The sequence below is a fragment of the Rutidosis leptorrhynchoides genome, chromosome 11, assembly GCF_046630445.1.
Source record: "Rutidosis leptorrhynchoides isolate AG116_Rl617_1_P2 chromosome 11, CSIRO_AGI_Rlap_v1, whole genome shotgun sequence".
Lineage (NCBI taxonomy): Eukaryota > Viridiplantae > Streptophyta > Magnoliopsida > Asterales > Asteraceae > Rutidosis > Rutidosis leptorrhynchoides.
In genome coordinates, this window is record NC_092343.1 from 221,290,285 (window position 1) to 221,362,373 (window position 72,089).

Below are 72,089 nucleotides of genomic sequence, written 5' to 3' on the forward strand. Positions count from 1 at the left end.
TAGCAAGTTAAAAAAAACAATCAACAAATTATACATCAATAACAAAGATGTTGATTAGTAGTTACCTCTAAAATGTGTTTGTGTGTTAGGACCAAAGCTAGACCCGCAAATATTTTGTGTTCTTCTTTGAATCTCTATATTCTTTTCTTCTTAAAATTATGGTAAATTGTGGTATAGTATGAACATCAAGTTGGAGAAGAAATGGTGAAATAAAGTCCAACGAATGATTCTTATGATGATGTTTATGAGATATAACCTCATGAGACTCTCCTCATTCCATTTAATAATTATTAGTCCAAACAAATTCCATCAGTAGGTTGATATTCCTTATTTAATATTGCATTTAGCTTGAATTTTAGTACAAAAAAATTGACTAGCAATTGTTAATCCTAATTAACTTAATTCTAACATGATACAATTTAAGTTTGTATACATTAAAGTTCACGGCTCACGTTCTTAGCATTAGAAGTTATAAAATTTTACTAGTTAACTAATCTACCACCAATTACTTATGTTTTAAATCTTATAATATTTTATTTATTTTAATTTGTAAGAATGATTAAATACAAATTATAAGTTTTAAATTGTTTTAGTTTTATAGGATATTACACCAATGATAAGCTCTTAATAGCCCATGTGAGTCACCTAACCATGTGGGAACCATCATTTGGCAACTAGCATGAAATATCTCACAAAATTACAAAAAATATTATAAATCATTCATTAATTATTTACATGAAAATAAACATACACATCCTTTATATCTAATCCATATACCAACGACCAAAAACACCTACAAACACTTTCATTCTTCAATTTTCTTCATATAATTGATCTCTCTCAAGTTCTATCTTCAAGTTCTAAGTGTTCTCCATAAATTCTATAAGTTCTAGTTTCATAAAATCAAGAATACTATCAAGTTTGCAAGATTACTTCCAAGCTTTCTAATCCAATGCAAGTAATCATTTAAGCTCAAGAAATCATTCTTATTTACAGTAAGATATATTTCTAATACAATTTAATACTCATATTCAAACTTTGATTCAATTTCAATAACTATAACTATCTTATTTCGAGTGGAAATCTTACTTGAACTTGTTTTCGTGTCATGATTCTACTTCAAAAACTTTCAAGCCATCCAAGAATCCTTTGAAGCTAGATCAATTTTTTTTACTTCCAGTAGGTTTACCTACTAAACTTGAGGTAGTAATGATTTTCATAACATCATTCGATTCATATATATATAACTATCTTATTCGAAGATTTAAACTTGTAATCACTAGAACATAGTTTAGTTAATTCTAAACTTGTTCGCAAATAAAGTTAATCCTTTTTACATGACTTTTAAAATCAACTAAACACATGTTCTATATCTATATGATATGCTAACTTAATGATTTAAATCCTGGAAACACGAAAAATACCGTAAAATCAGACATACGCCGTTGTAGTAACACCGCGGGCTGTTTTGGGTTTGATAATTAAAAACTAGGATAAACTTTGATTTAAAAACTGTTCTTCTGGAAAAAATGATTTTTCTTATTAACATGCCACTATATTCAAAAATCATGGTTATATTCAAAGTGGAAGTATGTTTTTCAAAATGGTCATCTAGACGTCGTTCTTTCGACTGAAATGACTACCTTTACAAAAATGACTTGTAATCTGTATTTCTGACTATAAACTTATACTTTTTCTGTTTAGATTCATAAACTTAAGTTCAATATGAAACCATATCAACTTGAATAACTCAAAACGGATTTAAAACGAAGAAATTATGGGTAAAACAAGATTGGATAATTTTGCTTGTTGTAGCTACGTGAAATTTGTAATAAATCTATACAAATCCTAACTTAACTAACTTATATTGTATTATACATGTATTCTAATATATATTATGTAATCTTGGGATACCATAGACACGAATATAATGTTTTGACATATCATATTGACCCATATATATATATATATTTCGGAACAACCATAGACACTCTATATGCAGTAATGTTAGAGTTAGCTATACAGGGTTGAGGTTGATTCCAAAATATTATATATACTTTGAGTTGTGATCTAGCCTGAGACTTGTATACACGAGGTCGTGGATTGATTCGAGATAATATGTATTGCTTTATTTATGTACATCTAACTGTGGACAACTAGTTGTAGGTTACTAACGAGGACTGCTGACTTAACAAACTCAAATCATTAAAACGTAATAAAAATGTTGTAATTATATTTTGATTATACTTTGATACATATGTACATATTTGTTATAGGTTCGCGAATCAACTCGTGGCCAAGTCTTACTTCCCGACGAAGTAAAAATCTGTGAAAGTGAGTTATAGTCCCACTTTTTAAATCTAATATTTTTGGGATGAGAATACATGCAATTTTATAAATGTTTTACAAAATAGACACAAGTACATGAAACTACTTTCTATGGTTGAATGATCGAAGCTGAATATGTCCCTTTTGCTTGGTAACCTAAGAATTAGTAAACCAGTCTACTAATTGAAGCGAATCCTAAAGATAGATCTATTGGGCCCAACAAACCCCATCCGTTGTAGCGGATGCTTTAGTACTTCAAGATTTTATATCATGTCCGATGGATGTCCCGAAATGATGGGGATATTCTTATATGCATCTTGTTAATGTCGGTTACCAGGTGTTCAATCCATAGAATGATTATTTTTGTCTCTATGCATGGGACGTATGTTTACGAAAAATGGAAATATGAAATCTTGTTGTCTATTATTACGATTGATAAATATATAGGTTAAACCTATAACTCACCAACATTTTTGTTGACGTTTTAAGCATGTTTATTCTCAGGTAATTGTAAAGAGCTTCCGCTATTGCATACTAAATTAAGGATAAGATTTAGAGTCCATGCTTGTATAATATTGTTTGAAAAATGCATTCGAAGACATATATTGTTGTGTAATATTACTGTAAACCAATATATAATTGTCATGTGAGAACACTATATTTTGATTATCATTATTTGATAATCATCGTAATATTTTAATCCTTTATTGATAAAATAAAGGTTATGGTTTTTTTTAAAATCAAATGCAGTCTTTGAAAAACGTTTCATATAGAGGTCAAAACCTCGCAACGAAATCAATTAATATGGAACGTTTATAATCAATATGAACGGGACATTTCAGTTGTTATCAGAGCGTTGGTCTTAGAGAACCAGAAAATTGCATTAGTGTGTCTTACCGAGTTTGTTAGGATGCATTAGTGAGTCTGGACTTCGACCGTGTTTTCTTTTAAAAATGATTGATTTACACTTTTTGTTGGAAACTATATATTATTAACATGTAAATATTATGTGATATATTAATCTCTTAACGTGTTTGATATTATGTGATAGATGTCTACTTCTAGTACAAATCCCATCGACTCACCTAATAATAATGAAGAGTCGAATATATTTTGAGAAGATTCACAAAATCCTGAGGAAGAACCGGAAGAGGAGGAACCGGAAGAGGAGGAACCGGAAGAAGAGGAACCGGAAGAAGAAGAGGTTCTGGAAGAAGAAATATTAATACCTACAGTTAAACGATTAAATAAAAGAAAATCCTCAACCAACGGACCAAAGTTAATAATGGTCAATGGTGTTTCCGCCGAGGAAACAAAATATTGGGAAAATTACCAATTTTCTGATGAATCGGATCCCGACGAGGATTCCGATGATGTTATAGAAATTACCTCGACCCAATTTGAAAACTCAAAAGAAAACAATAAGGGAAAAGGTATCAAAATAGAGAAACCTGATTACAACCCCGATGAACTTTATATATATCGTAAACACCCGTACTTCTTAAATTTTAACAATAACCCTGGAACCTCTAAGCCACCAGGTTTTTCTAAACCATTTGTGAAAACAACGGCTCGTATTAGGGGAGCACCATATATCCCTATGAAATTAGCGAAACGAACCAAGTTCGATGAGGACGGATTGAGAAAAAGAACATTGGGTTACAACTTTTAAATAAAACATTCCCACAAGTGACGGATTCGGTAGTTGGGGTGAGAAACAAGGTTTTTAAATTGTTTCGGGGCTGTTGGGCATTACGAAACCCTCATCCTTTTGACGACGTTACAACATGTTGCTTAGCTAGCGGTCATAATTGTTATCTGCCACATAATCAAGGATGGGAAATAATATTAATACAACCAGAATGCATGACTTGTTTCTGGACTTATGAATTACATGTCTTTATTTCTTTTGCTGAACGGCTTGCGTATTAACTAGAATTGCCTTTATAGCTGCCTAGTAGCAAGTTGTGATGTTCTATATTTCATCCTATATGTTTAATAGTGGTATTGTATGTTTGTAAAATATTGTATAAAAGTTTGAACGCGAAATATTATTGTAATAAGTTTTTCATATAGAAGCGTAGTAGTTGAGTTGTATAGTAGCTACTAAGTATGAACTTAACGGGTAGGTACTACCCGAATTAAAACTATAAAATGCTAATATGAAGAAAAATCTTTTATAAATAATTTCATATTATGCTACGAAATACTATTGACTACTCTTAAATTCTATATGATTAACTCAATTCTTTTGGCTATTTTTGAAGGAAATGGCACCGACGACTCGTCAGAACTTGAACATGAGTGAGTAAGACTTCCGTGTTTTCCTTGCTGCGGACATAGCCGCAGTGCAGGCTGCAATTCAAAATAACAACAATAACTCTGGTTCTAGCAGTGGAACAAATTCCACAAGAAATCGTGTAGGATGTTCCTACAAAGAATTCACTGCTTGCAAACCTTTGGAATCTGATGGAACCGATGGTCTAATCGGATTGAAACGGTGGACCGAGAAGGTTGAATCGGTGTTTGCCATAAGTAAATGTACTGAAGAAGACAAAGTAAAGTACGCTATGCATACCTTCACAGGTACGGCGTTAACATGGTGGAATACCTATCTCGAGCAGGTATGACAAGATACTGCTTATGCACTATCGTGGTCAGCATTCAAGCAATTGATGAACGAGCAGTATCGTCCCAGAAACGATGTCAATAAGCTCAAGGTAGTGCTTATAGGATTACGAACGCAAGGTTTCGATATCACCACGTATGAACGACGATTCACAGAGTTGTGCCTATTGTGTCACAGAAGATGAAGAAGAGAAGATCGACGCATTTGTAAAAGGGTTACCGGAAAGGATTCAAGAAGTTGTGAGTTCACACGAGCCCGCCTCCATACAAAGGCAAGTCGAATGGCTCACAAATTAGTGAACCAGATCGAAGGAAGGATTAAAGAGCAGCTAGCCAAAGAGGCTAACATGAAACAAGTCAAGAGAAAGTGGGAAGAAACCAATGACAAGAGTCACCAATACAACAATAACAATCACAACCACAATCGCAATAACTATCCCAACAACCGCAACACCAATCGCAACAACAACTTCAACAAACGTCCAAACAACAACTACAATAATTGTCCCAACAACAACAACAACAACAACAATAACAATAACAATCCCAACAACAATCTCAATAACAACAATGGCAACAAAAATCAAAAACAGCCATGCCAAAGGTGTGAAGAGCAACACCCGGGGTTCTGCACGACATTTTGCAACTGGTGTAAAAGAAATGGTCATAGCGCGATGAAGTGCGAGATCTACGGACCAATGTTTAATAGAACTAAAAGAACAAATAATGTCGGAACAAATAACACCGCCATAGTTTGTTTTGGATGTGGAAAACCGGGCCACTTTAGTAGAAATTGCCCGAATCAGGGGAATACTAATGGGCAGGGCTGTGGAAGAGTTTTCAATATTAATACGGCAGAAACACAGGAAGACCCGGAGCTTGTCACGGGTACGTTTCTTATTGACAATAAATCTTATGTTTTATTTAATTCGGGTACGGATAGAAGCTATATGAGTAGAGATTTTTGTGCTAAACTAAGTTGCCCACCGACACCCTTGGATAATAAATTTTTACTCGAATTAGCAAACGGTAAATTAATTACAGTAGATAATATATGTCGGAATCGAGAAATTAAATTGGTTTGCAAAACATTTAAGATTGACTTGATACCAGTAGAGTTAGGGAGTTTTGATGTGATAATCGGTATGCACTAGTTGAAAGAAGTGAAAGCAGAGATCATTTGTTACAAAAATGCAATTCGCATTATACCAGAAAAAGGAAAACCCTTAATGGTGTACGGAGAAAAGAGCAACACGAAGTTAAATCTTATTAGTAACCTGAAGGTGCAAAAACTAATAAGAAAAGGTTGCTATGCTGTGCTAGCACACTTCGAGAAAGTCAATTCCGAAGAAAAGAACATCAATGATATTCCCGTCGCAAAAGAATTTCCCGATGTATTTTCGAAAGAATTACTGGGACTACCTCCACACCGATCCGTTGAATTTCAAATAGACCTTGTACCGGGATCTGCACCAATAGCTCGTGCTCCATACAGACTCGCACCCAGCAAAATGAAGGAACTTCAGAGCCAATTACAAGAAATTTTAGAGCGTGGTTTCATTCGACCAAGCAGATCACCGTGGAGAGCTCCTGTTTTGTTTGTCAAAAAGAAAGATGGTACATTTAGATTATGTATCGACTATAGAGAGTTGAACAAACTTACTATCAAGAACCGTTATCTATTACCGAGAATCGATGATTTATTTGATCAACTACAAGGCTCGTTGGTTTATTCGAAGATTGATTTACGTTCTGGGTATCATCAAATGCGGGTGAAGGAGGATGATATTCCAACGACTACTTTTAGGACGCGTTACGGTCATTATGAGTTTATGGTTATGCCATTTGGGTTAGCTAACGCACCAGCTGTGTTCATGGATCTCTTGAACTGAGTGTTTAGACCATACCTTGACAAGTTTATCATTGTTTTCATCGATGACATACTTATTTACTCAAAGAATGACCAAGTGCACGAAGAACATTTGAGAAAAGTGCTAGAGTTGTTAAGGAAAGAAAAACTGTACGCTAAGTTTTCAAAGTGTGCATTTTGGTTGGACGAAGTTCAATTCCTCGGACACATAGTGAACAAAGAAGGTATTCAGGTGGATTCAGCAAAGATTGAAACCGTTGAAAAGTGGGAAACCCCGTAAACTCTGAAGCATATACGCCAATTTTTAGGACTGGCTGGTTACTACAGAAGGTTCATCCAAGATTTTTCCAAAATAGCAAAACCTTTGACTGCATTAACGCATAAAGGGAAGAAATTTGAATGGAAGGAAGAGCAGGAGAAAGCGTTTCAATTGTTGAAGAAAAACTTAACTACGACACCTATATTGTCATTTCCTGAAGGGAATGATGATTTTGTGATATATTGTGATGCCTAAAAGCAAGGGCTCGGCTGTGTATTAATGCAACGAACGATGGTAATTGCTTATGCGTCTAGACAATTGAAGATTCACAAGCAAAATTATACGACTCACGATTTGGAATTGGGCGCTGTTGTTTTTGCATTAAAGACTTGGAGGCACTAATTATATGGGGTCAAAAGTATTATATATACCGATCACAAAAGTCTTCAACATATATTTAATCAGAAACAACTGAACATGAGACAGCGTAGGTGGATTGAACTGTTGAATGATTATGACTTTGAGATTCGTTACCACCCGGGGAAGGCAAATCTGGTAGCTGACGCCTTGAGCAGAAAGGATAGAGAACCTATACGAGTAAAAGCTATGAACATAATTATTCATACTAACCTTACTACTCAAATAAAGGAGGCGCAACAGGGAGTTTTAAAAGAGAGAAGTTTGAAGAATGAAATACCCAAAGGATCGGAGAAACATGTTAATATTCGAGAAGACGAAACCCGCTATAGGGCTGAAAGAATTTGGGTACCAAAGTTTGGAGGTATGAAAGAAATGGTACTTAAGGAAGCACATAAAACCAGACACTCAATACATCCCGGAGCGGGAAAGATGTACAAAGATCTCAAGAAGCACTTTTGGTGGCCAGGTATGAAAGCCGATATTGCTAGATATGTGGGAGAATGCTTGACGTGTTCTAAGGTCAAAGATGAACATTAGAAACCATCAGGTCTACTTCAACAACCTAAAATCCCAGAATGGAAATGGGAAAACATTACCATGGATTTTATTACTAAATTTCCAAGGACTGCAAGTGGTTATGGTACTATTTGGGTAATAGTCGATCGTCTCACCAAATCAGTACACTTTCTGCCAATGAGAGAAGATGATAAAATGGAGAAGTTGGCGCGATTATATTTGAAGGAAGTTGTCTCCAGATATGGAATACCTATCTCTATTATCTCTGATACGGATGGCAGATTTGTTTCAAGGTTTTGGCAGACATTACAGCAAGCAATGTGAACTCGTCTAGACATGAGTACTGCCTATCATCCACAAACTGATGGGCAGAGCGAAAGAATGATACAGACGTTTGAAGACATGCTACGATCTTGTGTTATTGATTTTGGAAACAGTTGGGATCGACATCTACCGTTAGCAGAATTTTCTTACAACAGCAATTATCATTCAAGTATTGAGATGGCGCCATTTGAAGCACTTTATGGTAGAAAGTGCAGATCTCCAATTTTTTGGAATGAATTGGGGGATAGACAGATTATGGGTCCGGAGATAATCCAAGAAACTACAGAGAAAATCATCCAATTTCAACAACGGTTGAAAACCGCTCAGAGTCGACAAAAGAGCTACGCGGACCTTAAAAGGAAAGATATAAAATTTGAAATTGGAGAGATGGTAATGTTTAAGGTTTTGCTTTGGAAAGACATTGTTCGATTTGGTAAACGGGGGAAACTAAATCTAAGATACATTGGACCATTCAAGATTTTAGATCGTGTCGGACCAGTAGCCTACCGACTTGAATTACCTCAAAAACTCGCCAATGTACATAATACCTTTCACGTCTCGAATCTGAAGAAGTTCTTAGCTAGAGAAGATCTCACTATTCCTTTAGACAAGATTAAAATCAATGAAAAACTATAATTCATTGAAGAACCCGTCGAGATAATCGATCGTGAGGTTAAAAGGCTCAAGCAAAAAAAGATACCGATCGTCAAGGTTCGATGGAATGCTCGTAGGGGACTCGAGTTCACCTGGGAGCGTGAAGATCAAATGAAACTGAAATACCCGTATCTATTTCCAGAAGATTCGTCAACACCTTCAACAGCTTAAAATTTCGGGACGAAATTTATTTAACGGGTAGGTACTGTAGTGACCCGAACTTTTCTATTTTTATATATTTATATATTAAATGAAATTGATATTTAGATGATTAAATGTTTTCAACATGTTAAGCAATCAAACTTGTTAAGACTTGATTATTTGAAATGAGTTTCATGTAGACAATTGACCACCCAAGTTGACCGGTTATTCACAAACGTTAAAACTTGTAAAAATTATATGATGTTATATATATATATATATATATATATATATATATATATATATATATATATATATATATAGTTAACATGATATTATGATAAGAAAGTATCTCACTAGGTATATTGAATTAAGAAACTCGAAACGATATATATAACGATTATCGATATAACAACATCTTACTAAATACTTATGAATCATATTAAGATATTGTTACACTATGTTTAAATATGCTAAATGATAAGTAAACATATCATTAAGTGTATTAACAATGAACTACATATGTAAAAACAAGACTACTAACTTAAGGGTTTCGAAACGAGACATATATGTAACGATTATCGTTGTAACGACATTTAAATGTATATATATCATATTAAGAAATATTAATACATCATATTATCATGATAATATAATAATTTAACATCTCATTAGATATAATAACCAATGGGCTAACAACATTTAACAAGATCGTTAACTTAAAGGTTTCAAAACAACACTTACATGTAACGACTAACGATGACTTAACGACTCAGTTAAAATGTTTATACATGTAGTGTTTTAATATGTATTTATACACTTTTGAAAGACTTAAATACACTTATCAAAGTACTTCTACTTAACAAAAATGCTTACAATTACATCCTCATTCATTTTCATCAACAATTCTACTCGTATGCACTCATATTTGTACTCGTACAATACACAGCTTCTAAATGTATTTACTATTGGTATATACACTCCAATGATAAGCTCTTAATAGCCCATGTGAGTCACCTAACCATGTGGGAACCATCATTTGGCAACTAGCATGAAATATCTCACAAAATTACAAAAAATATTATAAATCATTCATTAATTATTTACATGAAAATAAACATACACATCCTTTATATCTAATCCATATACCAACGACCAAAAATACCTACAAACACTTTCATTCTTCAATTTTCTTCATATAATTGATCTCTCTCAAGTTCTATCTTCAAATTCTAAGTGTTCTTCATAAATTCTATAAGTTCTAGTTTCATAAAATCAAGAATACTATCAAGTTTGCAAGATTACTTCCAAGCTTTCTAATCCAATGCAAGTAATCATTTAAGCTCAAGAAATCTTTCTTATTTACAGTAAGATATATTTCTAATACAATTTAATACTCATATTCAAACTTTGATTCAATTTCTATAACTATAACTATCTTATTTCGAGTGGAAATCTTACTTGAACTTGTTTTCGTGTCATGATTCTACTTCAAGAACTTTCAAGCCATCCAAGAATCCTTTAAAGCTAGATCAATTTTTGTTACTTCCAGTAGGTTTACCTACTAAACTTGAGGTAGTAATGATGTTCATAACATCATTCGATTCATATATATATATATATATATATATATATATATATATATATATATATATATATATATATATATATATATATATATATATATATATATATATATATATATATATATATATATATATATAACTATCTTATTCGAAGATTTAAACTTGTAATCACTAGAACATAGTTTAGTTAATTCTAAACTTGTTCGCAAATAAAGTTAATCCTTCTTACTTGAATTTTAAAATCAAATAAACACATGTTCTATATCTATATGATATGTTAACTTAATGATTTAAAACCTGAAAACACGAAAAACACCGTAAAACCGGACATACGCCGTTGTAGTAACACCGCGGGCTGTTTTGGGTTTGATAATTAAAAACTAGGATAAACTTTGATTTAAAAGTTTTTATTGTAGAAAAAATGATTTTTCTTATGAACATGAAACTATATCCAATAATCATGGTTAAATTCAAAGTGGAAGTATGTTTTCCAAAATGGTCATCTAGACGTCGTTCTTTCGACTGAAATGACTACCTTTACAAAAATGATTTGTAATCTGTATTTTTGACTATAAACTTATACTTTTCTGTTTAGATTCATAAACTTAAGTTCAATATAAAACCATAGAAACTTGAATCACTCAAAATGGATTTAAAACGAAGAAATTATGGGTAAAACAAGATTGGATAATTTTACTTGTTGTAGCTACGTGAAATTTGTAATAAATCTATACAAATCCTAACTTAACTAACTTATATTGTATTATACATGTATTCTAATATATATTATGTAATCTTGAGATACCATAGACACGAATACAATGTTTTGACATATCATATCGACCCATCTATATATATATTTTGGAACAATCATAGACACTCTATATGCAGTAATGTTGGAGTTAGCTATACAGGGTTGAGGTTGATTCTAAAATATTATATATACTTTGAGTTTTGATCTAGCCTGAGACTTGTATACACGAGGTCGTGGATTGATTCGAGATAATATGTATTTCTTTATTTATGTACATCTAACTGTGGACAACTAGTTATAGGTTACTAACGAGGACTGCTGACTTAACAAATTCAAATCATTAAAACGTAATAAAAATGTTGTAATTATATTTTGATCATACTTTGATACATATGTACATATTTGTTATAGGTTCGTGAATCAACCCGTGGCCAAGTCTTACTTCCCGACGAAGTAAAAATCTGTGAAAGTGAGTTATAGTCCCACTTTTTAAATCTAATATTTTTGGGATGAGAATACATGCAATTTTATAAATGTTTTACAAAATAGACACAAGTACATGAAACTACTTTCTATGGTTGAATGATCGAAGCCGAATATGCCCCTTTTGCTTGGTAACCTAAGAATTAGTAAACCAGTCTACTAATTGACGCGAATCCTAAAGATAGATCCGTTGTAGCGGATGCTTTAGTACTTCGAGTTTTTATATCATTTCCGATGGATGTCCCAGAATGATGGGGATATTCTTATATGCATCTTGTTAATGTCGGTTACCAGGTGTTCAATCCATAGAATGATTATTTTTGTCTCTATGCATGGGACGTATGTTTTCGAAAAATGAAAATATGAAATCTTGTGGTCTATTATTACGATTGATAAATATATAGGTTAAACCTATAACTCACCAACATTTTTGTTGACATTTTAAGCATGTTTATTCTCAGGTAATTGTTAAGAGCTTCCGTTGTTGCATACTAAATTAAGGACAAGATTTAGAGTCCATGCTTGTATAATATTGTTTGAAAATTGCAGTCGAAGACATATATTATTGTAAAAAAATATGTAATTGTCGTGTGAGAACGCTATATTTTGATTATCATTATTTGATAATCGTCGTAATATTTTATACCTTTATTGATAAAATAAAGGTTATGGTTGTTTTAAAAATCGAATGCAGTCTTTGAAAAACGTCTCATATAGAGGTCAAAGCCTCGCAACGAAATCAATTAATATGGAACGTTTATAATCAATATGAACAGGACATTTCAACCCTCGCCTCCGCCGGAGCCTATAAAAAAGATAAACAACGAGAGGGTAAGCAAAGCTTAGTGAGTGCAACAATTATACATACACATATATAACCCATCTATTTGCATTCGCACCCACCAACTACCTCATACGAGAATATAATTCAAATACCCATCTATTTGCTAACAACTCGTACACTATCACAACATCACATTAGCATATACTCAACACAATATATATAGCGTGCTAAACAATATCCAACAACATAATATGGTTATCCATAACGCTATGGTGCTACCGGCTCGTGGTTCACACCATATGCATTTGAGTCTCACTCTTTTATAGTGCTACCGGCTCGTGGTTCACACTTTGTTTATAGTGCTACCAGCTCGTGGTTCACACTTGTTTATAGTGCTACCGGCTCGTGGTTCACACTTGTTTATAGTGCTACCGGCTCCTGGTTCACACTTGTTTATAGTGCTACCGGCTCATGGTTTACACTTGATGCTACCGGCTCGTGGTTCACATCATGATACATCACATACATGCTATGGTACTACCGGCTCGTGGTTCATACCATAACATTCACAAATAAATATGCCATATACATGTACGCATAATTATTCCACTCACCTTAATGATTTGGTGACTTTTATCCTTTCGCAAGCTTCAAAGCCAAGTACCTAATGTAATAAGTACTCGATCAACACACAAACTATTACACAATTAGGGTATTTCATACCCATATTTCCCAACTAGGTCAATCATTAACCCTTTGACTAATTTAAAGTCTACACACCCATTTCGGGTCATCCTCTAACCCAACTAACACCTATTTACCAATTAAATATGTGTGCTAGTAATTAACTAACCAATTAAGGATCATGAACACCAGTTAATACTTTGAAACCCTAGCTTAGTCATTCTTGAGTCCTCATGACTCAATCTTACCCAAGAACACCCAAGATCAACAAATATGGGTTTTGTGTTCTTCATTTATCCAAACCCAAACCCTTACACAAAATCAAAGTAAGGAAATCAAAGTTAGAACATACCACTACCACCAAAACGTAGCTAGGGAGGAGATGAACAAATATATAACCCGAGCTAAGACCCAAAACTAGCTCCTTCTTCCCTTGCTTGAACTTTCTCACACAAGAATCTCACTCTCTCTCTAAAATTAAAGTGGAAAAGGATAAGGTTGTTAATAATGGAGTTATGACTCTCCCCAAACTGATCTGGTAGCCTTTAACTCGTCCCCAAGTAAAATTACCAAAAAGCGCATCAAAATATCTTATTAAAACAAGCAGAACCCGGCTACAGTGAACAGTGAGCCACGCGCACCATTAAGTGTGCGTTTAGCGCACCTTGCCCAGTTCAGCTTCTGACATCAGTTTAATTACACAACGTCACCCACACTTCATGTACTCTATTTACAACTCTGTACAATAAATATTAGGGTCTTACAACTCTCCCCTACTAGAATCGGAGTGCGTCCTCGCGATGCAAGTCGCATGACAAGAGGGAAGATAAATTAACACAAACTCTTCGGGCTCCCAAGTAAACTCGGAACCTTTACTACAACGCCATTAAACTTTAAAAGTTCTCACCTCTTTATTTCTCAATCTTTTAACCTTCTCATCGAGTATAGCAATCGGCTCCTCAACATATTCTAACTTATTGTTTAGCTCAATCTCGCCTATTGGCACCCATGAAGAATCATCCGCAAGACACTTACGGAGATAGGAAACATGAAATGTATTATGGATCCCCGTAAGCTCTTCGGGTAATTCCAAACGGTACGCAACTTCTCCAACACGAGCTAAAACTTTAAATGGCCCAATAAACCGAGGAGCTAACTTTCCCCACTTGCGAAACCGAATAATACCTTTCCATGGCGAAACCCTAAGCATCACCATGTCACCTTCTTGGAATTCGATCATTCGCCTACGTTTGTTGGCATACGACTTTTGTCTATCTTGAGCCTTTTTCAGATGAGCCCGAATCATATCAATCTTGTTATTCGTTTCTAAAACCAAATCGGTACTCCCGATTTCCTTTTATCCCACTTCACCCCAACAAATTGGAGTTCGACACCTCCGCCCATAAAGCATCTCATAAGGTGGCATCCCGATACTCGTATGATAACTATTATTGTACGAGAATTCCACCAAAGGCAAGTGCTCATCCCAACTACCACCGAAATCAATAATACACGCCCGTAACATATCCTCCAATGTTTGATTCGTACGTTCGATTTGAATGTCCATTTGAGGATGATACGCCGTGCTCAATTTCAATTGTGTACCCATATCTTCATGAAATTTCTCCCAAAACCGAGATGTAAAACGGGTATCTCGATCTGAAATAATAGATATAGGAACCCCGTGTCTCGATATCACTTCCTTGATGAACAACTTAGCCAAGGTCTCCGACGATATCGCTTCCCGTATGGGAAGAAACAAAGCACTTTTCGTCAATCGATCAACTATCACCCAAATCGAATCACTTTGGGTTCTCGCCGTTTTAGGTAACTTTGTGATGAAATCAATGGTAATGTGCTCCCATTTCCATTTCAGAATTTCTAACGGTTGTAACATACCATACGGATTTTGGTGTTCGGTTTTAACTTGCAAACACGTGACGCATTGCTCAACATACTTAACCACATCACGTTTCATGCCCGGCCACCAATACTCCTTCCTCAAATCAAGATACATTTTCGTCGCGCCCGGGTGAATGGAATACTTTGACTTATGCGCTTCATCAAGTAGCACTCGTCGATGATCACCAATTTTAGGCACCCACACCCTTCCTTGAAAAGATAACAAACCATGCGGACCTAAGGTAATAAACTCCATTTGTCTCACGATTCGTTCCTCATGCTTATTGTTAAAAAAAGCTTCGATTTGAGTCTCGCCAAGCTTTACAAGAAAATCGTTAGTAATAATCATGCGTAACGATCCTACTCGTATCACCGGATGTTAACTATTTCAACTTAACACATCCGCGACCACATTCGCCTTACTTGGATGATAAAGTATTTCACAATCATAATCTTTTACCACATCCATCCACCTACGCTGACGATAATTCAAATCTCGTTGATCGAAAAGGTGTTTCAAACTCTTGTGATCCGAATAAATCGTACACTTGACACCATACAAGTAGTGGCGCCAAATTTTCAACGCATGCATAACCGACGCCAACTCAAGATCATGAGTCAAATATCTCGTTTCGTGTTCCTTTAGTTGTCGAGAGGCATAAGCGATGACTTTACCCCTTTGCATTAGAACACACCCGAGCCCGTTTAAAGAAGCATCACAATAGCCCGTCATGTCTTCCACACCTTCCGGCAATACTAACACCGGAGCTCGACACAACTTTTCTTTTAACAATTGAAAAGCAATTTCTTGCTCGTTCTCCCAATTAAATCTCGTGTTCTTTCTCGTCAACTTCGTCAATGGAGAAGCGATCTTAGAAAAGTCTTGGATAAACCGACGATAATAACTGGCCAATCTGAGAAAACTTTGGATTTCCATAGGCGTAGTCGGTCGTACCCAACTCTTCACCGTATCTATTTTCCCCGGATCTACTTGAATACCATCTTTGTTTACAAGGTGGCCAAGGAATTGAACTTCCCTTAGCCAAAAATCACATTTGGAGAATTTAGCATACAACTTCTCCTTCCGCAACGTCTTTAACACACACCGTAAATGATATTCATGTTGATTCATACTCTTCGAATAGACAAGTATGTCGTCAATGAATACAATTACCGACTTGTCCAACATAGGTTGGCACACTCGGTTCATAAGATCCATGAATGCCGCCGGTGCATTCGTAAGACCAAAAGGCATTACCACAAACTCAAAATGTCCATAACCCATTTTCTCAATATCTTCCTCACTGACCCGCATTTGGTGATAGCCGGACCGTAGATCGATTTTAGAGAAATACGTTGCACCTTGGAGTTGGTCAAACAAGTCGTCGATCCGAGGCAATGGATAACGATTCTTGATCGTCACTATATTCAACTCCCGATAATCGATGCACATCCGCATACTACCATCCTTCTTTTTCACGAGTAAAACTGGAGCGCCCCATGGCGAAGCACTCGGTCGAATAAAACCCTTTTCAAGCAACTCTTGAGTTTGATTTAACAACTCTTGCATTTCCGTCAGCGCTAAACGATAAGGAGTTTTAGCAATGGGGGTAGCCCCCGGAACTAACTCAATGCGAAATTCAACTTGTCTTTCCGCCGAAACACCCGATAACTCATCCGAAAAAACGTCTTCAAACTCATTTACCACCGGAATTTCACGAATGGGTGGTGGCTCATCACGAGTATCAACAACATGGGCAAGAAAATCCATGCCACCACTAACAAGGAAACGACGTGCCCCATGCAAAAGTGCATATCGGCACAAGTCTTCTTCGCTTATCACCATGAATAATTAACTTTCCCCCACTCAGGGTCTTCACACGAATAGATTTTTCGTGGCATGCAATATCGGCTCTATTATGATCAAGCCAATCCATACCAACAACGATATCAAAATCGCCCAAAGTCATTCGAATGAGATCAATTTTAAAGTTTTCGGCACCAAACACAACATCACAATTTTTACACACATCAACCACTAGCACCGTCTTGCCGTCCGCAATTTCGACTTCTACCGGACGACTTAACTTAGCTAATGGTTTATTAAGTTTAGGCACAAATTTTGGTGACACAAACGACAAGTTATTACCACTATCAAAAAGTATCCTCGCCGGATTAGAATTAACCGTGAAAGTACCTGAAACGACTTCATTGGATTATTTGGCTTCATCATTCGTCATCAAATAGTTGTGACCCCTAGCCGTACCCACCACCTTCTCCAACTTCTTAACATGATCATTATTCAAATCGGGACATTCCAGCCTCTTGTGCCCTTCTTTACCACAATTGTAGCAATTAAGCTTGGTCGACGCCTTGGTACAATCACGGGCCATGTGTCCTCTTTGATTATAATTATAACACGTGGGTCCAAAACCCCCAGAAGCACCCTTCTTCACACTATTAACACTTTCAGAGCCTTTCTTATTCTTTTTGTTCGAAAAGTTCGAATGACTCGAACCTTCAAACTTCCTTTTAGAAAAAGAGAAATCACTTCTTTTCGGAACCTCCGGTTCAAAACCCCGAACTAATTCAAATAACTCTTCAAAAGACTTAGCCATTCCCCGACTAATCTTACCCTTCAACTCATCATTCATGGTACGGTATAAATCCTTCATCAACTTGTGATCGTCACCAACATATTCCGGACAAAAACGAGTCTTTGCCAAGAAGGTAGACTTGAGAGTAACCAAGTCCATTGAACCTTGTTGCAAATTGTGCAACTCGTCCCGGATTTTATCAAGGTCGGAAGAAGTTCGGTATTCTTTGAAAAATTCCTTCTTAAACTCCTCCCACGTCAAGCTCATGCATTGCTCTTCACCGTACAATTGGATTTTATCGTCCCACCTCAACTTGGCCTCTTCACGCAACATACTAGACCCATACCTTGCCTTCTTCTCGGGAGGACATTCCGCGGTACAGAAAGCTCCCTCGATATCGAAGATCCAACATGTGCTTTTTAACGGATCTCGCACCCCATTAAACATCGGGGGTTGAGCATCCTTGAAATTTTTGAAATGGAAGTCCCGTCTTCCATTCCCACCATTACCATTGCCCCATTCGCCTCGAGGATAAACATTTCTAGCATCAAGTGCCTCTTCGATCGTGGCCTTCATTCGTTCATTAATTAGTTTCGGTTATTTGCTCTTCAACCGAATCTTGGAAGACCTTTCGAATGTCCGCAAGAAATTCCGCCCTTTGCTTTTTAATGATGGCCTCAACTTTGGCCGTGAACTCGGCGTCCTCACTCGTACCTCCATTATCATTTTCAGGACCGTTTCTCGTCTTAATTCTATAAAATGGAATAGGTTAAACCACGAAACGTAAGGACATAACACACATGTATATATGTATACCACACCACCACATCTTGCTCGACAATCGTCGTACATCGCTTGTTTGACACGATTTGAACCCATAACAATGGTAGCTAATCATTGTTACGTGAGCATTTCGCATTAACTTGCTAGTACAATGTCTATCTCGATTGATGATTACTAACATAACACAAAACAATTAGCGCAAGGTTAGTTCACATAAACCTAAGCACTAACCAATCCCGGTCCAACCCGTCTCCTACATAAAACGCATACACAATAAAGTCTAAGTCTAGGCACCTATCTCGAGTCGCCTAAATCCCTTAGACCATGCTCTGATACCACTTGTAACAACCCAACCCAATAACCAACCGAACGTGCGAAATAATTTTTTTTTTTATAAGTCAGAAGGGTGCGCCACGCGCACCACCTCAGGGTGCGCAGCGCGCACAGGCCAGATTCAGTTCTGTCCGAATCGATCAATTTTCAAATAAAGATCACCCACTTCCCGACATATTTAGACGAAATGCTTTTCACAACATGTTCTTATATCTAAAACTAACACGATTCAATCATTAAACGAGTTTTACAAAACGGGGCCCACATCGGCCGTTTAACGAGTTTCATACAAAACATGAGTTTTGAACACATTAGTTTAAATTCCAAACGACAACATGAGCATGGTGTTTGAGGGTTAAACTACCCAATTCTCAGTCAAACTCCAAAAGCTATCACCTCAAAAAGCGTCCCCTATCAAACAAAGCGGGATCTCTAATCCAAACGAACGCCCTTACCCTTTACTCCGCCGGAGCCTATAAAAAAGATAAACAACAAGAGGGTAAGCAAAGCTTAGTGAGTGCAAAAATTATACATACACATATATAACCCATCTATTTGCATTCGCACCCACCAAATACCTCATACGAGAATATAATTCAAATAGCATGTCGTCTTACTCATAATGCTAACAACTCGTACACTATCACAACATCACATTAGCTTATACTCAACACAATATATATAGCGTGCTAAAAAATATCCAACAACATAATATGGTTAACCATAATGTTATGGTGCTACCGGCTCGTGGTTCACACCATACTCTTTTATAGTGCTACCGGCTCGTGGTTGACACTTTGTTTATAGTGCTACCGGCTCGTGGTTCACACTTGTTTATAGTGCTACCGGCTCGTGGTTCACACTTGTTTATAGTGCTACCGGATCGTGGTTCATACTTGATTCTACTGGCTCGTGGTTCACATCATGATACATCACGTACATGCTATGGTACTACCGGCTCGTGGTTCATACCATAACATTCACAAATAAATACGCCATATATATGTACACATAATTATTCCACTCACCTTAACGATTTGGTGACGGTTTTATCCTTTCGCAAGCTTCAAAGCCAAGTACCTAATGCAATAAGTACTCGATCAACACACAAACTATTACACAATTAGGGTATTTCATACCCATATTTCCCAACTAGGTCAATCATTAACCCTTTGACTAATTTAAAGTCAACACACCCATTTCGGGTCATCCTCTAACCCAACTAACACTCATTTACCAATTAACTAGGTGTGCTAGTAATTAACTAACCAATTAAGGCTCATGAAAACCAATTAATACTTTAAAACCCTAGGTTAGTCATTATTGAGTCCTCATGACTCAATCTTACCCAAGAACACCCAAGATCAACAAATATGGGTTTTGTGTTCTTCATTTACCCAAACCCTAACCCTTACACAAAATCAAAGTAAGGAAATAAAAGTTAGAACATACCACTACAACCAAAACGTAGCTAAGGAGGAGATGAACAACTTTATAACCCGAGCTAAGACCCAAAACTTGCTCCTTCTTCCCTTACTTGAACTTTCTCACATAAGAATCTCACTCTCTCTCTAAAATTAAAGTGGAAAAGGATAAGGTTGTTGATAATGGAGTTATGACTCTCCCCAAACTGATTTGGTAGCCTTTAACTCGTCCCCAAGTGAAATTACCAAAAAGCCCATCAATATATCTGATTAAAACAAGCAGAACCCGGCTACAGTGAACAATGCGCCACGTGCACCATTAAGTGTGCGCTGAGCGCACCTTGTCTAGTTCAGCTTCTGACCTCAGTTTAATTACACAACGTCACCCACACTTCATCTACTATATTTATAGCTTCTGTACAATAAATATTAGGGTCTTACACCAAGCAATCCAACGAAGACTAAATCCTAATATGCAAGATGTTGTTAAGAAAGAAATTATTAAACTTCTAGATGCAGGTTTAATTTATCCAATCTCTGATGGTCCGTGGGTAAGCCCAGTTCAATGCGTACATAAGAAGGGTGGCATGACTGTCATCACTAATGAAAAAAATGAGCTTATTCCTACTAGGACTGTAACAGGATGGCGTGTCTGTATTGATTATAGAAAATTAAATGACGCCACCAGAAAAGATCACTTTCCCTTACCTTTCATTGATCAAATGTTGGAAAGATTAGCCGGGAATAGTTACTATTGTTTTCTTGACAGTTTTTTCGGATATTTTCAAATTCCAATAGCACCCGAGGATCAAGATAAAACTACGTTCATGTGACCTTAAGGTACTTTTGCTTACAAACGCATGCCATTTGGATTTTGCAACGCCCCTGCAACCTTTCAAAGGTGCATGATGGCAATTTTCACGACATGATAGAAGAATGCATGAAAGTTTTCATGGATGACTTTTCAGTCTTCGGTGATACTTTTGAAACATGTCTAGTTAATCTTGAACGAATGCTTATTAGATGCGAGCAATCAAATCTAGTTCTTAATTGAGAGAAATGTCATTTCATGGTTAGAGAAGGCATCGTTCTTGGTCATAAAATTTCAAAGGAAGGAATTGAAGTGGATAGAGCTAAAGTAGATGTAATTGCTAAATTTCCACCTCCCACCAATGTTAGAGGAGTTAGGAGTTTTCTAGAGCATGCCGGTTTTTACCGACGTTTCATAAAAGACTTTTCTAAAATTGCCACTCCTATGAATAAACTCCTAGAAAAGGATGCTCAATTCATCTTTTTGGATGAATGCATCAAATCTTTTAATATTCTTAAAGAAAAACTCACTAATGCGCCGATCATGATAACTCCAAATTGGAATCTACCATTTGAACTCATGTGTGATGCAAGTGATTTTGCAATGGGAGCCGTTTTAGGACAAAGGATTGAAAAACGATTTCAACCTATTTATTACGCTAGTAAGACGTTCATATCTCGTTCTAGCTAAAACAGTGGTCTTTGCTTTTGACAAATTTCGTTCATATCTCGTTCTAGCTAAAACAGTGGTCTATACTGATCATTCTGCTCTTAGATACTTATTTTCAAAACAAGATGCTAAACCACGATTAATTCGTTAGATCTTACTCTTACAAGAGTTCGATATTGAAATCCGAGACAAAAAGGGAGCAGAAAATCTCGCCGCTGATCATCTTTCTCCCCTTGAAAATCCTGAATTAGAAGTTCTAAATGAATCGATGATAATGCTAAAAACAAACATATATTTCATAGCATTATTCCTCAAGAAAGACAAGCTTTTAGTTGCAATTGTTCTATTTACAAGTGATATTCGTTTAAATAATAAAAGGTGAAGACAAAAGACAGATTCGATGAATTGAAGACGCAAACGACCAAAAAGCTCAAAAGTACAAAAGACAATAAAAAAGGTTTCAATTATTGATAAGAAACGTCTCGAAATTACAAGAGTACAAGATTCAAAACGCAAAGTACAAGATATTAAATTGTACGCAAGGACGTTCGAAAATTCAGAACCGGGACCAGAGTCAACTCTCAACGCTCGACGCAACGGACTAAAAATTACAAGTCAACTATGCACATAAATATAATATAATATTTAAATAATTCTTATAATTATTTATATATTATAATAAATAATAAAAACCATCGGCAAGAAAGACTCCAAAGGGACTGAGCTGTAATTTCATTCTCCGCGACTCGCGGAGTTTGAAGGGTATTTCACCGCGAGTCGCGGAGCCCCAAATTCAGAAACTCCCTATAAAGCTCGCGCATTCTGATCGTAAAATATCATCTTTTCTTCTTCTCTCATATATACGTAAAATATATATATATAATTTATATTTTAATTTTAATTATAATTCTAATAATAAGGATATGTTAGCGAATGTTGTAAGGGTGTAAGTCGAAATTCTGTCCGTGTAACGCTACGCTATTTTTAATCATTGTAAGTTATGTTCAACCTTTTTACATTAATGTCTCGTAACTAAGTTATTATTATGCTTATTTAATCCGAAGTAATCATGATGTTGGGCTAATTACTAAAATTGGGTAATTGGGCTTTGTACCATAATTGGGGTTTGGACAAAAGAACGACACTTGTGGAAATTAGACTATGGGCTATTAATGGGCTTTATATTTGTTTAACTAAATGATAGTTTGTTAATGTTAATATAAAGATTTACAATTGGGCGTCCCTATAAATTACCATATACACTCAATCGGACACGATGGGCGGGGTATTTATATGTATGAATAATCGTTCATTTAACCGGACACGGGAATGGATTAATAGCCACTAGAATAATTAAAACAGGGGTGAAATTATGTATAAGGACACTTGGTATAATTGATAACAAAATATTAAAACCTTGGATTACACTCAGTCGACAACCTGGTGTAATTATTAAACAAAGTATTAAAATCTTGTTACAGTTTAAATCCCCAATTAGTTGGAATATTTAACTTCGGGTATAAGGTTAATTTGACGAGGACACTCGCACTTTATATTTATGACTGATGGACTGTTATGGACAAAAACCAGACGGACATATTAAATAATCCAGGACAAAGGACAATTAACCCATGGGCATAAAACTAAAATCAACACGTCAAACATCATGATTACGGAAGTTTAAATAAGCATAATTCTTTTATTTCATATTTAATTTCCTTTATTTTATATTTAATTGCACTTCTAATTATCGCACTTTATTTATTGTTATTGTATTTAATTGCACTTTTAATTATCGTACTTTTTAATTATCGCAAGTTTATTTTATCGCATTTTTATTATTCGCAATTTCATTATCATTATTTACTTTATGCTTTAATTTAAGTCTTGTATTTATTTTTAATATTTTACATTTAGTTTTAACTGCGACTAAAGTTTTAAAATCGACAAACCGGTCATTAAACGGTAAAAACCCCCCCTTTATAATAATAATATTACTTATATATATATTTGTATTTTTATAAAAGTAAACTAATATAGCGTTAAGCTTTGTTTAAAAAGATTCTCTGTGGAACGAACCGAACTTACTAAAAACTACACTACTGTACGATTAGGTACACTGCCTATAATGTTGTAGCAAGGTTTAAGTATATCCGTTCTCTAAATAAATAAATATCTTGTGTAAAATTGTATCGTATTTAATAGTATTTTCTGCTAAAATTAATAACTATTGTATACCACTCCGCTACCACATCAAGTTATTTTTGGCGCCGCTGCCGGGGAACACTCTTAAACGCCAGAAGCGCAACGCTAAATAATATATAAAAAAAAAGATTTTTTGTTTACTTTTATTAAAATTCGCTTTTGTAAAAATACGTTTTGAATATTCGAAAATATAAAAAAAAAGAAAAAATTTATATATTTTTAAAATTTTGTTAAATATTTAAGTTTTAGAAAGTTTCTTTATTTTTATTTTATAAAAATATTAGTTTTATTTAAGTATTTTGTTTTTATTTAAAACATAAAATCAAAAACCGAAAAAAAAAACGCGTCGAGTTTTAAACTGTTCCAGGGTTGAATTTTGAAAACCCGCGACTCGCGGGGTTTGTTGTTTGAAATACCGCGACTCGCGGAGTAATTTTGACACCGACAGAAACCCTACTGCAATAAATCACGGAGTAATTATTAATTAATTATTATTATAAACCCTAATTATTATTATTATTATAATTAGTTTTATTTTAATTTAAGTTTTATTTAATTTATATTTTAGTTTATTAAGTTTAATTAAATTGTAAAATTAATAGTTTAATAAAATAAATAATATAAAAATAATATTTTTATAAAAATTGTACTTTTTACAACTTTTTGTATATTTTTATATTTTGTCCCTTTTTAATCGTTGTAGCGTAATATTGTATTTTTAGCTCATATTTAATTTTAAACTTAGTTTTTGCTATAGTTATTTTTACTCCTAGATTTTTAGGCTTTGCCGTAGAATTCCTTAAGTGCTTTTTCTTAGATTAAGATTTAGGTACTTTAGAATTTTGTGACACCTTTTTAAGTTTTAGTTTCTTTTTAAGTTATTTCCATTTGGGATATAGTTTTTCCCATAAGCTTTAATATTTTTAGACACCTTTTACCTATGTATCAATTATCATTCCATTTAGTAATTTCAATTTGCGATTATAATTTTAAGTTAGTTGTAGTAATAAGGTTAGGTTAGTCAAGTATTTTTAAGTTTTATAAGTTTCTTTTATTTTTCCATCACCTTTTATTTTTCAACCATTTTTCTTTTTCGACCTTTTTCGACGAACTCTTTTTCTTTCTTATTTCTTGCTATTCTAGTTTTAGTACATAGATTTTTATTCTACTTCTTATCTAAATTTCTTAAAATTACAAAAATTTATTTTAAGTGGTTAAATTAATAGACATCAAAATTTTCTGATTCGTAGTAATAGTTGGATTTGTACGTGGACCGGGTTATTAGAGCCAAACAGTCCTCAATTATATTGAGACCAAATGAATCCTGCCCCTCTGCTGCATCTTTTGGCTATTCAAAACGTGGGCAAAATCAGAAAAGTCTATTGATTGGATAACTTATTATAATTTTTCTTTCTTTTTTTAAAACTAATAGGATATTCAGTGAATGCACCAAGCAAGACGTTCACCACCTTTTGTACGTTCACCACCTGTAACTAGATCAAGACATTTAGCAAATATAACCGCCGTTGATTTTTCTTTAGAATCGTCATCTAGTCGACCAAGTACTTCAGTTCAAATTTTCGAAAATCCATTTTTAGAACCTGACCTCACAATTGAGAATCCGGAGAATATTCAGGAACGGTTCGTAGATCCTGAACCACTAAACTTTCCTCCGGAACCACCAATCATTCAAACAGAGATTGTTGAGGAACGAACCATTAAATCAGAATCCTCTAGTGATTCCGATTCAACAAATTCAATTATGGAGAATCTGGAACCTTTAAGTATGGAAGACCGAATGAGAGCTAAACGCACTGGCCAAGGTCACGCAATTACTCATCCAGACATTAATGCGCCAGATTATGAAATCAAAGGACAAATTCTACACATGGTGACTAATCAATGCCAATTTAGTGGTGCGCCGAAGGAAGATCCAAATGAACATCTACGTACCTTTAATAGGATCTGCACACTATTTAAAATCCGAGAAGTGGAGGATGAACAGATATATCTCATGTTATTTCCCTGGACTTTAAAGGGAGAAGCCAAAGATTGGTTGGAATCGTTACCTGAAGGGCGATTGATACATGGGATGTTTTAGTTGACAAATTTCTTAAACAATTCTTTCCTGCATCTAAAGCCGTAAGACTTCAAGTAGAAATTGTTACGTTTACACAGAAGCCAAATGAAACTCTATATGAGGCATGGACAAGATATGGAAAGTTGTTAAGAGGATGTCCGCAACATGGTTTAGACACCTGTCAAATAGTACAAATATTCTTCCAAGGATGCGACATCACTACAAGGAAAGACATAGATATAGCAGCTGGTGGTTCTATTATGAAGAAAACCGAAACTGATGCTTACAAAATTATTGATAACACTGCTTCCCACTCACATGAGTGGCACCAAGAAAAAGATATCGTTAGATCATCTAAAGCAGCTAGAGCCGATTCTAGCCATGACTTAGATTCCATTTCCGCAAAGATAGATGCTGTGGAGAGACGAATGGAAAAGATGACTAAAGATATGCACTCAATACGAATTAGTTGTGAGCAGTGTGGAGGATCACATTTGACAAAAGATTGTCTCAGTATTGAATTAACAATGGAACAAAGAGATAATATTTCATACATAAACCAAAGGCCTGGAAATAATTATCAGAATAATTATCAACCGCCAAGACCGATTTACAATCAAAACCAGAATTATAACTGAAATATTCCATACAACAACCAACAAGGTCCTAGCAATCAACAAGTATCCAATAATACTTACAACCAGTAAAGACCGAATTTCCAAACAAACCACCACAACAAACCGATGATAAAAAGCCGAATTTAGAAGATATGATGACAAAGCTAGTTGAAACTCAAACACAGCTTTTCACATCTCAGAAACAAACCAATGAACAAAATGCTCAAGCATTTAGAAATCAACAAGCTTCTATTCAAAATCTGGAACAAGAAGTAAGTAACCTAGCAAGGTTAATAGGTGAAAGAAAACCGGGAAGTCTACCTAGTGATACAAACGCTAACCCCCGGAATGAAACAGCTAAAGCCATTACCACAAGAAGTGGTACAACACTTAAACCACCTGAAATACCTGTAACTTCTGATGAAGCCATTCCTACTCCACAAGAACCACAACCTGATCAAGATAAGGAAAAAGAACAGGTAGTTGAAAAGATTAATGAAGATAACACAGCTAAGGCTAAACCTTATGTTAAACCATATCAACCACCACTTCCTTATCCGAGTAAAATGAAGAAAGAAAAACTTGAAGCCGAGCAATCCAAATTCTTGGATATGTTTAAACAGATAAATGTAAATCTTCCTTTCATTGATGTGATTTCAGGAATGCCTAGATATGCTAAATTCTTGAAAGATCTAATCTCAAATAGAAAGAAAATGGAAGAACTCTCGGCTGTTACTATGAATGCTAATTGTTCAGCAGTGCTGTTGAATAAGATACCAGAAAAACTATCTGATCCAGGAAGTTTCACAATTCCATGTTTTCTGGGTAGTCTTAGTTCAATAGAAGCATTGGCAGACTTAGGTGCTAGTATAAATTTAATGCCGTATTCACTATACGCTAAACTAGACCTTGGAGAATTGAAACCAACCAGAATAAGCATACAACTAGCCGATAGATCAATAAAATATCCTAGAGGGATAATGGAGAACATGCTAGTTAAAGTTGGTACTTTAGTATTTCCAGTAGATTTTGTTGTTCTGGACATGGAAGAAGATTCTCAAGTTCCTCTCATATTAGGAAGACCATTCTTAAACACGGCTAAAGCAATGATAGACGTGTTCGGTAAGAAACTGACCCTAAGTATAGAGGATGAGAGTGTTACCTTTTCAGTTGATAGAGCAATGCAACAACCACAATCTGCAGATGATACATGTTATTATATTCAAACTATAGATGCACATGCAGAATTATTAGAAGAATTTCCAGAATTACAAGGAACAGGAGAATGCTCTTTAGGAGAAGGTAATGAACCAATTGATGAAGCTGAAATGTTAGCTACACTTATAGCTAATGGATATGAACCAACAACAGAAGAAATTCAAATGCTAAAAGAAGAAGACAGATATCGATATAAATCATCGATAGAAGAACCTCCAAAATTAGAGTTAAAGCCACTTCTAAACCATTTGGAATACGCTTATTTACATGGTGAATCTGAATTACCTGTAATAATATCGTCTTCTCTTACTGAAAATGAGAAATCACAACTCATTTCTGTGTTGAAAGCTCATAAACCAGCCATTGCATGGAAGATTCATGATATTAAAGGAATAAGTCCTTCGTATTGCACACATAAAATCCTTATGGAAGAAGGTCATAAAACGTATGTGCAACGCCAACGAAGACTAAATCCTAATATGCAAGATGTAGTTAAGAAAGAGATTATTAAACTGCTAGATGCAGGTTTAATTTATCCAATCTCTGATAGTCCATGGGTAAGCCCAGTTTAATGCGTGCCTAAGAAGGGTGGCATGACTGTCATTACAAATGAGAAAAATGAGCTTATTCCTACTAGAACTGTAACAGGATGGCGTGTGTGTATTGATTATAGAAAATTAAATGACGCCACCAGAAAAGATCACTTTCCCTTACCTTTTATTGATCAAATGTTGGAAAGATTAGCCGGAAATAGTTACTATTGTTTTCTAGATGGATTTTCCAGATATTTTCAAATTCCAATAGCACCCGAAGATCAAGAGAAAACCACATTCACGTGCCCTTATAGTACTTTTGCTTACAAACGCATGCCATTTGGACTTTGCAACGCCCCTGCAACCTTTCAAAGGTGCATGATGGCGATTTTTCACGACATGATAGAAGAATGCATGGAAGTTTTCATGGATGACTTTTCAGTCTTCGGTGATACATTTGAATCATGTCTAGCTAATCTTGAACGAATGCTTCTTAGATGCGAACAATCAAATCTAGTACTTAATTGGGAGAAATGCCATTTCATGGTTAAAGAAGGCATCGTTCTTGGACATAAAATTTCAAAAGAAGGAATTGAGGTGGATAGAGCTAAAGTAGATGTAATTGCTAAACTTCCACATCCCACCAATGTTAGAGGAGTTAGGAGTTTTCTAGGGCATGCCGGTTTTTACCGACGTTTCATAAAAGATTTTTCTAAAATTGCCACTCCTATGAATAAACTCCTAGAAAAGGATGCTCCATTCATCTTTTCAGATGAGTGTATCAAATCTTTTAATATTCTTAAAGAGAAACTCACTAATGCACCGATCATGATAACACCAAATTGGAATCTACCATTTGAACTAATGTGTGATGCAAGTGATTTTGCAATGGGAGCCGTTTTAGGACAAAGGATTGAAAAATGATTTCAACATATATATTATGCTAGTAAGACGTTACAAGGAGCACAAACGAACTATACAACTACTGAAAAAGAACTCCTTGCTATTGTCTTTGCTTTTGACAAATTTCGATCATATCTCGTTCTAGCAAAAACGGTGGTCTATACCGACCATTCTGCTCTTAGATACTTATTTTCAAAACAAGATGCTAAACCAAGATTAATCCGTTGGATCTTACTCTTACAAGAGTTTGATATTGAAATCCGAGATAAAAGAGGAGCAGAAAATCTCGCCGCTGATCATCTTTCTCGTCTTGAAAATCCCGAATTAGAAGTTCTAAATGAATCAGCCATACAAGACAATTTTCCTGATGAATATCTATTGAAGATAGATTATAAAGAAATCCCATGGTTTGCAGACTATGCAAATTACTTGGTTTGTGGATTCCTTGAAAAAGGATTATCGTACCAAAGACGAAAGAAATTCTTCAGTGATATAAAACACTATTTCTGGGAAGATCCACATCTGTTTAAAAGTTGTCCCGATGGAATAATATGCTGATGTGTATTTGGAGATGAAGCTAGTAAAATATTAAACCATTGTCACACAGGACCAAAAGGAGGGCATTATGGGCCTCAACTAACAGCAAGAAAAGTTTATGAAGCTGGATTCTATTGGCCTACAATTTACAAACACGCACACCTTCTTTGCAAATCCTGTGATGCATGTCAAAGGGCCGGAAAAATAAGTCAACGTGATGAAATGCCACAAAATGTCATCCAAGTATGTGAAGTATTTGACATTTGGGGTATTGACTTTATGGGTCCATTTCCAAAATCTCATAATAATCTATATATACTCGTAGCCATTGATTATGTATCTAAATGGGCGGAAGCACAAGCTCTCCCAACTAACGATGCACGAGTTGTAGTCAACTTTTTAAAACGTCTTTTTGCAAGGTTTGGAACACCGAAAGCTTTAATAAGTGATCGGGGTACTCATTTCTGTAATAATCAACTTGAGAAAGTTCTTAAAAGATATGGAGTAACTCATAAAATCTCCACCGCATATCATCCACAAACAAGTGGACAAGTTGAAAATACCAACCGAGCTTTAAAACGTATTCTAGAGAAAACCGTAGGATCAAATCCGAAGGAATGGTCCATTAAATTGGAGGATGCACTCTGGGCTTTTAGAACAGCCTACAAAACTCCAATTGGAACCACACCTTTTAGACTTGTTTATGGAAAAGCATGTCATCTTCCAGTAGAAATTGAACACAAAGCATTTTGGGCTTTGAAGACATGTAATCTTGATTTACATGAAGCCGGAAGTCTACGATTAAGTCAACTAAACGAATTAAAAGAATTAAGACATGAAGCATACGAAAATTCGTTAATCTATAAAGAAAGAACGAAGAAATGGCATGATAAAAGAATCAGAAGTTCAAAAGAATTTAAAGAAGGAGACAGAGTTCTTCTTTTCAATTCACGATTCAAGCTATTTCCTGGAAAATTGAAATCTAGATGGTCTGGACCATTCATAGTCAAAAGAGTTTTCCCATACGGAACGATAGAATTAATAAATTCAAATGGGATTGAATTTAAAGTTAATGGTCACAGAGTTAAACATTACATACATGGTCCGATGGAAGTCGACAACGAAGTTAATCACAATTTCGACACCACAGCTAACTAAGTGTGGGGAGAATCAAGTCTTTAAAGGATAATATGTATTTCTGTTAGAGTTAGATTGTCTGTTTTCGTGTAGTTCTCGAAAATGGAACCCGAATGGTCTTTCCCTAGCAGACCCTAAAGAACTAGTCTTCTCCCCCCATTCTGAATTTTTATTTTTTTTTAGGTTTTTACAAAATGAAGACTGCCTGTGAACTAAACCATGGTCTAATGCTACACGCTTTGATCACTAAAAGAAATAATAACATACTACCAAGTGAAATAGTATCAGTAATCAGAGAAAGAATGGATGGAGTTAGAAAAGAATCCAGATGCGAAGATAATAAGTTACAATTTGGTAAAGGAAAATCAAAATCCGCAGCGAAAAGAAGAGCACGACACCTAGAACGATGTCACAAATGCGGAAAATGGTCACATGGAGGTAAATGTTCAAATAATCAAACCTATTCAAATACCGAATTTGTTACTTTATGCAGAGACGGACCGTTCATATGTTTAGAAGAAAAGACACTGAATGCTCGAAGTTACGCCTATGTAGCCATGGAAAACCAATTAAACCGACTATCTTATGAATGGGATAGATCATATAACTAAGAAATCTATTTCACAGGTATGTCTGTACAGTTTTTACTTTTATTTATTTTATTTTTAACCTTTTGATAATAAACGCTAATTTGTTCGCTAAAAAGTATTAAATTGGTATTGAATAAAATTAGGTTTGGCGACCGAAATTATTGATATCATTCAAAAATTTATTACATCACTGCGAAATTTAACGTTTATTCTTAAGGTATAAATATCTTTAATCAATCAACCCAAAATATTTCAAAAATTCGTCATGAGTTAAACTAGGTCTTGGAACCGAAATTACTTTACCGAAAAGAGGGGCGCATATTTTTGATAATATTTGATTGATTAAAGTGGGATAAAAAGCCAAAAAGATTTTTAATTTTATTTTTACCATGTTTTTAAAATTAATATTTAATCTTAAATTAATATTGTAAAATTTGTAAAAACAATATTTTTAAAATTGTAAATATTTGAAAAATTAATATAAGTTTGGTGTGAATTTATAATATGAATTTTTAAAATTAAGTTTGGTGTGAATTTTTAATTTTTAAAATATGAATTTTTAATTTTATGCATTTCAAATTTTTAAGTTTGGTGTAAATTTTTAATATTAATTTTGAATTTTATATTTAAATTGTGTGAATTTAAAAAAAAATTTACTTTATCTCATTAAGTTAAAAATATGATTTTTAAAATTCGTCGTAAGTTGAAGACTAGGTCTTTGAACCGAAATTGCTTTACCCGAGGGAGGGACGAGAACTTTTATTATCATTGTTTTTAATCTTATTGAATTCAAGTATGCCAAAAACATTGAAAAAACCCAAAAATCTTAGCTTTTAAAACAATCGCTACAAAAAGACAAATTTTAAAATTTTGTCGAGGGACGGACTAGGACATCGATCCGAAACGACCTCGTCCTAAATAACAAGGGAAACAAAATTTTAAAATTAAATACTTAATTGTTTTATAAGTTAATGATTATAAAAAAAAATATATATATATATATATATAAATATATATCAAACTCCGCGACTCGCGGAGTTTGAAGGGTTATTCACTGCGAGTCGCGGGAGGACCGGAAATCAGAAAAAAATAAAGAGCTGAAACTGATCAGTTCACTCCCCACAACAGCAAAATAACTGCGAACAAACCCACGAAAAAACCCGAGAAAAAACCCCCAAAATCACAATTTTTAACCGTTAATCACCAAATTTTTTACTAAAATCATGTTGAGAAGGATGCTATCTAGGAATTACTCAAGAAGAACGGTAAATTTCTACACCTAAACACCATTTAATCCGAAATTTGGTGCTCTTGAGCAATTTTTTTCCAAATTTGATTTTGATGCTTTATAGTGTAATTATGCTTAAATTATTTATGTATTATGCTTGTATAACCTAGATTGATGCTATTTAACATGATTAGAAGCCTTAAACTTCAAATTTTGAGTAATCTAGGATCAAAACGTGTAAGTTGGCAGGGACACGCTAACCCTGTGTGCCGTAGCACCCACCAATCCCACCCCGAAAGAGACCTGTGCCGGCAAAGTACCTCCTCCCAGGTACCACAGTGACGGCAAGGCAATTTTTACCCCAGCTAGCTAGACCCCCGAAAACACTTCACAAATTTCCCCCCGGAGGGAGAAATAATTCCATGCGGGGCGCCCAGACTGAGAATCTAGGGTAGGGTTTGTGTTCTTGAGCAATTTGGGGCTTTTTGATATAAACAGGTTATGGCCGATTTTTATCATGAATTGTTGCTAAATTAAGTAGTGTAACATGTTTAGGTAGTTAAATGATCCAAACTTTGAGCCTAAACATGATTTTGAGAATTAAAGTGGACTTTTTCAAGTCTAAAATTCATGAACTTGATTTTTGAGAGATAATGCCATTTGAAACTTGTTTAATTGCTAGTAATGATTATTTTGACATGTTATTTGAATTGAATGCTTATGAACTTGGCGAACATTTTCGTATATGCTTATTTGAAAAAGTGTAGATTTGATGAAAATATGAAAATGAGCTTAAGTTTGATATAAATTGATCATGTCATTGTAATTGTTTTGATTGATGATTTTGCTGACACTACTGCATATTTGGATGCACAAAAATTGTGTTTGATGTGTTTTGCAGACTGAAAGGGGTGAATCTTCATCCCAAGCCCGCAATGCTCCTGCTGAGAATGTGGAACAACAGGAGGTGGATAACTACTACAAGCAGGATATACCTCATCCAGTCATGACCTTTTCTGATATGCACTTGGAAGAGTTGCACCCGAACCTGAGATTTGACAGACTTTGGATAGATTATCCAAAATACCAAAGGGGTTTGCATACTCTTCATTCTAAGGTTGTTGAGGTACCGAGGGTCATAGAATGGGGACCCTTAGAAGCTGTAGAATTGGCCGGGCCAATTAGGGAATTACTTGTACAGAGGTATGGTAATTCTACTTTTAATGACTGGGTACGTTTATTCACCATGCGTAGACCTGTATATAAAGTATGGTGTGAAGAATTGTTATGTAGTATAGAGTTGAATGATCGGGTAGCTAGTTTAACCGATCGTTCTTTTATTAGATTTTTGTTAGGCGGTTCGATGCGCCACATGTCTTTACTGGACATGGCTCAGGCTTTACGTATATATATGCCTGAGGAGTTAGCATCTGCCGATTGTAGAGGGTTGATACTAAACGGTAGAAAGATAGATGAAAATTTTGATACACACGGTGTGTGGAGTCAAATGACAAGCCATCACCGTTTCAAAGGGGGAAATTACTCTTATTTGGATATAGATAGAGCCGAATTAAGAGTGATTCATAGGTTTTTAGCTAATTCGATTACACAAAGGGTTAAGAACAAGGAAAAAGTAAATGAACAAGATTTGTTTTACCATATGTGTGTTCGAGACCCACAAAGCGCTGTAAGTATACCATATTGTGTGGGTTATTATTTATCAGCTATGGTTCGGGGGATGCGACCGCATAGCATAATAGGAGGTGGTATTTTTATTACTTTGATTGGTGAATATCTCGGTGTGGATATAAGTCGGGGGGGATTATTAGTAGAAGAACCGAAACCCCGCGATACTATAGGTTTAAATGTATACCATGGTGAGAAAGTTTTGAAGAGGCGAAATAACGCCGCAGTACAATACCATGGTAGACATCCACAGGTGGAGAGAAACCAACAGCAAGGTAATGTAGGAGGGGGGAATGAGATGCAAGAAATGCAAAGGTTTATAGCTTCTCAGGAATACGAAAATGCTAGACAGAGAGCATTTGAAGATTGGCAAGTTCATCAGAACCAAATCATAGCTCATTGCCAACATATAGGTAGAAACTATATTCCTACACCGAAACCCATCTTCCCTCCCTGGTCTATAGAGATGCAGCCACCGTATCCTACGTATGACCCTGCCGAAGCATTCTATAGCACCTATGGTTATGCCTGGAACCCCTATTGGTACCAATATCATCCTTAGTTTACTTATTATTTTTTTTTATTTTGTAATTTGTAATGATTGATACGTTTAATACTTTTGTTAATATTGTAATAGTTTTTATAATTGTCTAACTTTTATTCTTAGATTTTAATAATTTTTGAATGTGGGGTAATATACCAAACTTCAAAAATATGTATATATGTTTGCAGTTTATCTTATGTACACAACAGGGTAAACCAACGCATTTTCAAAGACTGGCATTAAGTTCAGCAAAAGCAACTAATTTTGACGACAAGAAGCAAAATATATGTGAAATAACAACAAGACGGAATGAACAAATGATGTGCACCATTTATCATTCAGCAAACAAACGCCAATATATTTGGAAACTTTGGTAAAATTTAATCATTTTCACACAAATCACCCTCAATAATTTAAATTGTTACTGATTTCTTGCAAATGAGGGCATTGCAAGATCTTAAGTGTGGGAAGGGGTTAAATTCTTTCGGATTTTAAAAAATTTTTACTTTATACACTTGGTTACTATTAAAAATACTAGTAAAGCAGTAGTTGTATTAGAATCTAGTGCTCTCTGATAATAAAGAACAGCCCTAGTCTTATATACTGACTACCCAATTCTAGTAAAATTTTTCAAAATTTTCAATTAAATGAACTCAAAATCATGTTTATACATATTTATGAACGATAAAACTAGGTTTTAACACCGAAATTATTGTTACCTCGGAAAGAACATAAATTGAGAAACAAACCAAAATGTTAAAATTCATTTAAAATGGAATAGAGGACGATAAAAAGGAAAATAAAAGCCAAGTGTGGGAAAATTTACCAAGTTATCTTAAACATATGTAACATATATCTGTTACAAATAACTGAAAATACTTTTGCTTTGGACTCAACTAAACTGTTTTACCCGATGAAAGAAAAGAAAAGATGGATCTACACGATGAATCAATTCCATCATTAAAAGGAAGTAAAGTCTTCTGAAAAAGACACGCGCTTCTTGATTTAGGTCATGAAGTTGTCGTCCAGACCAGCTGTAGGTTGACGAAAAATCTAGAAAAGTCATCACTAAAATCAGCAGGAAATCCACGGACCTCAGCATTAAACAGGGTCGCCAAGTGGTCAGATTTATCCTAACCATGAGAAGGATTTAACTCGTACAATTGGGGGCACCATGCAAATTAGCTGGATAAGACTAATGAATCAGATCCTCAGAAAGGATAATCTCCTTAAAGATTAAAAATCAGCTTTTAAGACTGATATTACTCAATCCTAGAGATTGACCTTAAAGATTGAGAATTCAAACTCATGGAATTCAATGATATCTAAACTTGAGCTTGAACGAGAAAATATTTTGATCAAAATTACAAACCGATTTGTTTTCTGAAAACCCTATTTTCAATGCGTTCATTACCATTGAACGTAAAATCCTAGGAATTCACCTGGAATTCATTAGGTCACCTGAACTAAAACGGGTGTCAACCGTAAGAACGGTGGTTGCATAGTGGTCAAAGACAGGACCTTGTGCCATACCGAAAAATTATAAGGGTGAGCTTTACTATTGCTCCTACCAAGGATAGTAATTGCGTCCGACACATTATAGACCATAATTAAAAGCATGTCAGGGGACATTGCCTTAACAGTTGCTTGTTCAACGCTTTCCTTTACAACCGGACGGTAGTTTACCGAAAGGTAATATACGGGACAAGTAAACTGGACGTGTTGCTTTCCAAATACAAGGTTAGCAAGTGGGTGACACAAAACCATAAGTTTTGAGCTAAAATTTTCAAATCTGAAACCCACCAAACCCACAAAAATATTTTGCAAACACCGGTAAAGGGTTATTTCGGAAAACTTATCTAGGGTAAAAACTAGATTTAATTTTCAAAAGATCAAATGTTTTCATAAAGATCCAATTTCCTTAATGGATCTAAATTTTTATAGTCATGTGGAACTGTAAATCATATGATTACTACCATTGTTTATACCGCCGTATAGAAATCACTGATGTACAAAGTGTGAAGAATAAAGAAGTGATTCTAGTATTTCAAGACGATATTGCTTGAGGACAAGCAACGCTTAAGTGTGGGAATATTTGATAATGCTAAAAACAAACATATATTTCATAGCATTATTCCTCAAGAAAGACAAGCTTTTAGTTGCAATTGTTCTATTTACAAGTGATATTCGTTTAAATAATAAAAGGTGAAGACAAAAGACAGATTCGACGAATTGAAGACGCAAACGACCAAAAAGCTCAAAAGTACAAAAGACAATCAAAAAGGTTTCAATTATTGATAAGAAACGTCTCGAAATTACAAGAGTACAAGATTCAAAACGCAAAGTACAAGATATTAAATTGTACGCAAGGACGTTCGAAAATTCAGAACCGGGACCAGATTCAACTCTCAACGCTCGACGCAACGGACTAAAAATTACAAGTCAACTATGCACATAAATATAATATAATATTTAAATAATTCTTATAATTATTTATATATTATAATAAATAATAAAAACCGTCGGCAAGAAAGACTCCAAAGGGACTGAGCTGTAATTTCATTCTCCGCGACTCGTGGAGTTTGAAGGGTATTTCACCGCGAGTCGCGGAGCCCCAAATTCAGAAACCCCCTATAAAGCTCGTGCATTCTGATCGTAAAATATCATCTTTTCTTCTTCTCTCATATATACGTAAATTATATATATATAATTTATATTTTAATTTTAATTATAATTCTAATAATAAGGATATGTTAGCGAATGTTGTAAGGGTGTAAGTCGAAATTCTGTCCGTGTAACGCTACGCTATTTTTAATCATTGTAAGTTATGTTCAACCTTTTTACATTAATGTCTCGTAGCTAAGTTATTATTATGCTTATTTAATCCGAAGTAATCATGATGTTGGGCTAATTACTAAAATTGAGTAATTGGGCTTTGTACCATAATTGGGGTTTGGACAAAAGAACGACACTTGTGGAAATTAGACTATGGGCTATTAATGGGCTTTATATTTGTTTAACTAAATGATAGTTTGTTAATGTTAATATAAAGATTTACAATTGGGCATCCCTATAAATTACCATATACACTCAATCGGACACGATGGGCGGGGTATTTATATGTATGAATAATCGTTTATTTAACCGGACACGGGAATGGATTAATAGCCACTAGAATAATTAAAACAGGGGTGAAATTATGTACAAGGACACTTGGTATAATTGATAACAAAATACTAAAACCTTGGATTACACTCAGTCGACAACCTGGTGTAATTATTAAACAAAGTATTAAAATCTTGTTACAGTTTAAATCCCCAATTAGTTGGAATATTTAACTTCGGGTATAAGGTTAATTTGACGAGGACACTCGCACTTTATATTTATGACTGATGGACTGTTATGGACAAAAACCAGACGGACATATTAAATAATCCAGGACAAAGGACAATTAACCCATGGGCATAAAACTAAAATCAACACGTCAAACATCATGATTACGGAAGTTTAAATAAGCATAATTCTTTTATTTCATATTTAATTTCCTTTATTTTATATTTAATTGCACTTCTAATTATCGCACTTTATTTATTGTTATTGTATTTAATTGCACTTTTAATTATCGTACTTTTTAATTATCGCAAGTTTATTTTATCGCATTTTTATTATTCGCAATTTCATTATCATTATTTACTTTATGCTTTAATTTAAGTCTTGTATTTATTTTTAATATTTTACATTTGGTTTTAACTGCGACTAAAGTTTTAAAATCGACAAACCGGTCATTAAACGGTAAAAACCCCCCTTTATAATAATAATATTACTTATATATATATTTGTATTTTTATAAAAGTAAACTAATATAACGTTAAGCTTTGCTTAAAAAGATTCTCTGTGGAACGAACCGGACTTACTAAAAACTATACTACTGTACGATTAGGTACACTGCCTATAATGTTGTAGCAAGGTTTAAGTATATCCGTTCTTTAAATAAATAAATATCTTGTGTAAAATTGTATCGTATTTAATAGTATTTTCTGCTAAAATTAATAACTATTTTATACCACTCCGCTACCACATCAATCGGCCATACAAGATAACTTTCCTGATAAATATCTATTGAAAATCAATTATAGTGAAATTCCATGATTTGCATACTATGCAAACTACTTAGTATGTGGATTCCTTGAAAAAGGTTGTCGTACCAAAAATGAAAGAAATTCTTTAGTGATATAAAACACTATTTTTGGGAAGATCCACATTTGTTTAAAAGTTGTCCCGATGGAATAATATGAAGATATTTCGTATGCCCGAGAGACATATTAAATTAACGTGGCCACTATGTTATGATCCAAGTCGGGTCATACCCAATAACAAGCTAACCAACACTTTATATGTATTTATTTTAACGGTTGGATTGTTAAATAAATACGCGACACTTGAACTTTAGAAAATCAGTTTTCTAAATTATAATCACTTGAGATAAATTATTTGGATAATTTAAAAAATGAGGATTTAATTATTTATAGGTGTAAATAATTATAATGTGTTATATTTTATAAATGGTTTTATAAAATATACATGTAACAAAATACATACATGGATTTATATATAAATTGTTTTATAAAACAATCAAATTATATTAAATAACCATCAATGGAGGCTGCATTTTGTGGTCTCCAAGGAAGCATCTCTTGCAAGTATTTTGTTTCTTTTGAGTGCACAACTCTTGATACACATGCTAGACTCTAAGTACATGCAATGGTGCTCAAGTGAGAGTGTGAAAAACACAAAATACAACAAAAAAATTCTGCTTCTTTGCAGCTTCCTGGCCGAACTGTTTAGGCAGAAAAGGGGAGCTTTTTGATTGCAAAATTAAGGTATTAAGTGTCCTAAAATCCTAACTAAACAAAGGTGGGTGTTGGTGATTGATTGCTTGGGGTATCACTTGCTTGAGGCTTCAAGTTAGAAGCTCATTTTGCATCATCTTCTTCTACATTTCTGCTGTCCAAAATTCAGCCCTCAAACAATCTTTGAGGAGGTATAAACACTCTTCTTTACTTGTTATATTTGTAAGCATATTATCAAGACTTGATATCTACTTGGAATTTAAATAAATGGTTAAATATATACACTTGTTTTCTTAATAAATCGTGCTTCCGCTTGCTTTATATCTTACTAAATTGGTTTAGTAATTATGTTAACATTAAGAACATGTTGTTATATTGAATTCCAACAATGGTATCTAGAGCCGAGGTCTTTGGAATATGCTTCTTATATGGTTTATAAACCCATGAATATTGTAATCTATATACATGCATGAAAGTAGATTGCAAAATCTTTTCGAGTTTGGAGGGTTGCTTGGTTTGGCTGAATTCTTGGACACCCAAAATGGGTTTTGGGTTGTTCCATTTTGGTCATATTTGTTGTTCACAATCATAGCCACGACCTTGTGTTTGAATAGATGTTTGTTTGGTTGATTTATTCATTCATTTGGTTTGTAATAATTTATTCAATTTGGTTTGTAATAATTATTCATTTGATTATGTAATTTATTTTATATTTGGTATGTAAAATAGATTAGGTTGTATTTTTTTTTTTTTAGACAAAATGTATTAGGATATATTTTGTAAAATGATGAAGATGATGAAGACTTGAAGAACACATGAAGAAGCATTTGGATGCAAGATTAAGTGGGAGATTTAAAATCTCCTACTTTGTGTTATAACCCCTTTACCGGTGGCATTTGTTTTCGGCTAAACAAATGTCCACCAAAATGGCTTGATTGTGAACATATGATTTTGCATGCGTGGTTGTTTTGTATGATTATGTGGATTGTATGTTTGTATGCTACAAGTTAATCACACAAGTCAACAACTAGAAAATGGCAATTTAATTGGTTAAATTATAACATTATTAACGACATGCAAAACGTAAATTTAAATGGTTAAATTAAAAATGGCTAAAAGGACATTAATAATCGGTTATTAAGAACATGATAAGGATCATATATATAAAATGGTTTATATCAAGTAATTGGCTAAAATTACAAGACTTGAAAATGAATTTCAAATGAACCATACACTAAATGCCTGTTGGTGTATGGCATGATTGTTTTCTCAAACTAGAATTAATGAAAACTTAAAATCCCTTATTAACAAGGTAAACAAGTTAAACACCATCCTTTTGTGCAACACTTAAAAATATTAGGGAACTCATAATGAGATAAAGGTCATCTAACCGTTATGAGCAAACTAATATGATTAAGGTGAATTTCGCACACTTGTGGGATAAAGGTCACCTAACCACTTGTATGTTAAATTTACACGTTTACACAAGTAGGACGACTTGATTTGGGAATCATGAACTTAGGGTCACCGAAGCATGAGAAACAAATAGGCGTTGATGGGATAAATATGACATGCAAAAGGATTGCATGATCCCATAACTTAGAAGTTACAAAAGGATTGCGATTATCATGCAATGACTACCTAGCTAAATCAAATGACGGGATAAAGGTCACCTAACCGAAATTTGGTTTACCGTTGGATTCTAAAATTTAATAAATATCAATTGGATTTAAAGGGTATTGATTGTTAAATTAAAATTAACACTTAAACAACTTTGTTAAATTTTGTAGATGGCCGCTAATAACAACAACAACATTCCAAATGCACCTATCAACTTTAACAACCTATCGTTGAGGTCAATCCTCGAAAAGGAAAAACTCAACCATACGAACTTCATGGATTGGTTCCGCAATCTAAGAATTGTCCTCAAACTTGAGGATAGGGCGTATGTGTTGGAAGACCCCATTCCCGATCAACCGGACGAGGATAATACGGAAGGCATGACTTATTGGGAGAAATATTGCACCGATTCGTTGCAAGTTTCTTGCCTAATGCTTGGGACTATGATACCCGAACTCCAAAAGGATTTCGAGCATCATAGTGCATACGACATGATCACACAGTTGAAGGAGATGTTCCTTCAACAAGCTCGTGTCTAGCACTTTGAACTGGTCCGAGCGCTTCATGCATGTCGGATGGACGACTCCCAATCCGTTTCATCTTATGTCCTTAAGATGAAAAGCCTAATTGATCGAGCAAACCGTCTAAATTGCAACGTGTCTAATGAATTAGCCACGGACCTTATCCTAAATTCCTTGTCAAAGAGGTTTGACACATTTGTAATGAATTACAACATGAATGGATGGGATAAGAGCATTGGCGAATTACACGCCATGCTTAAGACGGCAGAAGCGAGCATGGGTAAAAGGGCTTCACCCGTGTTTACGATCAATGAAGGCGGGTCCAAAAACAATAACACTTCTAAGCTAAAGGCGGCTAAGAGGAAAGGACCCACCTTCCAAGGTAAGGGAAAAGGAAAGGGGAAGATGGTTACCCCAACCATCAACAACAAGAAGCAAAAGGTTGCCGGAAAGGCTAACCCCAAGGAAGATCCGTGTTTTGGTTGCGGTGAAATGGGGCACTGGAAACGCAACTGCCCGGTCTACCTAAAGGAGTTGAAGGAAAAGAGGGATGCAGGGCAAACCTCAGGTAATGTATATATGGTATACATTGAGCTTAGTATTACTTCTTCTAATACATGGGTATTAGACACAGGATGTGGAACTCACATTTGCAAATCTTTGCAGGGGTTCAAAAGAAGTGATCAAGATGCGGGAACAACAAGTCTCTTCATGGGAAATGGAGCAAGGGTGCAAGTGAAAGCTCAAGGAGACTTTGTTTTAAAGCTTCCAAGTGGTTTGGAGCTTACTTTGAAAAATGTTTTGTATGCACCCGATTTATCACGAAACATTATTTTTGTATCCCGTTTGAAATAATATGGTTTTAATCTTAATTTCATCAATGATGATATCCATGTTTCTTTAGATAATGTGTTCTATTTCAAGGCTTCGCCTTCGAATGGTATTTATGAATTGGTTCATGATGACACATCATACAATAGCTCAATGTTCCATGCAAACACCAAGAAACTCAAAAGGGATTTGAGTGATTCCTACTTATGGCATTACCGCCTTGGTCACATAAACAAGAATCGAATGCATACACTTCAAAAGAATGGACTTTTGAAATCAAATGAACTAGACTCATTTGATGTATGTGAATCTTGTTTACAAGGCAAAATGACTAAAGCACCTTTCAAAGGGACCTATGAAAAGGGCTAAAGACTTATTAGGATTAATACATTCGGATGTATGTGGACCTTTTAAGCCCATGATTAGGAAAGGTGAAAAATACTTCGTTACTTTCATTGATGACTTTAGTCGTTTCGGATATGTCTACTTGTTAAGACATAAGGACGAAACTTTTGAAGCATTCAAGGAATATCAAAATGAAGTAAAAAATAAACTCAATAAGACAATCAAGGTACTTCGTACCGATAGAGGAGGTGAATACCTAAGCGATTCTTTCCAAGATCATCTTAGAAGTTGTGGGATTATCTCGCAACTTACTCCACCCGGGACACCACAGCTTAATGGTGTGTCCGAAAGGAGGAACCGAACCCTAATGGATATGGTTCGATCTATGATGGCTAGAAGCTTGTTACCACTATCATTCTGGGGTTATTGTCTGTGCTCCGCGGCTCGTATTCTAAATATGGCCCCAACCAAGAAAGTGGAACGACCTCCTCATGAGATGTGGTTTGGAAAAACCTCCATCTCTATCATACTTAATGGTATGGGGATGTGAAGCTTATCCTAAGCGTTACATCCCTAATAAGTTGAATGCTCGATCCACGAAGTGTATCTTCATAGGATATCCCAAGGATGATATGGGATACTACTTCTATGATCCAACCGAGCAAAATGTATTTGTTGCTCGAAAGGCTGAATTCCTTGAAACTAAGTTCCTAATGGAAGGAAATAGTGAAAGGAAGATAGATCTTGAAGAGGTTCAAGATCAATCTGATGATACACAATTGGTTGACACTGGCACTCAACGTGAAAATGTTGAGAATGATCAAATGGATGATCAAAATACACAAGACGTTCGCAGATCTGGTAGGATTAGTAATCCTCCTGAGAGATATGGGTTTCTCATGGATGGTTGCTATGTGGTTGATTTGGATGAACCAACAAACTACCAAGATGCTTTATCAAGGATTGATAAAGATAAATGGCAGGAAGCCATGAACGCTGAGATGCAATCCATGTATGACAACTAAGTTTGGGAACTTGTTGCACAACCTCCTGGCTCTAGGCTAGTTGATTGTAAATGGTTTTTCAAAATGAAAACCGACATACATGGAAACTTGGATACATATAAAGATATACTTGTAGCAGAAGGTTTCACTCAAACTCAAGGGGTTGACTATGATGAAACTTTTTCGCCTGTGGCAATGCTAAAGTCTATTAGGATATTACTTGCCATTGCTACTCATTATGATTATGAAATATGGCAGATGGATATCAAGACCGCTTTCCTAAACGGACATCTTGAGGAAGATGTCTATATGGTTCAGCCTGAGGGTTTTGTTGATCCGAAATATCCTAAAAAGGTATGCAAGTTAAAGAAGTCAATCTACGGATTGAAACAAGCATCTAGAATGTGGAATCATCATTTTAATGAGGAGGCCAAGAAATTTGGCTTCATTAAAAATGGTGATGAAGCTTGTGTATACAAGAAAGCTAGTGGGAGCACTATCATGTTCCTTGTACTATATGTGGATGATATATTGTTATTTGGAAATGATATTCCGGCAATGCAAGGTGTTAAAACTTGGTTAAGCAAATGCTTCTCCATTAAGGATCTTGGAGAAGCATAATACATTTTGGGGATTGGGATCTACAGGGATAGATCCAAGAAACTGATAGGTTTGAATCAAAGTGCATACAATGAAAAGATCTTGAAAAGGTTCAAGATGGAGAACTCTAAGAAAGGTTTGGTACCTATTCAAAAGGGAACACTTCTCAGTTCATCTCAGTGCCCCACCACAAAAGATGAATAGGAGAGAATGAAGAAAGTCCCATATGCGTCTGCCATTGGGTCAATCATGTATGCAATGATATGCACTAGATCGGATGTGTCATGCGCTCTTAGCCTGACAAGTAGATACCAGAATAACCCAGGCAACAGTCATTGGATTGCTGTAAAAAGTATATTGAAGTACCTTAGGAGGACTAAGGATATGTTTCTAATATATGGGTCTGGTGAGGAGGATGAAAGGACCCATCCTAATCCATCCGAACAACGTCCATATCGATTATAAACGATTCACAACAGTTGATTACATCGCGAGGTACTTGACCTCTATATGATACATTTTACAAACATTACATCGATAGTTGACAGCAGGCATACCATTTCATAATATATCTAACAATAATTGACTTAATAATAATCTTGATAAACGTAACGACTCGAATGCAACGTCTTTTAAAATATGTCATGAATGACTCTAAGTAATATCTCTAAGATGATCAAATGCACAGCGGAAGATTTCTTTCATACCTGAGAATAAAGATGCTTTCAAGTGTCAACCAAAAGGTTGGTGAGTTCATTAGTTTAACATAAATAATCATTTCCATCATTTTAATAGACCACAAGATTTTTATTTCCCATAAATATACGTCCCATGCATAGAGACAAAAATAATCATTCATATGGATTGAACACCTGGTAACCGACATTCACAATATGCATATAAGAATATCCCCAACATTCCGGGATCCTCCTTCGAACATGATATAAATTTCGAAGTACTAAAGCATCCGGTACTTTGGATGGGGCTTGTTGGGCCCGATAGATCTATCTTTAGAGTTCGCGTCAATTAAGGTGTCTGTTCCCTAATTCTTAGATTACCAGACTTAATAAAAAGGGGCATATTCGATTTCGATAATTCAACCATATAATGTAGTTTCAATTACTTGTGTCCATTTTGTAAAACAGTTATAAAAGACAGCGCATGTATTCTCAGTCCCAAAAATATATATATAAAGGGAATAATGAAACTCACACATATAGATATTGTAAAACAGTTAATAAAGCATTTTGCATGTATTCTCAGCCCAAAAATGTAATGAGTAAAAGGGATTAAATGAAACTCAAGCATATAAATATTTTAAAACAGTTAATAAAGCATTTGCATGTATTCTCAGCCCGAAAACGTAAAGAGTAAAAAGGGCAAATGAAACTCACCATACTGTATTTTGTAGTAAAATACATATGACGTCATTGAACAAATGTAGGGTTGACCTTGGATTCACGAACCTATGTCATTTATGTATATTAATACATATAATCGTAATCAAACAATTTACATATATTTAGTTATGTATAAAAATTTACTATTTATATATATGATTTAATTTAAAATATAATTAAATATTATTTGTAACTTTTTTTTTTAAAATATCATTTTATTAAAACAAGATAGTGTTTAATATTAATATAGATGTACAATATATTTTTACATAAATGTCCTTTATTTATTAAAGTAATATATATTTTTTATACTAAAATAATGACAATAATAATAATGATAATAGTAATAATAATGATTTTAATCATAATCTTACTAATAATAATCTTAATGATTATACTTAATAATAATACTTATAATAATAATAATAATAATAATAATAATAATAATAATAATAATAATAATAATAATAATAATAATAATAATAATAATAATAATAATAATAATAATAATAATAATAATAATAGTAATAGTAATAGTAATAGTAATAGTAATAATAATAATAATAATAGTAATAATAATAATTTTAACTATAATCTTAATAATAATAATAATAATAATAATAATAATAATAATAATAATAATAATAATAATAATAATAATAATAATAATAATAATAATAATAATAATAATAATAATACATGATAATCAATACTTGTATTAATAATGATAATAATAATAATTGTAATACTAATATTAACAACAATAATAATAAAATGATAATAATAATAATAATAATAATAACAATAATAACAATAATACTACCTTAAATGAAAAGCTTCCAAAAAGAATAAGTGCCCATGCCCAGGCTCGAACCCCTGACCTCTCGTTTAATGATAACATCTCTAAACCATTACTCTAATTGTGCTTTCCTGAATTTATTTCTAATCTATATATATATAAACCGTTTTAACTGCTTCTCTTTTCTTTACCATCGAGATTACTATTGTTTTAAAACGTTAATTAACATCTTCATGATCATCACTATAGTCATTTTAATCACCATCATTAATCGTTCATCCATCATCATCATAGCAATATCATCATCGAGCATGTATCACGATTATATCATAATCATCTTTATTACCTATTCAGATGGGTCTCGGCCCATTGATACCAACGGATACATGGCCCAAAACAATAGGCGAATCTTGCAAGTGGTATTAGGTGACTTTTGTGTTTGATTATCTTAATTGGTGGTAGTAGGAGTAAAAAAAAAAACATGCTGTCATCACTTTATTATATCACTTTCAAAACATCACCAACTCCATGTTATCCCCATATGCTCATTATTCTCTTCATTAACACAGTAGCATAAAGAGAAGAAAAAAAAGTACGGTTGCAGCAGCTCTGAATAGCGACAGAAAGTGGGTTATTAGACTCATGGTTGGCGGCCATAAAAATAAGGAAAGCAACATTAGTTTTAAAAAAAACGTTATCTGTAGCTTCATGTTTATCACGTATGTGTTGTGTCTGGTTTGCTTCGAATAGGATATAGGAAACATGCGAGTAACAGTAGTAGCTTATTGTGAAGATGATGGTGCTACGGTTTACGTTGAACAGAAAAGGAAACAGAAGTAAGAGTAGTGAGAGAGATTCATAGATGAGAGTGATCGAGATTTTGTAGTTCTCGAAGATAGTTAGCATGGTGATGGTTATCAATGGTGGAAGGTGGTGGTTTGGTTTTTGATTCTAACAGTAAAGAACACGCAATAATGATCGGTCCAAAACAGAAAAACAGTAAACAAATAGGTTGTTGGAAGTTGGGTCTTGGTGGTTTGATGATTTTTAGTAAAAGATGATTTGGGTTTAGTATGACGGGAACAACAAAAAAAAAAATAACATAAACTTAGCTGCAGCGTGGGGTGATTCATTGGTAGTGATGATGGTTGCCGGTGTTAGAGGATGGTGGATTCTAGGGTGTTAGAATGGTGGTTATGTAGTGGTGACGGTGGAGTTGTTGGTGGTTACAAACAGAAAACGCAAATATGATGTTCAAATGGTGGTTGATGTTTGTTGGTTTGGTTGTCGATTCACGATTATAAACCGAAAACAAAAGTATCGAACAATGATCGGTGGTAGGGTGGTGATCGACTCAACGTAGTAACAATAAAAGTGGAAACCGAATATGAAGGTGTTCTTGGTGATGATCAAATGGTATAAGGTGGCAGTTATAGTGGTGGTTGGTTTACCGAAACCATATGGAAGAAGATGTGGTTTGTTAATGTGTCGATAGGCACATAGGAGAAAGGAAAGAGGAGTGATGTGCCCATATGTAAGTAGTGTATATATATATATATATACATATATATATATATATATATATATATATATATATATATATATATATATATATATATATATATATATATATATATATATATATCTTAAGTAATCAATATAAGTGTGTTAGTAGATGAGTAAAGAACGAAAGCAGTGAGAAAATTTCAATTAAGAATAGTGTAAAATTTGGATTACTCATGATATTTATTTGGTTACTTTTCACATCTCTGAATATATAGTTGAGGTAGTCTTGTAAACAATATAAATATAACTAATAAATATAGTAATAATAAGTTAATCCTACTCATGAGAAGAACGTGCAGGGATTAATCAAAAGTACGACCAATCATTCAATTTAAATGAATAGTTAGCAGCCGGGTGATGATTTATTTTCTATTTCTTTCACGGGCTCGATTTCGTGCTCCGTTATTAGTGGCGGATAAAAATCTTCTGAAAAAGCCCATAATTTTAAATTAAATAGCTTTCTTTATTCTAATCATTATGGTATAAAATTTGGACATTAACTATGTAAAATTATTTAAAAAAAAATATAATCAATTATTAGCTCCCATCCTCAAGTAAAATATGTTAAGCATAAAAATTAAAAAATAGCTCCTAAATATACTTTTAATATGCCTATAATTTACATAACTAATTTTTGGATCACCGTTTATTTTAAATCATATAAGTTCGAATAAAACTTCTCTAATTAATGATCGAAACGTCCAACAAATATTACAATTATTAAATAATTACATTTGATATACTCTCTCTATCTATATAGATTTATTTTAATAAAAATTAAATTATAACTTATATTTATTTCTTAACAATTAAGTTGTATATTGTTTCCAGTTATTATATCTTTACAAATAATATTCATTTACATATATTTCATTACTTAGTATTATTTTACATAATTATTTATAGCAATTTAATCCTATATTATTTCAATTAATATTTCAAATTATTATATATATGCATATATATATTTAAATATATATGTATCTATTTATGAATAGTTGTTCGTGAATCGTCGGAACTAGTCGAAGGTCAAATGCATATATGAAAACAGTCCAAACTTTTTGAGACTCAACATTACATACATTGCTTATCGCGTCGAAACCATATAAAGATTAAGTTTAAATTTAGTCGGAAATTTTCGGGTTGTCACAGTACCTACCCGTTAAAGAAATTTCGTCCCGAAATTTGATCGTGGTTGTCATGGCTAACGATAAAAATGTTTTCATGACGAATATGAGTTGATAATTAGAGTTTTATCACCATTGAATAATTTGGATAAAATGATTCGATTACTCGAAGCGTATGAGTGAAGCTATCACAAAAGAGTGAGATAGGGTAATAGATATTCGTCTTTACTTTTGACGTAGTCATGGTTGAATTTAGAAAATAAGGTGTATCTTAACTCTTGGCGTTGTCTGGTTTGAATTCTGGAATTCAAGGGATTCAAAGAAAATTTTTGAAATCTAAAAGATTTGATTTTTCGGCAAATAAGGAAATCAGGATCTCTCTAATTAAATGCGGAGATCTGCCTTGATTTCTTTATCAAATATTTCACTATAATTTAACTTCTTCCATTCCATTACTTTTATCATTCCTATACTCAATTCCCAAATTCAAAAGATTAGGAAAATGCTTAATCCAGTTCTAATCCTTGTCCTTATCGTTACTATCGCAACAATTATTCTTCTTTTCTAACTTTCACCAGAGGAATCTGCTTACTTCTATTTTGCCCTTGGGGTTATAGTACTTATAATTCTCCCGTGTCTTTATGTTGCGATAAACATTGATATACACGGTTTGTAATTTAGGTGTTGTTATCGGGCTATATATCTTTCCTTATATTTCAATGTCCCTATTTCTGTTTCCTATAATCATTGTCATCCACAGTTAATACTCCTTCCTATTTGCTGCGATTTATGCTCCAATTTCTTTTTCTTTTTTTTTTTTTTTTTTTTTTTTTGGAGATTTGTCCCTTCGTTTCTTCTTTTTACGATTGGACATCTCTTGTAATGGTCCAGAATTTGTAGATTTAAATTTTAGAATGAACAAAGTTAATGTTCTAAGAAGGAAACGGTAATAGCACAATTTGACTTGTCAAATTACCATAATTCAAGGAAAAGATAGGACTATCAAGAAAGATATGTTCTTGATATGTTTATAGATTAGACAGAACGTAAGAGTCATGTAACATCGAACATGATAATGGTATGATCTACTGTGAACCATCATCACGTTTCATTAGAAACTCAGCATGACTTACTGTAATATAATCACGTTGGCCAAGCGCATTATATTACACTAACTCATGCTTCAGTTCCCAACACTTCTCCACAATTCATTCATAATTTATACTTGGATTTTACAGTAGTTTCCAATATAGTGGAATACAGATAACACGAAGAGGTATATAATTTCGGACAAGAATATTTATGAAAATATCTTCAGAAATATCGAAGATATTTATGACGCTATTTTTGGAATTTCTAAGTTCGAAAATTGATGAAGAAAAGTTTTCCGCAAGATTTTAACATGTCTTCGGAACAAGATATTCTCTAAAGATTTCGGTGGATCCAAAATTACCTGGATTATTTGAATATAGGGTTTGATCCTTGTATTTGTCCTTGGTCTCCTTCTTGATTAGTTCAATCCATTTTTCAGTACCAAATCTTCTATCGAACGTTCCCAACACTCCATTCTTTATCATCAAACTCTTAGCCAATTAGGCCATCTACAATTTTTACTGTTTCCTCTGCATTTAATGCAGCCATATCTGAATCGTCAGTTATCATTCCGAGGTAGTTTCAAGAGAACTGTGTTTTTAGATGATTAAATGCTGATGGTAGTATGGTGGAATATAAAAGGTTCTCTGGTAACAATAAATGAACGCGCATATATACCAAGGTTATAATAAGGTTGTTTTGAACGAAAGGTCAAAGTTGTATTGTTGGAGCTGTGACAAAATTGGCTACTTTGGAAAGGGATTGCAAGGTTATTTTGGGTAATAATAACACTAAAGGAATTAACACAGCTACGTGTTAAATGTTTACTCAGTTTTCGAGGGTTTTTCAGGTGCATAACTATATGCATCAATCTTTTCTTCTGTAGATGAAGTGCGGCTGGTTCATCCTCTCGATCGAGGTGTTTTCAAGAATCATGAAAGATTTGAACATGGATTGGAATCGTCAAGATTCAAATGAGGTTTAAGATGAAATCAAGTGGCAAACTTGAAGAAATGTTTAGTTTCATATGTTATAATCAATATTTTAATTCGTTTTAAATGTCCAATATTATTAGTCCACAGTCGATAGTCCACAGTTAACAGTCCAATAATTCATATATAGTTTAATATATAATATTCGAATTAATTAATACGTTTCGTGACCCGTATACGTCTCAGACTCGATCACAACTCAAAGTATATCTATATTTTGGAATCAACCTCAACCCTGTATAGCTAACTCCAACATTTGTATATAGAGTGCCTATGGTTGTTCCGAAATATATATATAGATGGGTCGATATGATATGTCAAAACATTGTATATGTGTCCCGATAATTAAACTGCGTAAAATAAATAACAGAAATTAAATGACGATAACTAAAATTGCGATAAATTAAAATGTAATCAGTTAGCTAGGAACAGTTAGCTAGGATTTTGTTAGCGTGGATTCTTAACAAAATTTTCTCATAGTTAATTTGTTTGTTTCTAACAAATTTTATTCCGTCAAATGTTTTCTTCATTATGCCACTTGTTGGATTCTGATAGATCAAAATCCAAATATGAAATTGAACTTGAATGAAAATAGTTGTTCTTTGGTGAACGGATACGTATATGCGTGAATTTGAGCAGTGTTGTTAATGACTGCTGAATCTGAATTGAAGAATGTACAGTGTAACTTATTATTGTGAAATCTGAATATTCCTCGGATATTACCTACCCGTTAAAAATATTTTCACCATTAACAGTTTGTACAAAAGAATTTTTTTTTTTTTAATCACAATCTTTATGAAAATATACTTACATATATATTTTCTTCAGATGTAACCATGGATTTAATGAGTCAATATGATATTAAACTCTTTTGATTTACCGTTTGAACAAGTATATATAATCTCTAAAACATTAGAGTTTACATAATCATCATGTCGAACGAAGATAAATGATGTAGAACGTCATGTGGAACGATGATTATACTCGAGGTACAGAATGAGATGTAGAAGCTGGTGATGTGGATGTTGTTGTTGGTGGTACTAGTGCTGTTGGTGCTAAGGTTGGTGATGTGACTGGTGTTGGTGATACTGCTGATGCTTGCAAACTGTGTACCGTGCTCTCTAAAGTTAACACTCGAGCTCGGAGTTCTTTAACTTCTTCTATTAACCCTGGTTGGTTATCAGTGTGGGGTAGAGGTTGGATATCTTCTCTAGTTCCATTAATGGTAGTCTCAAGACAAAAAATTCTGGCAAAAAGGGTATAACGGTGTTGCGAACAGGTTCGCCGGTGAGCGGGTCGAGTACTCCAAGGTTAGGTGGTAGATTCGATTCATGATATGGAGTACCTTCTTCCCTTCTCCATAGGGTGAGTATGTCGCGAACCCACCTCCATTTTCTCCAGTAATCACAGTAGTTGATTGGTTGGTGTGCTCCTGTCACGCTGTCTTCAGAGTCAGAGGAACTTGGTCGATTCGTAGAGGCCATCTTACGCGATCTCAGAAAAGATTTTTGGTATGAAGAGTTTAGTGACAGCAATTGATAGTTGGATGGTATTCTCAATTCATAATTTACATAGATATATATAGTACCAGGATCCCTAAAATTAAGGATAAATTTACGAGAGATATCAGGCAAGGTCTACAGTAACAGATACGCTAAGATATGAATTGGCAGATACGCTAAGATACGAATTTTTGTCTATACACTATTCATGCAATCATTGCAGTAAGATGTGTCTAGACGAAGAATAATAAGCAGGTAATTTCCTAAGGATGGTAAACAGATGATTTTCGACAAAAATGATAAGCAAAACTTTTGACATGCAGACACGGTCGAAGTCCAGACTTACTAATGCATCCTAACGACTATCAGTTAGACACACAAATGCAAGACTTGGTTCACTAAGACCACCGCTCTGATAACAACTAAAAGGATCCGTCCTAATCCATCCGGACAACGTCCATATCGATTATAAACGATTTACAATAGTTGATTACATCACGAGGTACTTGACCTCTATATGATACATTTTACAAACATTACATCGATAGTTGACAGTAGGCATACCATTTCATAATATATCTAACTATAATTGACTTAATAATAATCTTGATAAATGCAACGACTCGAATGTAACGTCTTTTAAAATATGTCATGAATGACTCCAAGTAATATCTCTAAGATGATCAAATGCACAGCGGAAGATTTCTTTCATACCTGAGAATAAACATGCTTTCAAGTGTCAACCAAAAGGTTGGTGAGTTCATTAGTTTAACATAAATAATCATTTCCATCATTTTAATAGACCACAAGATTTTTATTTCTCATAAATATACGTCCCATGCATAGAGACAAAAATAATCATTCATATGGATTGAACACCTGGTAACCGACATTCACAATATGTATATAAGAATATCCCTATCATTCCGGGATCCTCCTTCGGACATGATATAAATTTCGAAGTACTAAAGCATCCGGTACTTTGGATGGGGCTTGTTGGGCCCGATAGATCTATCTTTAGAGTTCGCGTCAATTAAGGTGTCTGTTCCCTAATTCTTAGATTACCAGACTTAATAAAAAGGGGCATATTCGATTTCGATAATTCAACCATATAATGTAGTTTCAATTACTTGTGTCCATTTCGTAAAACAGTTATAAAAGACAGCGCATGTATTCTCAGTCCCAAAAATATATATATAAAGGGAATAATGAAACTCACACATATAGATATTGTAAAACAGTTAATAAAGCATTTTGCATGTATTCTCAGCCCAAAAATGTAATGAGTAAAAGGGATTAAATGAAACTCACGCATATAAATATTTTAAAACAGTTAATAAAGCATTTGCATGTATTCTCAGCCCAAAAACGTAAAGAGTAAAAAGGGCAAATGAAACTCACCATACTGTATTTTGTAGTAAAATACATATGACGTCATTGAACAAATGTAGGGTTGACCTTGGATTCACGAACCTATGTCATTTATGTATATTAATACATATAATCGTAATCAAACAATTTACATATATTTAGTTATGTATAAAAATTTACTATTTATATATATGATTTAATTTAAAATATAATTAAATATTATTTGTAACTTTTTTTTTTAAAATATCATTTTATTAAAACAAGATAGTGTTTAATATTAATATAGATGTACAATATATTTTTACATAAATGTCCTTTATTTATTAAAGTAATATATATTTTTTATACTAAAATAATGACAATAATAATAATGATAATAGTAATAATAATGATTTTAATCATAATCTTACTAATAATAATCTTAATGATTATACTTAATAATAATACTTATAATAATAATAATAATAATAATAATAATAATAATAATAATAATAATAATAATAATAATAATAATAATAATAATAATAATAATAGTAATATTAATAGTAATAATAATATTAGTAATAATAATAATTTTAACTATAATCTTAATAATAATAATAATAATAATAATAATAATAATAATAATAATAATACATGATAATCAATACTTGTATTAATAATGATAATAATAATAATTGTAATACTAATATTAACAATAATAATAATAAAATGATAATAATAATAATAATAATAATAATAATAATAATAATAATAATAATAACAATAATAACAATAATACTACCTTAAATGAAAAGCTTCCAAAAAGAATAAGTACCCATGCCCAGGCTCGAACCCCTGCCCTCTTGTTTAATGATAACATCTCTAAACCATTACTCTAATTGTGCTTTCCTGAATTTATTTATAATCTATATATATATATATAAACCGTTTTAACTGCTTCTCTTTTCTTTACCATCGAGATTACTATTGTTTTAAAACATTAATTAACATCTTCATGATCATCACTATAATCATTTTAATCACCATCATTAATAGTTCATCCATCATCATCATAGCAATATCATCATCGAGCATGTATCACGATTATATCATAATCATCTTTATTACCTATTCAGATGGGTCTCGGCCCATTGATACCAACGGATACATGGTCCAAAACAATAGGCAAATCTTGCAAGTGGTATTAGGTGACTTTTGTGTTTGATTATCTTAATTGGTGGTAGTAGGAGTAAAAAAAACATGCTGTCATCACTTTATTATATCACTTTCAAAACATCACCAACTCCATGTTATCCCCATATGCTCATCATTCTCTTCGTTAACACAGTAGCATAAAGAGAAGAAAAAAAAGTACGGTTGCAGCAGCTCTTAATAGCGACAGAAAGTGGGTTATTAGACTTATGGTTGGCGGCCACTAAAATAAGGAAAGCAACATTAGTTTAAAAAAAAAATGTTATCTGTAGCTTCATGTTTATCACGTATGTGTTGTGTCTGGTTTGCTTCGAATAGGATATAGGAAACATGCGAGTAACAGTAGTAGCTTATTGTGAAGATGATGGTGTTACGGTTTACATTGAACAGAAAAGGAAACAGAAGTAAGAGTAGTGAGAGAGATTCATAGATGAGAGTGATCGAGATTTTGTGGTTCTCGAAGATAGTTAGCATGGTGATGGTTATCAATGGTGGAAGGTGGTGGTTTAGTTTTTGATTCTAACAGTAAAGAACACGCAACAATGATCGGTCCAAAACAGAAAAACAGTAAACAAATAGGTTGTTAGAAGTTGGGTCTTGGTGGTTTGATGATTTTTAGTAAAAGATGATTTGGGTTTAGTATGACGGGAACAACAACAAAAAAATAACATAAACTTAGCTGCAGCGTGGGGTGATTCGTTGGTAGTGATGATGGTTGCCGGTGTTAGAGGATGGTGGATTCTAGGGTGTTAGAATGGTGGTTATGTAGTGGTGACGGTGGAGTTGTTGGTGGTTACAAACAGAAAACGCAAATATGATGTTCAAATGGTGGTTGATGTTTGTTGGTTTGGTTGTCGATTCACGATTATAAACCGAAAACAAAAGTATCGAACAATGATCAGTGGTAGGGTGGTGATCGACTCAACGTAGTAACAATAAAAGTGGAAACCGAATATGAAGGTGTTCTTGGTGATGATCAAATGGTATAAGGTGGCAGTTATAGTGGTGGTTGGTTTACCGAAACCATATGGAAGAAGATGTGGTTTGTTAATGTGTCGACAGGCACATAGGAGAAAGGAAAGAGGAGTGATGTGCCCATATGTATGTAGTGTATATATATATATATATATATATATATATATATATATATATATATATATATATATATATATATATATATATCTTAACTAATCAATATAAGTGTGTTAGTGGATGAGTAAAGAACGAAAGCAGTGAGAAAATTTCAATTAAGAATAGTGTAAAATTTGGATTACTCATGATATTTATTTGGTTACTTTTCACATCTCTGAATATATAGTTGAGGTAGTCTTGTAGACAATATAAATATAACTAATAAATATAGTAATAATAAGTTAATCCTACTCATGAGAAGAACGTGCAGGGATTAATCAAATGTACGACCAATCATTTAATTTAAATGAATAGTTAGCAGCGGGGTGATGATTTATTTTCTATTTCTTTCACGGGCTCGATTTCGTGCTCCGTTATTAGTGGCGGATAAAAATCTTCTGAAAAATCCCATAATTTTAAATTAAATAGCTTTCTTTATTCTAATCATTATGGTATAAAATTTGGACATTAACTATGTAAAATTATTTAAATAAAAATATAATCAATTATTAGCTCCCATCCTCAAGTAAAATATGCTAAGCATAAAAATTAAAAAATAGCTCCTAAATATACTTTTAATATGCCTATAATTTACATAACTAATTTTTGGATCACCGTTTATTTTAAATCATATAAGTTCGAATGAAACTTCTCTAAATAATGATCGAAACGTCCAACAAATATTACAATTATTAAATAATTACATTTGATATACTCTCTCTATCTATATAGATTTATTTTAATAAAAATTAAATTATAACTTATATTTATTTCTTAACAATTAAGTTGTATATTGTTTCCAGTTATTATATCTTTACAAATAATATTCATTTACATTTATTTCATTACTTAGTATTATTTTACATAATTATTTATAGCAATTTAATCCTATATTATTTCAATTAATATTTCAAATTATTATATATATGCATATATATATATATATATATATATATATATATTTAAATATATGTATCTATTTATGAATAGTTGTTCGTGAATCGTCGGAACTAGTCGAAGGTCAAATGCATATATGAAAACAGTCCAAACTTTTTGAGACTCAACATTACATACATTGCTTATCGCGTCAAAACCATATAAAGATTAAGTTTAAATTTAGTCGGAAATTTTCGGGTTATCACAGAGGAACTCGCTGTAAAAGGTTACGTGGATGCAAGTTTCCAAACTGATCGAGATGATTCTCGATCACAGTCCGGTTATGTCTTCACGTTAAATGGAGGTGCGGTCTCTTGGAAGAGTTCAAAACCGGATGTTGTTGCATTATCCACTACAGATTCGGAGTACATTGCCGCCTCATTGGCAGCTCAGGAAGCTGCATGGATGAAGAAATTCATCGACGACTTAGGAGTAGTCCCTTCCATTCAGGACCCTCTTGAGATCTTTTGTGACAATGAGGGTGCGATTGCTCAAATCAAGGAACCTCGTGCTCACCAAAAGACCGTCACATTGAGCGAAGATTCAACTACATAAGGGATGAAGTTGAAAAGGGAAAGATATGTATTCGCAAAGTTCACACAGATCTTAACATAGAGGATCCACTCACAAAGCTCTTGCATGGATCAAAACATGCAGGACATGTTTGTGCTTTAGGGCTTCGATATTCTAGTGATTGGTCATGATCTATTTTAAGTATTGTAAAAGAATGAAATTGGTCAAACTCATTAATATAATTATGGCATTAATTTATTTTGAGTTATGTTCCTATTTTGCATATTTTATCCATTAGATAAGTAATTATTCTAAATTCCGTAGTCGATCACATTTGTGGGAGCAAGTGTGAGGTTTAGACTATTATGAACTTGGATTGGTATACATTCACGGGATGAATATGGGGCAAGGTTGCAACCAAGGTTCATAGATATTTGTGGGATACAAATATTGGAAGACCCGCCCTCAAGATTTACTAAATGGAGCCTTTGTGGTTGATCACATGTAATCTTGAGTAAAGGCGAATATCATTGTATCCTCTGACCTGAGATACATATTGGATTCGGATATTTACCAAGTATTGTGCCTTGATTCTTTCCTTCGCTATTCTGAAATATGGTAGTTCATAAGGAAGAGCTCAGGTGTAATACAAAGTATATATCTAGGACGTATGTAATCAAGATGGAATTTGTCCCTCTTATTCGTTGAGAGTCAGATGTCTAAGGCCTGATAAAGTTAAATCTAAAAGAGAGTGATCACTCTTTGTCTCTTGGATTTAACATGACATCTTGGACAAAAGGAAATAATGAAAGATTCACCTATTCATATTCGAGATGGGAAACCGAAAGGGATGATGTTATTGAATGGCAAAAGTCATAACATATTGGGGGTGATGGACGGTTGTTATGAAAGGACCCATCCTAATCCATCCGGACGAATACATTACATTTGGTTACATCGCGAGGTACTTGACCTCTATATGATACATTTTACAAACATTGCATTCGTTTTTTTTAAAAGACAATCTTTCATAACATCGACAGTTGACGGCATGCATCCCATTTCCTAATACATCTAACTATATTTGACTTAATAATAATCTTGATGAACTCAACGACTCGAATGCAACGTCTTTTGAAATATGTCATGAATGACTCCAGTAATATCTTTAACAATGAGCTAATGCACAGCGGAACATTTATTTCGTACCTGAGAATAAACATGCTTTAAAGTGTCAACCAAAAGGTTGGTGAGTTCATTAGTTTAACATAAATAATCATTTCATAATTTTAATAGACCACAATATTTCATATTTCCATTTCTCATAAACATACGTCCCATACATAGAGACAACAATATCATTCATATGGATTAAACACCTGGTAATCGACATTCACAATATGCATAAGAATATCCCCATCATTTCGGGATCCTCCTTCTGACATGATATAAATTTCGAAGTACTAAAGCATCCGGTACATTGGATGGGGCTTGTTGGGCCCGATAGATCTATCTTTAGAGTTCGCGTCAATTAGGGTGTCTGTTCCCTAATTCTTAGATTACCAGACTTAATAAAAAGGGGCATATTCAGTTTCGATCATTCAACCATATAATGTAGTTTCGATTACTTGTGTCTATTTCATAAAACATTTAAAAAAAATAGTGCATGTATTCTCAGCCCAAAAATATAAAGGGTAAAAAGGCAAATGAAACTCACACATATAAATATTGTAAAACAGTTATTAAAACATTGCAGGTATTCTCAGCCCAAAAATGTAATGAGTAAAAAGGGATCAATGAAACTCACCTAATGTATTTTGTAGTAAAAATACATATGACTATATTGAACAACGCAGGGTTGGCCTTCGATTCACGAACCTATATCAAGTATATATATTAACATTTATACTTGTAATCGAACCACTAAATTTACATATAATTAGTGATATAATTGTTGTTTTAGTAAGTTATATATTTTTATCAATAAGTAATTTAAATATTTCTATTTTGTGTACTTTAACTAAATAATTAGTATTTATTTTAAAACGTTAATATAGATATGTTATATGTATTAACTATAGTGTTATATAACTAAAAAAAATCATTTGATAACATAATATAAATGATCATAAATAAAAAGTTATATTATTTTATAATAATAATATTAGTAAATATACTTAATAATGATAATAATAATAAGTATGCTAATAATACTTATAATGATGATAATTTGAGTAGAGATATTGTTAGTATTAATAATAATAGTTTTAATGATAATAATACTTATAATAGTAATGAAAACAATAATTTTAAGTAAACTACCTTTGTTAAAATATATAATTTAAAAATGATAATACTAGTACTAATGCTAATAATAACAATAACAATGATATTAATATTTATATAATGATATTAATATGTTAATAATACTTTGTATTATGATAGTAAAACTAATGAAATTCTTAACAATAATAATACTAATTAATAGCAACAACAATAATAATAATAATAATAATAATAATAATAGCAATAATAATATTAATAATAATAATAATAATAATAATTTTAATATGAAACTACCTCAAGAGAAGCCTTAAAAAGGAAACTGTCGCGAACGGGACTCAAACCCAAGACCTCTCGCTAACTCAATATAGCATCAAACCATTATTCTGTCCATGATTTTCTGATTTAGATTATACCTTAAATTATTTATCCTATCTTATATCTGATTCTCCTCCTTCTTCTTTTAAAAAAAAATGCCAGAGACAAGGATTGAACCTGTGACCACTAGGTTAACCTAAACACACTCAACCGTTACTCCATCCATACTTTTTCTGATTTATACCCCAAAAAAATAAATATGTGCCATAACTACCTGTCATCCTCTTCATGTATTAGCCGACCAACCACAGATATCGGATCTTTGGGACCAAACTTCTTATTATATCAGGTCCAAGAATCAAACCCATTTTATAGGCCTAGTCCATTAGAATATCTCAAAAGGGTTTCGGTATATATAAAAAAATATAATAGGAACAAATTGATCAATCAAGTTGCAGCCATATCTTTACAGCTCATCTTAACACCATACTTCATTATTTTGTCTAATCATGTCTATCCTATTATTATCATCATCCCTCTCCTCACCGTATTATTTATTTTCCCCATCACCTCTTACAGCGAAAATAAAGCAGGAAAAGCAGCAGTTGTCGATGGTAAAACAGAAACATAGTAGTTCGACTAGTAGTAGGGAAATAACTGTGGACCGTAGGAGTGTTTGTTAGGCTGAACTATGAAACGGATTATTCATTGTAGCAGCAGTTCGTATGTGGTTATGGTGGTGATGATTTGATCGAATGAAACAGAAAAATAACAACCTTTCAGGTGATTCTCGGTTGTGGTAGTTTGATGGTGTTATTTATAGTTTTAAATGGTTGGTATTAGTTTGTAGTCATGACATAAACACAATGAAAGGAGGGCGGTTATGGTTTGGGTTTACAGCAAATAGTAAGTATTGCAGTGGTAGAGGTTTACTATGTAGCGGTGGTGTTGTGGTGAAGATGGGTGGTGATTTTTAATCGGTTTCGATGGTGACGGTTGTGTAGTGATCGAGATAGAAAGGTGGTGGTGGTGTTAGTTAATGATGGTGATAGGTTGATGATTTGTGGTGATGGTGGTTCGAGCATGGTATTTTTATAATGGTGATAAAAGATGGTGCTCGATGGTTGTGTAATGGTTGAGTGGTTGCGGTTGTGGCGTGATTTCAATCAAGAGAGAGAGAGAGAGAGAGAGAGAGAGTTTGAGAGTGATCAAAGCTTGTGGCAAGTGATGACTTGATGATGTTCTTCGAATATAACAAAACCGAAGTGGGTTTAGTGATAGTGTTCGGTCATGATTAAAATAGAGATGGAAAGAAGTTTAGGTGATTGTGGGTTTGGTTTGTGTGGTGTTCTCGAAAAAGAAAAAAAAACATGAAACGATAATGATGGTGGTGGAGGTTTGTCGACGGGTGAAAGGTGGAGAGTTTTGAATGATGATGGTGGTGGCAAATGGTAACCGGTGGCGGTTTGGGCTACAACAAATGGGCAGCAGGTTCAAGCTTTTGATGGGGGTTTTGAGTACAAAAAGGGTCTGAACAAAAAGAAAGAAATGGAACAAGTATTAGTTGTGGTTGGTGATTTACTCATGGTGTGTTCAAGATGGGTAGTTCAAATTTGTGGGTGGTGTTTTAAACCGAAAGTGGTGGTTTATGCAACGAAATGGAAACTAACCGGTCGTGGCAAGGTGGCGGTGATTGACGAGGAGACAAAATGATGGTGGTTCTATGGTGGACGGTGAAAGTTGTAGTGGTTGGTTTTGAGATGAAAGTGATCTATGAGATGAAATTAGAAAGCCTTGGTAGTTAGGATGATGAGTTTAATTGTCCATTTTTGATGGGTTTAGTAATTGATGAATCAAGTGATACTAGAGACAGAGATGAAGAAATAGCAAAATTATTGGAGTGGTTTCTTAAGTCCACTCAAAGAAGTATAATATATGCAATCAAATTATATGCAAAACAAAAACAGTAAAAAGAATAGATATATTACATAACTATATGCCTTTCAATAAGACGTTCATGAAGATACATGTGGATTTTATCTGCCGACAGTGTAATAGAGCTACTATTTCGTACTCCGTTGTAAATCAGTGGCGGATAAAAGTTTTTAGAAAAATCTCATATTTTTAAATTAACTATATTTATTTATTTTGGTCATTATGATATAAAATTTAGTCATTAATTTAATAAATAAAATTTACATTAACTGTCCCTCTCATTTATGGGTAAAATATAAAAAGTGTTAAAATTTAATAGTTAGGTCCTAAATATACTTTTAATAAGCCTATAACTTATATAACTCATTTTCGGATCACCCTTTAATTTAAAAATCATATAAGCTCGTTTTAAAATTCTCTAAATAATAATCGTTACAATTATTAAATAATTATATTTGATATACTCTATATATATAGATTTATTTTAATAATAATTTAATTATATTGTATATTATTATTTTAAGTTATTATATATATATATATATATATATATATATATATATATATATATATATATATATATATATATATATATATATATATATATATATATATATATATATATATATATATATATTCATATAGTTTTATTTATATATATATGTTTACATATTTAGTTACAAATAATGGTTCGTGAATCTTCGAAAATAGTCAAAAGGGTAATTTGAATATATGAACATAGTTTCTAAAATTTTCGAGACTCAACATTACAGACTTTGCTTATCGTGTCAAAATCATATAAAGATTGAGTTTTAATTTGGTCAAAAATTTTCGGGTCGTCACAGTACCTACCCGTTAAATAAATTTCGTCCCGAAATTTGAGTGTGGTCGTCATGGTTAACAATAAAAATGTTTTCATGACGAATATGAGTTGATAAATAGAGTTTTATCATTATTGATTAATATAGATAAAACGATTTGATTTTGTGAAGAGTACGAATGAAGATTGAGATAGAGATTTAGCTTTTGATGGATTCACATTTGTATTCTGGAATTCGAGGGATTTAAAAGAAAATCTTGGAAATCTATAAGATCCGATTCTTCGGGATTTGTGGAAATTAAGATCTCTATAATTAAATGCGGAGATCTGCCTTGATTACTCTGTCTGGCATTTCCATTATAAATTAAACTCTTCCGTTCCATTATTCTCACCATTCCTATACTTTCTTTCTTAGTTCATACATCCAAAAGATTGTGAAAATGCTTAATCCAGTTCTAATCCTTGTCCTTATCCTTACTATCACAACAATCATTCTCCTTTTCCAACTTCCACCGGAGGAATCTGTTTTCCTCTACTTCGCCCTTGGGGTTATATTGTTTTTAATTCTCCCGTGTCTTTATGTTGCGATAAACATTGACATACACGGTTTGTAATTTACGTGTTGTTGTTGGGTTTTATATTTTCTCTTATATTTTGAAGCTCTTTGCCTTTTTATTCTCTTCTCGACCTCTAGTAAGGCGAGTAATGGTTCAGAATTCGTATGTATGGAGTTTCGAATGATTATAGTATTCTAAGCAGAGAGAAATGTATTAGTACGATTTGATTTGTCAAATTACCAGAATCTCTGAGAATAGAACTATCAAGAATATATTTTCTTAATATGTTTAGATGTTAAGTAGAATGAAAGAGTTATGTAACATGGTTCATGATAAAGGTATGATCTGTGATCCTTTATCACGTTCCATTAGAAATTCAGCATGACTTACTGTAATATAATCACGTTGGCCGAGCGTCATTATATTATACTAACCCATGCTTCAATTTCTAACACTTCTCCACAATTCATTCATAATTTATACTTAGATTTTATAGAAATTTCCAATATAATGGAATACAGAAAGCACGAAGAGGTAGATAATTTCGGAAAAGAATATTTATGAAAATATCCTTAGAAATATCGAAGATATTTATGATGATATTTTAGAATTTCTAAGTTCGGAGATTGATGAAGAAGAATTTTTTGCCAGATTTTAACATGACTTCGGAGCAAGATATTCTCTAAGGATTTCATCGGACCCAGCATTATCTGGATTCTTTGAATATAGGATTTGGTCCCTGTATTTGTCCTTGGTCTCCTTCATGGTTAGCTCAATCTATTTTTTTTTCAATACCAAATTTTCTATCGAGCGTTCCCAACACTCCCTTCTTTATCATTTAAACTTTTGGCCGTTTAGACCATCTACAATTTTTCTGTTTCCTCTTCATTTTATGCTACGATATCTGAATCGTCGGTTATCAATCTGAGGTGGTTTCAGGAGAATTGTGTTTTTAGATGATTAAACGCTGATGGTAATATGGTGGAATATAAAAGGTTCTCTGGTAACAATAAAAGAGCATGCATATAATTCAAGGTGATAATAAGGTAGTTTCGAACGAAAAGTCGAAGTTGACTTGCTGGAGCTGTGACAAAATTGGCTAATTTGGAAAAGGGATTGAAAAGTTATTTTCGGTAATAACCACGCCAAAGGAGTTAGCACAGATACGTGTCAAACGTTTGTTCAGGTTCCGAGAGTTTTTCAGGTGCATAACTATATGCATTAATCTTTTCTTTCGTAGATGAAGTGCGGTTGGTTCATCCTCGCAATTGAGATATTTTCAAGAATCATGAAAGGTTTGAACGCAGATTGTAATTGTCAAGATTTAAACGAGGTTTAAGATGAAATCAAGTGGCAAACTTGAAGAATTGTTTAGTTTCATATGTTATAATTAATATTTTAATTCATTTTAATTGTTCAATTTTATTAGTCCTCTGTCGATAGTCCACAATTGACAGTCCAATAATTCATATATAGTTTAATATATAATATTCGAATTAATTAATACATATCGTGACCTGTGTACATGTCTCAGACTCGATCACAACTCAAAGTATATATATTATTTGAGAATCAACCTCAACCCTGTATAGAGAACTCGATCATTACTGCATATAGAGTGTCTATGGTGATTCCAAATAATATATATAGATGCGTCGATATGATATGTCAAAACCTTGTATACGTGTCCCGATATTTAAAGTGCGTAAAATAAATAACAGAAATTAAATGACGATAAATTAAATGCGTAAAGTAAATAACAGAAATTAAATAATGATTAATAAAATTGCGATAATTAAATTGCGATAAATAAACTGCGATAACTAAAATGTAATCAGTTAGCTAGGAACAGTTAGCTAGGAACAGTTAGCGTGGATTCTTAACAAAATTCTTTTCATAGTTAAATTGTTTGTTTCTAACAAATTTTATTTTGTCAATTGTTTTCTTCATTATGCTACTTGTTGGATTCTGATAGGTCAAAATCCAAATATGAAATTGAATTTGAATGAAAATAGTTATTCGGTGAGGAACGGATTCGTACTTCTGTGGTTGTAAGTAGGATAGTAAATGACTGTTGAATCAGATTCGAAGAATGTACAGTGTAACTTATTAATGTGAAATCTAAATATTCCTCGGGTATTACCTACCCGTTAAAATATTTTCACCATTAACAATTTAGACAAAAGAATTTTTAATTACTATCTTTATGAAAACATATATACATATATATTTTCTTCAGATATAATTATGGATTTAATGAGTCAATATGATATTAAACTCATTTGATTTACCGTTAGAACAGAATATATAATCTCTAAAACATTAGAGATTACATAATCGCCATGAAGAACGAAGATAATTGATGTAGAACGATACGTAGAACGATGATTATACTCGAGGTACAGAATAAGATGTTGAGGCATGGATTGTTAATGGTACGGGTGCTGTTACTGATGGTACTGTTGGTGCCGGTGATGTTGCCGAAGCTGGTATGTTTTGCACCATATTTTCCAAGGCTACAACTCGGGCACGAAGCTCGTTGACTTATTACTCCGGGATGATTGTCGGTAGGAACGAGCGAATGATAAGGTTTAGAATTTTAGATAGAATATAATCGTGACGAGCTACCGTGGAAATGAGGCTGAAAATGGTGTTTCGGATAAGTTCGCCAGTAAGTGCTTCAGGTTCTTCACCAAGAGGGAAATTCGGTGGGTGAAAAGGATCACCTTCTTCTTGTCTCCAATGATTAAGTAGATCAAAAACCCATCAGATAACTTGGGGATGGATGATTGGTTGATTCATTCTGGTGACGCTGTTTCTGGAGCTTAGGTGAACATCCATATCGGAATAGCTGTCGGAATCCGAGGAATTCGAACTGGTTGTGGGATTCATATCGTACGTTCAAATGAAGGATTTTTGATAAGAAATAGATTATAGGATGTAGATTAGTACCCTGCAATACATAATTTACATATGCATATCTAATACTAAAATCTCATAAGTTACGGAGGAATCTATAGAAGCTGTCAGGCAAAGGTAACAATAACAGATACGCTAAGATATGAATTTATCTATACACTGTCTATGCAATAGAGGCAGTAAGACGTGTCTAGACTAAGAGTGATAAGCAAGTGATTCCCTAAGAATGATAAGCAGGCAATTTTCGACACGAAATGATAAGCAAAACTTTTGACATGCAGACACGGTCGAAGTCCAGACTCACTAATGCATCTAAACAACTATCAGTTAAACACACTAATGCAAGACCTGGTTCTCTAAGACCACCGCTCTGATACCAACTGAAAGGACCCGTCCTAATCCATCTGGACGAATACATTACATTTGGTTACATCGCGAGGTACTTGACCTCGATATGATACATTTTACAAACATTGCATTCGTTTTTTTTTAAAAAGACAATCTTTCATAACATCGACAGTTGACGGTATGCATCCCATTTCCTAATACATCTAACTATATTTGACTTAATAATAATCTTGATGAACTCAACGACTCGAATGCAACGTCTTTTGAAATATGTCATGAATGACTCCAGTAATATCTTTAACAATGAGCTAATGCACAGCGGAACATTTCTTTCGTACCTGAGAATAAACATGCTTTAAAGTGTCAACCAAAAGGTTGGTGAGTTCATTAGTTTAACATAAATAATCATTTCATAATTTTAATAAACCATAATATTTCATATTTCTATTTCTCATAAACATACGTCCCATACATAGAGACAACAATATCATTCATATGGATTGAACACCTGGTAACCGACATTCACAATATGCATAAGAATATCTCCATCATTCCGGGATCCTCCTTCGGACATGATATAAATTTCGAAGTACTAAAGCATCCGGTACATTGGATGGGGCTTGTTGGGCCCGATAGATCTATCTTTAGAGTTCGCGTCAATTAGGGTGCCTGTTCCCTAATTCTTAGATTACCAGACTTAATAAAAAGGGGCATATTCAGTTTCGATCATTCAACCATATAATGTAGTTTCAATTACTTGTGTCTATTTCGTAAAACATTTAAAAAAAACAGTGCATGTATTCTCAGCCCAAAAATATAAAGGGTAAAAAGGCAAATGAAACTCACACATATAAATATTGTAAAACGGTTATTAAAACATTGCATGTATTCTCAGTCCAAAAATGTAATGAGTAAAAGGGGATCAATGAAACTCACCTAATGTATTTTGTAGTAAAAATACATATGACTATATTGAACAACGCAGGGTTGGCCTTGGATTCACGAACCTATATCAAGTATATATATATTAACATTTATACTTGTAATCGAACCACTAAATTTACATATAATTAGTGATATAATTGTTGTTTTAGTAAGTTATATATTTTTATCAATAAGTAATTTAAATATTTCTATTTTGTGTACTTTAACTACATAATTATTATTTATTTTAAAACGTTAATATAGATATGTTATATGTATTAACTATAGTGTTATATAACTAAAAAAAATCATTTGATAACATAATATAAATGATCATAAATAAAAAGTTATATTATTTTATAATAATAATATTAGTAAATATACTTAATAATGATAATAATAATAAGTATGCTAATAATACTTATAATGATGATAATTTGAGTAGAGATATTGTTAGTATTAATAATAATAGTTTTAATGATAATAATACTTATAATAGTAATGAAAACAATAATTTTAAGTAAACTACCTTTGTTAAAATATATAATTTAAAAATGATAATACTAGTACTAATGATAATAATAACAATAACAATGATATTAATATTTATATAATGATATTAATATGTTAATAATACTTTGTATTATGATAGTAAAACTAATGAAATTCTTAACAATAATAATACTAATTAATAGCAACAACAATAATAATAATAATAATAATAATAATAATAATAATAATAATAATAATAATAATAATAATAATAATAGCAATAATATAATAATATTAATAATAATAATAATAATAATAATAATTTTAATCTGAAACTACCTCAAGAGAAGCCTTAAAAAGGAAACTGTCGCGAACGGGACTCAAACCCAAGACCTCTCGCTAACTCAATACAGCATCAAACCCTTATTCTGTCCATGATTTTCTGATTTAGATTATACCTTAAATTATTTATCCTATCTTATATCTGATTCTCCTCCTTTGTAACGACTCGGAAATTTCCGACCAAATTTAAACCCTAATCTCTATATGTTTCCGACACGATAAGCAAAAACCCTAATGTTGAGTCTAGAAAGTTTGAAATCTATATTTGGATAATTAGTTACCCTTTGACCAAGCCTGACGATTCACGAACAATTATTTGTAAATATATGTATATATATATATACAATGGTATTTTAATATAATGTATATAATTATTTCTATACATATTGATATAAGATATTTTATAATCTATAAAATTTATAATTATATACATACAAAATTTATAATAGGTATGCTATAATACTTCTATTTATTATATGAAAATGATTAGTTATTATTTTGTTATCTTTAATAATAATATTATTACTCTCATTACTATTATTAGAATATATAATATAAGTATCGGTGTTATTATTATTATGTAAAATATATAAATATGAAACTGGATACAATTGTTTTGTTATATTGTTAATATTCTTATTCTTATTATTAATATTATTGTTATCATTACCAATATCATTATTAATATAATTAGTAGTAAAATTAAAATTTTTAAGTTATTATGATTATTTATTATTATTTTTGTTTTACATCAATATTATTATTATTAGTATTAATATAACTAAAAACCTTAAATTATTTTTTTTTAAAAAATTATTATTATTATTATTATTATTATTAATTATCAATGAATTTGATATTTATATTTGTAATATTATTTTTAGTATTATTAAGTGAGATTAAAAGTCTTATTATTACATTTATATTTATTATCTAATAATATATATTTATATAAAATAAACTGTACGAGAGACTCTAAATCCAAAAATTCAAATCACTTTCAACTTTTTACAATTTTGTATTTTTTTGGTTTAACATTGTGTGACATTAGAATCAGAATCGAATAAAACTGTTGAAAATAGATATCTGTTATATTTTTTTTTGTTTTCTGATTTATTTTCCTATCATTTAGGTATCAGTCGTTATCAGTTTACTAACACTCAAATTTCTATAAATTAGGGATATTACGTGATTCAACAACTGGCACACTATATTACACCTACTGCATTCATCGAATTAAAAATTTAAAAAAAAAAAACCAGTCGATAGTCCCTGTTCTTCCTTCAATCTCTTCAAAACTCGAATCTTAACAATTTTAGAAATCTAAAAATGCAGTTTACTTATAAATCTCGTGCTTAAAGTATCTGTAAAGTTTCAAGAATCAAATTAACATATCGAGTTCAAATTTTACAAGTTAAACTTAATTTCCAAAAAGTCAAATGGTTGTTCATCGATCAAATCCGAGGCTGTGTTTGTGTTTCTGGCTAAATTAAAGCTATAAAAAGTTTCTGAGGATGATTTTGTACTAACTTTGTGTTGTAATTATAAGCTGTAACGGATTAGAATTTAAAATCACCACTAGGCTTCTTCATCGCGTTTTTTTTTATTACAGCTTAATCCTAATTTTTCTGTTTTAAAAAGAATAAAATTATTTTATATGGAACGTTTCTGTTTAATTTGAATGTTTTTAAAACCAAAACAACTAACTGAATTTGAATGACAGATTTTAGTTAGGTCGTTTGGATTTATAGATTAAGGAAGAAGAAAGGAATAAGGGGAAAACAAAAATATAGTTTAAATATAAACGGGTTACGTAATTAATCAGAATATAGGCGATAGCCTGAATGGTTAAGGAGTTAAGCGGGTGAGCGGGAGGTCACGGGTTCGAGTCCAAGGGCTGTCATACATTTTTTTTGGAACCCAATTCACTTGAGGTAGCTTTCTTATCAAATTTATTATCATTATTATTATTGTTAATAACTTGTTTCCATAAACTAATATTGATATTGTTATTATTATTATTACATATATTAAAATTATTATTATTAGTAATGCTAGAATAAGTGTTAATTATTATTATGAATAAAATTATAATTATAAATAATATTAATATTATTATCATTTTGTTACCAAGTAACTTAATTAAATATTAATAGTATTATTATTAGTAAAATTATTATTATTATTATTATTAGTAAATCGTATTATTATCAAAACTATCTTTTAAACAGATAAATATTGTATCTAAAAATATATTTGTTACATATACTATAATTATATTAAAATTTCACATAACTATATAAATTTTAACCATTATAAAAATATACACAAATTAAGTATACAAATTAATGATATAATAAATAAATTTGTGCAGTTACAATTATGTGTAATAATAAATATCCAAATGATATAGGTTCGTGAATCCAAGGCCAACCCTACACTTGTTCAATGATGTTATATGTATTTTTACTATAAAATACAGTATGGTGAGTATATAGTCCCTTTTAAACTCTAAATATTTTTGGGCTG